General features: G+C 41.0%; 1 protein-coding gene across 1 annotated transcript; it reads right to left on the reverse strand.

The window, feature by feature from the left end:
* Positions 1 to 20,270: 20,270 nt before the first annotated feature.
* TMEM196 (transmembrane protein 196) lies at positions 20,271 to 48,220 on the reverse strand. The gene is made up of 4 exons (XM_075269839.1): positions 47,889 to 48,220; positions 31,658 to 31,714; positions 29,825 to 30,067; positions 20,271 to 20,399 (listed from the first exon to the last, which is right to left on the reverse strand). The coding sequence occupies exons 1-4, from the start codon at positions 48,057 to 48,059 to the stop codon at positions 20,340 to 20,342; spliced, it is 531 nt and encodes a 176-aa protein (XP_075125940.1). The 5' UTR covers positions 48,060 to 48,220; the 3' UTR covers positions 20,271 to 20,339.
* Positions 48,221 to 72,089: the final 23,869 nt, after the last annotated feature.

Consider the following 72,089-nt stretch of genomic DNA (forward strand, 5'->3'; position numbering starts at 1 on the left):
AAGTGTTCTTTCCAAAATTCCCTCAGAGTTAACTGTGTGTCATTTGTCACTTCAAAGCACTTCTGGAAGAGGGCCTTTGTGTACAATTTCTTAAAATTGGATATGACCTGTTGGTCCATGGGTTGCAGAATAGGGGTTGTATTGGGGGGTAAGAATTTTACTTTTATGAAGCTATAGTCATCAACTAGATCTTCTTCTAAAGCTGGGGGGTGAGCAGGAGCATTGTCCATCACTAATAGACATTTTAATGGCAAATTTTTTCCTGTCAGGTATTCCTTCACTTGAGGTGCAAAAACTTCACGCACCCACTCTGTAAAGAATTGTTGGGTAACCCAAGCTTTGGTGTTAGACCGCCACATCACAGCCAATTTACTCTTCATGACATTGTGTCTTTTGAATGGCCGGGGATTGTCAGAATGATAGACAAGCAAGGGTTTTACCTTGCAATCACCACTTGCATTTGCACAAAACAAAAGAGTAAGCCTATCTTTCATAGGCTTGTGCCCTGGTAGTGCTTTTTCCTCTTTGGTTATGTAGGTGTTGGCTGGCATTTTTTTCCAGAATAATCCGGTCTCATCGCAGTTGAAGACCTGCTCAGGAACAAACCCTTCTGCCTTGACATAGTCACTAAATTCTTTTATGAAGCTATTAGCAGCCTCCTGGTTTGCACTAGCTGCCTCCCCATGCCTAGTGACGCGATGTATGCCACTTCTATGTCTGAAATTCTCAAACCAACCTCTGCTGGCTTTAAACGTGAAAGCACCTTCACCACTTGTACTAGGTGTTTCTGTGTTCAGGTCACTAAATATTTGGAGTGCTTTCTCACAAATAACGACTTCATTGATGCTGTCACCTGCTAACTCTTTTTCTTTAATGAAAATAAGGAGCAGCTTCTCCATTTCCTCCATTATCTGAGGCCTTTGCTTAGTTAACAGTGTAACACCTTTGGCAACACTGGCAGCCTTTATAACAGCTTTATTCTTAAGGAAGGTAGAGATGGTTGATTTTGGCATGCCATACTCTGCAGACAGATCCGACACACGTGTGCCCTGTTCATATTTGCCAATGATTTCTTTCTTGAGTTCAATCGTTGTTCTCACAGCTTTCCGCTTACCTTTGTCTGCATTACCACTTCTGGCTTTCTTTGGACCCATGTCTAAGGGTTAAATTCAGTGTACAGTACAGTAATGTGCAGTACAGTGCAGTACTCTCTCACTCTCACTGACTCACAATGATGACGCAGGCAAGGCGCTGGGCCGAATGAACGCCATTCGGCTCAACTCGGCTAATCTCGGACGTTCGGCTGTTCGAGTTCCAAATATTTGTTCGGATTCCAAGACAAAATTTTCTCGAATTTCCTGTTCGAATACCGATTTGGTCGAAAGTCAAGGCGTTCGAGAACCGAGGTATCACTGTATTAGACTTGCAATATGAGACTTCTGATGTGTACACACCAGTGATACTATGTTTTCTTCACTTATTATCAGTCTTTCAAAACTAGAAGAACTGGAGTATAAAGCATGGGGGAGAGTCAGAAAATAAACTGTGAGCATTTTCTATAGCACAGGTACTCAACTACTTTTTGACTGACTATGAGATGCACCCCAAGTTTAAACAAGAAAAATCAGGTAAAAATATTTCCTAATGTGGCATTATAGTGAGAGGTGGGGGGGGGGGGGCACTAATATAACATTATACTGGGTGGGAAGCAACTAACGTGGGATTATACTGTGCAGGGGGCACTAAGGAGCATTATACTGTGAGTAGGGTCACTAACGTGACATTATACTGTGTGGGGGGCACTAATGTGGCATTATACTGTGCGGAGCACTAAGAAAGCATCTTACTGTGTGAGGACATTAAGGAACATTATACTGATAGTCCAAGAGATCAGGACTTGAAGACAGCTATTTTATCTTGCAGACATTAATCTTCTAGTGTATGAATACAAACCAACCCAAATAAAACTTTTGGAGATGGGAGGTTGATCTAGAGATATATTCTGTTGCCATGTTTGGAGTTACAATTTGCATGTCCCCTAATGTAGGGTGGCTGGCATCTATTTACTTTTGCCTTTCTTTGGTTTGGCCCTATAGCACTTTTCCAAAGCCAGCCCCTTTAGCACAGGTATTTAGGTAAGCGGGGAGGGCACGGAGTGACCCAAGAGGCTAAAAGCAGCTTCAGATCACATCTTGGGGGTCATGACATAGTACCTATAGGGACCATCATCTGCAATACCCAGGAATAGGTAAGTAAATTACCCCAGACAACCCCTTTAATTTTATTTATGTTCTGCTCCTGAATCTATTACGATGTGACCTATTTTATTCTTGCCACATACATTTTTACACAAAAAACAGATGTTTTGAAATCTGTGTTCAAAAATACGTAAAAAACCTTTAGTTTGTGTCTGTCACTTTTCCATGTGTCTATTTTACATTACATGCCTTTGATATTGTCTGCCGATATGGGATGATGTATGCGCTGCAGATGGCGCTTACAAGTATGTGGCGAGAAACCCGGGGTTGTCAGCAGGAGGGAGCAGAAGGGAAGAGTCTTGTCATGCAATGCCTTTATTTCTGTTTGCATCATCTAGACGAAACCTCAGCTATTTTAACCCTTTTCCCGCCGCACCAATTTTTTGGATTTTTGTTTTTTTGGTCTCAATTTTCCAAAGACCATAACTTTTTTTAATTTTCCAATCGCAGAGTCACATGAGGGAATATTTGTGGGGCAAATTGTACTTCACAATGATACCATTTAATATTCCATACGATGTAATGGGAAGCTGGAAAATTCAGAATGTGGTGGAATTTGAGAAAAACCTCATTTGCGCCATTTTCTTATGGATATCATTTTTACTGTGTTCACTGTACAGTAAAAATGTAATTTTCCTCATATTCTTTGGCTCAGCATGATCACAGTGATACCAAGTTTATCTAGTTGTTGTTATGGGTTAATACTAGAGATGAGCGAGTAGTATTCGATCGAATACTACGGTATTCGAAATACTCGTACTCGATCAAGTACCACTCGCTATTCGAATGGAAAAGTTCGATGCAGAACCAGCATTGATTGGCCGAATGCTATACAGTCGTCCAATCAATGCTGGTTCTTCTCCTACCTTTAGAAGTCTTCTCCGTGCAGCTTCCCCGAGGCGTCTTCCAGCTCTGAATTCACTGTGCCAGGCATCGGGCCTGGGCAGAGCCGACTGCGCATGACCGCTTGTAGTGCGGACATGCGCAGTCGGCTCTGCCCAGGCCCGATGCCTGGCAGAGTGAATTCAGAGCCGGAAGATGCTGCGGGGACGCTGCACGGAGAAGACTTCTCGGGGGATCCAGCCCGACCCTCACTTGTGGACTTGGTAAGTATAATTTGATCGAGCGTTGCCTACCCCTGAAACGAGCATTTTCCCCCCCATAGACTATAATAGGGTTCGATATTCGATTCGAGTAGTCAAATATTGAGGGGCTACTTGAAACGAATATCGAACCTCGAACATTTTACTGTTCACTCATCTCTAGTTAATACCTTTACAAAAGAACAAAACATTGCGCAAAAAATTATTTTATTCTCCATATTCAGACACCAGTATGATTCAATGTATGGAGGGGTGAAAGGTGTTTTTTTATGCGGCACAAGATGTAGTTTTTATTTATATCATTTTAGGGAATGACTGATTTCTTTTACTGCTACAGTTTTGACTGTATGGAATAAATATTTTTATATTTTTTTCAGGCATTTTTGGGCAGAGTCGATTGCGCATGTGTAGAAGATTGAAAGCCAGGCTGTAAGACGACGTGTAGAAGCCGGTTCCTGAGGAAGATGGAGGCGGAGCTGGAGATTTCTCACAGCGCTGGAGACGCCCCCAGTGCTGTTTGAGCGCTGGGGCCCACCCCCAGTGCAACGAGAGAACTAATTTGTATAAAGACAGAAAATGGAATATCTACCAAATGGTGGCGCAGAGAAGACATCTAAAGGTAGGAGAAGAATAGCCTCTCCTAAGGCTATTCCTTCGTTAGTTAGAAAAAAAGGGATTCTAATGATCGGATCCCTTTAAGATACTTTACTATGACAGGTCGTCTCTAACAACCCATGCAGGAGCTATCTCTGAAAATTAAAATTAGGGGGTAGTGGGGAGTGGCATGAGAGGAACCCCCATATACCTCAGCTAAATATTTGTGTAAAAATACCCTACGCGTTTCATCAATAGGATTCATCAGGGGCTAGAACTTAATGTACAATTAGCAGTCAAAACTGCTGTTAAAATAACATGATAAGCAGTAGAGGCTCGGACTACCGGCAGGACCGCTCAAGTGTCTATGCTGTCCTATTGAACACTTGAGAAAGGAACCGGATGAGGTTCCGAAATGCGTTGTGTGAAAAAGGCTTATAATAAAAGGAACTTGGCAAGGTTCTGGAGATAAGCACAGATCTTTATTCTTTTTCTGCACTCCTGTGAAGAGTTGTTGGATTTGGTCTTATATACTGTGGTTCACCTTCATTATAGACAGGCAAGGGTGGTGAGACACTGGAATGCTTTGCTGAATATTTCTTAAAAATAAGATATAAATTAAGGAAACTAAATCTCTGGTGATGGGACATTGATCCAGGGATTTATTCTAATTGGTGTTTGGAATGGATGTTCCTCTTAATATGAGCTTATTGGCTATCTAGGAGTTTTTGCCCTTCTTCTGGATCAAGGCTGTAGCTTTATAGGCTGAACTTTTTCCAACCTCATCAACTGTGTGAATAGTTAACAATGTAACTGTGTTTATTGTAGACGCCCATCATAGCTGCCCCTCCTGTTGATGATCTCATGGATGTAACTTCTGTGCCCACCAATAACACTAATGTACACATAAATCAAAATTTGGGAATTGCCCCACTCACTCTTATGCTTGTTCGTCAGTTTGAGGCAAGGGGGTTAATATTAGTTCTATCTCTTCCTTAATGCACTTTCTTGTTGAACCTGAAATGGGCCCCGGGGAAAGCAGTTGTGCAGTTGTAGCTTGTGGTGCATGTCCTACCCCATCTTTGCTGGAAGATGCTTACACTCTTCTAATAGGTCATACTTGTTCTAATGCAGCATGAATCTCATGTTATAAGAGCTGTATGACAATTTCTGAATACTGAAATCCCTTCTGCCTATACCAATGCCAAGCTGTACTGGGAATCCAATTAAGATTATTGCTATCATGGACCTAGACTGAGGTGCAATGCTGAATATTCTCTGAATCCTTTATATAGGACCAAATATAGGAAAGCATATTATAAACTTGGCTGCAGATATTGTATTTGATACTTGGAATGGCTTAGGTAAGGCAGTGGATATTATTATTCTGGTGTAGATGACTCCAGACATAGATTATCACATCACATTGGGTGACAGATATTGTTTAATTTCATTGCCTGGCACAGGACAGTTCATCATATTATACTTCTTAACTCCTCATGGCTCAGCATAAACCATGAAGCTGAAGCTTAAATTTTGTATATTTTCAGATAAAAAAAAATCTATTTGTTCCACTATTATCTCTGGAGTCTGTGCTGCTAGTCATTTACTGATCCAGTGGATATATAACAAAAAATAAATGTAAAAAAAAAAAAAACTGGCACATTCGTGGAAGAGAAAAATTCAGTGCTGGTCAGTTTCCATGTGGAAATTTTTTGCTTTTTGTTGATGAAATTTGTAAAATCTCATTCGCGTAAAATCTCATTTTTCTACCCACATTGTTATATGGAAAATCCATTACATTAGCAGTAAGTGTAAATGTACCCATACAAGATCACCTCAAAAAAAGACCCAGGTCACATTTGTTCATGGGTTTCCATTTGAGGAGTCTGCTTTGGAATGGAAACCTAATCCACATAAAAAATCAGCTACCTAAGGAAAAACACAGACCTTATAGACTATAATGGGATCCGTGTGGTTTCTGCTCAGTTTCCACTCAAAAAATGTGGTCCTGAGCTATCTGCTCCAGTCCAGGACCGCCCACTTGAACGTAGAGAGCCTAATTAGCATATTGGGTCTTAAAACTAACAGAAATGGTTGTTCAGGAATGGTGGGGGACTAGAGAAAAAATTCTAACTTTGCCAAAATCAATGGACTAGCACCATTCTGAAGGATGCAAAGAGTTGACGTTGGTGAAGTGGTGAAAAGTCCTGTTTAAGTTAAAAATTAAAGGAATATGGTGCAGATATAAATCTGCATGGAGCAGAATGTTCTTATCTTTTGTATCGCGTAAAAAGAGGTCAGCAAGAGATTTTTGACAGAAGGAATACTAAGGTTATGTCAGACCAGATCAGAGATACACATAGGGGCATATTTATTATTCAGTTTTCTTGTGTAAAAAACATAACAAGTTACAATTTTTGGGGCATACCGCCAATTTGCACAATTTTTTTTACTTTTGCGCCCCTCTTTGCCACCTCTTCCTGCAACCCTGCCAGATTTATCAACATTTATGGCAAAATTTTTGCATGAATAAAGTGGGAAATATACACCCGCCAGCGGTGATCTGGAGTACATTTTCCTGCCCAGTGCACTGCCTGGCGGGGGTTGCGCATCGTGGACCTTCTCCTAAATGGGGCACATCGTCTATCAGTGATAAAGGCTATAAAGACTGGAGTGAATATCGCCAGTCTTCTTAAATCTTCCTCATTGTCTCAGGATGGGGGTCCAGTTAACGTTTTAAGTATTTTTTTAAATTATTTTTCAGTAACAAGAGCTCCATGGCATCTTGTTTTGTTTTTCTTTTTTGCATGGACAGTTTTATTGTTATTCTTTTCGAGGTACATGTAACTATATAATACAGCGTATACCTTATTTATAGCATACTAGCTTTTACCCGCGACTTCGTCTGCGGTGAGTTGAGTATTGGGCGGACACAGACGTGTGAAACTGTAAAAGTGCTTTAAAAAGTTTGGTGGGCTAGCAAATGTGATTTGATGTGTTATATTGTGTATGTTGTGATACAGACAATGTGATGTGTTATACAGTCTGTGTACAGGAGTATATATGTATCAGGTACTGTATATAGCAGTGATAGGAGATACATGTAATATATAGTATATACAGCCTGTGTACAGGAGTGTATATGTATCAGGTACTGTATATAGCAGTGATAGGAGATACATGTAATATATAGTATATACAGTTTGTGTACAGGAGTATATATGTATCAGGTACTGTATATAGCAGTGATAGGTAATACATGTAATTATATAGTATATACAGCCTGTGTACAGGAGTATATATGTATCAGGTACTGTATATAGCAGTGATAGGAGATACATGTAATTATATAGTATATACAGCCTGTGTACAGGAGTATATATGTATCAGGTACTGTATATAGCAGTGATAGGAGATACATGTAATATATAGTATATACAGCCTGTGTACAGGAGTATATATGTATCAGGTACTGTATATAGCAGTGATAGGAGATACATGTAATTATATAGTATATACAGCCTGTGTACAGGAGTATATATGTATCAGGCACTGTATATAGCAGTGATAGGTAATACATGTAATATATAGTATATACAGCCTGTGTACAGGAGTATATATGTATCAGGCACTGTATATAGCAGTGATAGGAGATACATGTAATTATATAGTATATACAGCCTGTGTACAGGGGTATATATGTATCAGGTACTGTATATAGCAGTGATAGGAGATACATGTAATTATATAGTATATACAGCCTGTGTACAGGAGTATATATGTATCAGGCACTGTATATAGCAGTGATAGGAGATACATGTAATTATTTAGTATATACAGCCTGTGTACAGGGGTATATATGTATCAGGTACTGTATATAGCAGTGATAGGAGATACATGTAATTATATAGTATATACAGCCTGTGTACAGGAGTATATATGTATCAGGTACTGTATATAGCAGTGATAGGAGATGCATGTAATTATATAGTATATACAGCCTGTGTACAGGAGTATATATGTATCAGGTACTGTATATAGCAGTGATAGGAGATACATGTAATTACAATGTGATGTGTTGTATTGTGTATGTAGTGATACAGACAATATGATGTGTTATATAGTGGAAAGCTATATGTAAATGTGAGTGAGTAGAGTGAGGGCTACTCCTGAGGTGACAGTAAGGAGTGTGCAGGCAGGTTGAGGCAGGAAATGCCAGGCAGTGTGTGTGAGTCTATAGCTGGGGCTAGGAGTCCTGCTTTTGTGAGTCTCCTGCTAGGAAGCCATGTTGTTTAGTGGCACCAAAAGTAGCCTATGACTCAATCCTGAGGGAAAACTATGTTTGTGGAAAATTGCACGCAAATCCGTCCAGGCGTTTTAGCGTGATTGAGGAACAAACATCCAAACTCACAAACATCCAAACACACAAACTTTCACATTTATAATATTATTAGGATTCTTATCACACACTAACTTTTAGAAAATGTTCGTTGTTGTACCGTGTTAGCCAGTGGGTTGGAAATATAAAAAACAAGAAAACTTGATAATCTTCAGTAGCCACCAAACCTCAGGAATATGGTGGTCAGTAGCTCACTATCACCCCCAACTAACACAGGAACATTTCCATGTGGAAATAAGAGGTGCAAAACCTGCCCCCACATACTGACCACTGACAGGATAAGGATACCGAACTCGAACAAGGAATATAAAATTCCAGGTACGTTCACCTGCAGCACTTCCAATGTAGTGTATTTAATTATGTGTACCAAATGTTCCACTGATAATCTGTATGTTGGAGAGACCGGACAGCAACTCAGAATGAGAATCAATTCACATCGCCATACAATTAAAGAACGAAGAATTGACCTTCCCGTGTCAAAGCATTTTTGTAGTGGGGACCACAACATCACCGATCACATGAAAATTTTGGTTTTGAGAGGGAATTTCAGATCAAAGAGAGAAAGACGCATACATGAGTATAAATTCATGACACTGCTTCTAACACTCGAGTGTGGACTTAATGCGTCACAGAGTTTCATGTCTTTTTACAGTAACGTGTGAACTGATAAGGACCTGTAAGTGTTTACATTGTCTCTACCAATTACTAACAACCCCCCCCTCCTGAATTCTAACACCCTTTGTGCCTGCTCTGTATATATATATATGCATCCTTCAGAAATGTTTTAAATTTACTTTGATAAAGGAGCCTAAGCATTCCGAAACGTCAGCCATTTGTCATCATTATGAGTTAGCCATTAAAAAGGTATCAACTACTGAAGATTATCAAGTTTTCTTGTTTTTTATATTTCTAACTTTTAGAAGTGAATGTATCTGGTTCAGGTAATTCTGTTATTCCTGTTGTGTGTCTGTAAAACTTGTACAACTAAAGCCATAACTATGGAATTAACCGAGATACAGCAAACCATACAGCAAGAGCACCGAGACATTGTACACAATAAATGACATTATGTGAGTGGCCCAAAGGCTTCATCTCTCTCGTATGTCAGTAACTATGTTAAGGATTGTAATTTCTATAAAAGTGTTTTTATAAATAGGTATGGCCTTTCAAAAATGGCTGCTTCATGTGTTGCTTGGGAAACCACTACTGCTATTTTGGAGATTGAGATAGCTAAGGGTGCATTTCACATCAAAAATGGACATCGGGAAATAGGAAACGCATAGTACGGTGTGAATGTTCATGCCATGGTGCCCAGCAAAAAATCTATACATTAAAGATACATATTTTTTTTTTACAATGGAACCCTATGGTGACGATGCCTCTGCATGGTGTCCATTGAAGGCTTAATGTTATGCATAAATGTTAAATGTAGGTTAAAAACAAGACCTGAATGTACAGTGGTCCCAGTATAGCTAGCAGCTGACTAAAAGCCACAGAGACACCAGTGCAGGGCACAATTGGGACAGGCAATGATATGTTGACAATGTGCTGAAGGTCTGAGGCAGGCAGCAGAAGATCAAAGACATAAACTAGCATAAATTAGCCAAAGGGTCAGAGAAGGCATCTAAGATTCACCAATTGAGTACATGGGAAGAATATGCAAATCTGACTTCCATGATGTAATTAGGATGCCATTGCCTCAAGAATGCACACCAATAAAGGGCGCTGACTGAGAATGTGCAAGTCTATCTTCTATGATGTAATTAGGAAGACAGAGTCTTAGTCAAGCAATCCAATAGAGGGCGCTCCCTTTAACATCATGCCGACCTTCTCAGAGGCCTTTGTTTGCAATAATGTTGGGATTTTACCAGATACAGTCTCTCAGCCTAAAGAGAGACAGCTGTTTCGATATATTTGCATCTCATCAGCTTGGCGCAGAGAGAACTGATACAGACAGACATAATACTTGGGTAGGCAGCAGAACAGGATCAACAATGGAATCAAAGAACAGGTCAAGGTCAATAACGGAAATCTAACAGTAATGAAGGGACAAGAACCCTTGCAGAAATCTAGAACCCCAGATGCAATAATGCTCAGGTGAGTGCTGAGCAAAGGGCTTCTTGGAATTGGCTGAAAAGTTCCACACGTGTTCATATTAGGCCTTCAAATTGCAAGGCACACCTCCCCTATGCCCTGGACCTAAAGTAGCATAAAGCGGAAATACACTGCAGCACGGAGAGCCAGGGACCACACAGTGTGAACCAAAGGTAAGGTGGCAACTGAGCATGCTTAGACAGATGGTACACTGTCCTGTGCAGAGTAATGGCGTTACATGGCGACACTATGTTTTTGTGTGTTTTTAATGGTTTTAATTAAGACATCTCACCACCTTCAACTAATGAATTCTATAACAGGTGCCTTTCCACTGATTTCTGTGCAGTTGAAATTTTTCTATCTTGCCCTTGCCATTTCAGAGCAATCGCTACTGTCAGTTCCGGCACCTAATATGCTGGTTAGGCTCTCTAATGGGAGGTGGTGGTTTTAGGCCGCCCGGGTACAGTAGAGAGTCTAATTAGCATACTAGGTGCTAAAACGAACAGCACCAAATACTCAGGAATGGTGGGGGCTAGGAGGAAAAAAATCCAACTGTACTCTAATGAGTGTAACAGCACCTGCTGAAGGATACAAAGGGTTGGAGTTTGGGGAGGTGTAGAAAAGCCCTCTTTAGGACTCTCATTTGTCTTGTTATTGACGTAATTAATAAAGATTGTTATATTGTTCACATTTGGATGTGACCTTCAAACTGCTGTTACTCCTTTTTGCTGTATGTATGGTATATTAGCACAAGTAGTAGCAGCCTTGCACTCATCATCCATCCTATTTGTCATATAATGAAAGGCTCAGTCCATGTTGTCTTCAACACTTTTTCAAGAGGTTTTCCCATAATTAAGATTGATTGGTGAGGATCCAGTCGCCAGAACACGGTCCCTCTACTGAATGGAGCAAAATAGTGGATCAGCTATCATGAGCAGTCCCATAGACTTTAAATCAGAATTTTTGCAGGGATCCCCTTTCTACGGGCTCTACAATAGTAGGCTCTGTTCACTTTGAAATCATGGATTCTGTTATAATTGGACTTCATGCACATTGCTAGATATGTTGCATGATGGAGACTAGTGATGCCCAATCGACCCCAGTGACTTGTGTTGTAGTCTGAATGGTTCCACCGAGTAACCAGAAGAAGGATAATAATAATAAATGGCCCAGCTAGTTCAGGTAACCAGAGGGAATTACCACCTCCTCATAAATTTGTCTGATATCCTGGTGCCGGAATGGAAATCTAAGTCAAGTTGGGACAGATGTAGATTTCCATTCTAACTCATTCTAGAAAACTGGGGTGAGTTATAATAAATCAGTTTACCCCGTTTCACGCCCCACAAAACCCACATTTTCAGAATGTAGCGGATGAGGCGTGGGTCGGGGCTTGAGGTGCTCCTTAGTATCATTCCTCTATGTTAGAACCTGTCATGGAGGGAATGATGAATTACCCCCTTTTGTTATCTTTCCCATCTCCTAAAGCTCTGTTGTGTACATGCATGCATGTTCGGACTTTTTCATTATATTAATATTTTAGGTTCCCACCATATAAATTATGTCAAAAACAAGAAAAGATCTCTACAGCGATAATTCCTCCAAGGTCAATATCTGCAAGGAGTCTGTATGTTATTCCGATGCTTGTGCTGGGTACTTCCAAGTACTGCGGTTTCCTCTGCAAATAAAAAGCCCATACTAGTTCATTCAGAAGTTTGAAAGGAAGCCGCAGAAGGGACAAGGATCAATGTGACTGATGACAATCTGTGTACAACGCTGAGGAATATGTCGGTGCTAAAAAAAATTAGTTAAATGGGGGCCACATGGTGGCTCAGTGGTTAGCACTGCAGCCTTGCAGAGCTGGGTCCTGGTGTTCAAATCCCACCAAGGGAAAAAAAAACATCTGCAAGGAGTTTGTATGCATGGATTTCCATCCCATATTCCAAAAAGACATACTGATAGGGGAAAAAATGTACATTGTGAGGCCTATGTGGGGCTCACAATCTACATTTAAGAAAAAAAATGTATTCAATGTATATAATAAAAAAATGAAAATATAAGATAAAAAATAATTAAAAAAAATAGAATTATAAGATTGAAGTAAAAAAAAAAATAGGGTATTTTTCCATTATTGGACCAGCATTGCAGTTTAGCACCAGCATCGGGACAGCGGTCAGCAATTCAGCATCGGGAATGACATCCGAGGACTGACTGCTGGCCCGATGCTTGTGCCCTGTCTCTAGTAGCCAGTACATTGATGCCCCCATCCATCCTCCAAGTGCTGCCCCCCCCCATCTCTCCTTACATCTGCCCCGTACCTCTCTCCCCGCCACACGACTAGGCCTCACCTCGGCGCTCTCAATCTGTCCGTTTCACTTTCAGTAGGACATACGCTTGCACTGGAAGCCATGGCCAGTACCGAGACCGGAAGGAAACACACCGGGACTCAATACAGGTCCTAAAAGTGGCGGCGGAGATTCAGGACAGTGTAGGCCGTTACTAAAAGGGACGCGCCGACCATAGTAATGGCGGGGAGCTACGGCAAGCTGGAGGGACCTACTTCCTGTAGCATCCATCGAATAGTAGTGTTGGTCAGGTATAATCGTGTGGCGAGGAGGGTACGGGGCAGATGTAAGTACAGCTGGTGGCCAGCTCTGGGAGGATGGGGGCATTGATGTACTGGCTACTAGAGACAAGGCACAAGCAGTCAGTCCTCGGATGTACCTCCTGATGCTGAACTGCTGACTGCTGTCCCGATGCTGGTGCTAAACTGTGGTGCTGGCCCGATAACAGAAAAGTACCAAGAATAGTTTGGTGTTGAACACAATTTTTTATCCAGATAAAACATATTATATATAAATATATAAACCCTTGGAATAAGCGTAGCCGTACGTGTGTGCACATTCAGGATATTGTATTGTGGTTCCTACATTTGACTTACAGTAGTTGAGAGAGTCCTTTACACTGTAAGAAGTGTCATGTAGAGAAGGCGCACAATATGTCATTTTATTTTATTTTTTTTTGAAATGTAGATTGTGAGCCCAATATAGGGATCACAATGTACATTTTTTTTTTCACTTAAGTATGTTTTTTTTTTTTGTAGAATGGGAGGAAATCCATGCAAACACGGGGAGAACATACAAACTCCTTGCAGATGTCATTCCTGGCGGGATTCGAACACCCAGGACTTCAGCGCTGCAAGGCTGCAGTGCTAACCACTGAGCCACCATGTTGCCCCGCACAATATGTCATTTTAGTCTTCATTTATTTTATACATAAAAGGCATTCATCTCTATGTATTGCTTTCATAACAAAATGAATCAACCTGTAGATCGAGAAATATATTGGATCTATAGCTGTAATAGTATACCTTATAAAATATACAATAAGTCATTCACAAATTGAAGGTATATACAATATTTGTCATCTCTACACCATGAACGTCCCTTTTACTATATTTGTCTTTAGAATAAAAGACGCATCATTTTCCTTGTTTATTTCTTTGTGATATGTTAGAGTGAATTCAGACTTAGGGTTTATTAGATGGGACAATGTCTGTAAGGCTTCAGTGTGTGGACATAAAGGTAGTGGTCACCAGATATAAACCTTTAAGGAAAATGTATATCATAAAAATGATTGTTATATCTTTGGAGAATTCTAATTTATGTTTTCCTTTAGTTTTCACAAAATAGAATCTATATATCTTATATACACACCTATAATGCCCATCAGTGGAAGCGACCACAAGTAACTAAGAGTGAAGTATGAAGAGCAAACATCAGGTAAGCTTAAGGGTGTTGTCCACGACCCAGCAAAGTTCGATACTGAGTATTGGATTGGTGAGTTCTGACACATAGACCCTGCGCTGATCAGCTGTTTTGGACATTGGATCCATATAGCAAGTTTACAACCTAAACCGTATCTGCTCCTGCTCCATTGAATGGGACCAGAGCTGCAGTTTCCTTCGCCATACATTGTATACAGTTTCCTGTTCGTATACTATAGTAGTAGTGCTGGAAACTGCAGCTCAGCTCCCATGTAATTGGATAGGAGTTGAGCTAATTCTGGCCCTATATCTGGGTCTGGTCTGGGTTTTGGACCCCAACTGATCTGATACTGAGGTCCAATCCTGTGGTACGAGTCTTGAATAATACCTTTCACTTTGCAAACAGGAAATTTGTTGCAAAAATTTTTGCAACTGTTCCATATATCAGAAAGGTTTCTATGAAGCATGTGCATAGATTATTAGATGTATATTTTAGATGTCTGGCAAACATCTGCAATGAATCTGCCACATGAGGACATATACCGTATTTTTCGGACTATAAGACGCACTTTTTTTCCCCAAAATTTTTGGGGAAAAGAAGGGTGCGTCTTATAGTCTGAAGGTGGCGCCTGGCATCCGCTGTAATAGAGAGGCGGAAGCCGGCAAGTGATAGACGCCATTACAGGTGCCGGGGCCTGAGACATCGCTACGATCCTCTGCCCTGCATGAAGCCAGCAGCGGCAGGGGCTCCTGCGTGCCCCCGCCGCTGGCTTCATCCAGGGCAGAGGATCGTAGCGATGTCTCAGGCCCCGGCGTCTATCCCTCCCCGGCATCCGCCTCTCTAGTACAGCGGATGCCGGGTCAGTATCCGTGGCCCCTTCTCCCCCGGGGCCGGTCCCCACCGGCCCCTTACCTCTGAAGTTGCAGGCCGGCTCCTGCGCGGCGATATCGCAGGAGCCGACCTGTTCGGGTGACAGCCGGGAGCCTAATGAGGCTCCCCGGCCTGTCACGGCTATATTAGTATTGCGGCTGGTCTCTATGACCAGCCGTAATACTAATAGACAGAATGTCCCATAGACGGCAATACAGTTGTATTGCTGTCTATGGGACTTGCGATCAAGCGACCGCAGGCTCAAGCCCCCGGGGGGGAATAAAATAGTAAAAAAAAAAAAAGCTTTAAAAATATGAAATAAATAAAAGTTCTAAATCACCTCCTGTTTTTTTTTTTCAATACAAGGTGATCTAAGCAATAGATATTCCCCAAAATGGTATAACTAAAAATTACAGCTGGCCCCGCAAAAAAAACGCTCTTTGCATCCCCGTACAGCTGCAGGGTCACCTGTCAATGTGGCCTTGCAGCTGTTGCAAAACTACAACTCCCATATATTAAATATTTTACCAGTTTTTGCTTCAAAATTTTTTTTCCCTATTTTCCTCCTCTAAAACCTAGGTGCGTCTTATAGTCCGAAAAATACGGTAGTTTAAAAGTATATGGACCATCCAGGATGTACAGTAGGTTGCTTGTATTAAAATAGAGTGAATTACAAATGATATTTGCTATCATGTCATTGCCTAATATCTATTTATTAAAATGCACTAATATGAATCAATTAAAGAAATGTGTCATATGCTAGGTTCACTCCGCGCTGGGGTTTCCGTTATTCAGGTCCGCTTGGGACCCAATGAATGGAAACCCTTGGAAAATCCATGAACTCCACAGACTATAATGGGGTCTCCTTGGTTTACGCTCAGTATCCACCCAAAAATCGAGAAGAGAAAAGTCATGCTCGCAGGATTCTGGCTAATCCCATCCACACATTGCAAAAAAAAAAAAAAAAGTACAAAAAAGCTGTGTTTTAAAAAAGTAGCACTTTTTCTGAAAAACACAGCTTGATTTTAGCTGCAGAACGTAATATTTTTTTGCTGCTTTTTTTTTTTTCACAGCAGTTTTTTGCTGCGTTTCCCTAGTTGAGGCTTAAGGTCCCACATAGTGTAATGCAGCTAAAAAAAAAAACGCTGCTGAAAAAACTGCACCAGAAATGCATTACGTTTTTTCTTCAGTGTTTTTCATTGTGTTTTTGCCGAGTTTTTCCCTGTAGATTTTCTTCCCCCTTATTAAACCTATAAGGAAAACTCAGTGTTTCTGCTGGTATAATTGACATGCGGTGATTTTTAGGTGTTTTTGAAAACACAGATTTTCCACAGTGTGTGGATGGGATTAGCAGAATCTTTTTCACTGTAAAATGTGGCATTTCTGCAACATGGGGTTTTATCTTCAGGCTAGATTCACACGGAAGAGGTGCACAGCGGCCATGAAAAAAGTACATTTTTCACAGTTGTCTTTTACCTGATAGGCAGCCATTTTTACAGCTTCCCCATACATTTCCCCATAAAACATGACCTATATTTTGACGGTTCATGATAACGGTCATATAAGTAGTCTTCCATGTGACGTCCATTAGAAAAACCAATAAAACATGCCCAATAGTCTGTCGTGTGAATGCAGCCTCAGGGCTCGTTCACATCTGCGTTGTCCTCTCCGTAATGCAGGTTTCCGTTTCCTGCATAAAACAGATGCAGGAGATGGAAACCTGCAGGAGTCTTTCTCACCCATTCATTTGAATGGGTGAGAAAGATGTCCGGCCGTGAGCGGCGGTGAGGGTTTTGCGCTCTCCGCCGCGAAACCGGGTTTTTTAATCTGGACACAGAGTCAGACATGCAGTGCTCTGTGTCCGGATTAAAAATCCGGACCCGGTCTGTGGTTTCCGTCTTCTGGCATGCAGAAGACGGAAACCACAGAACGGAGACCCTGAACGCAGGTGTGAACCTAGCGTTAGTTGTATCTACAGTATTTCTAGAAAAGCTGTATAAAGACCAAACTAGTCCCTATAACCCAGTGGTTACCATGCAGTCCTGATGGTAACTATGTCTAGTCCTGCATTGATCTATTACGTGTCTCCATATTATAGCAGAGTTGCTATTTATGGGTCTGGGAAGGCTGGGCTATAGTGAACATAATGCTGGCCATTAGAGAAGGTGTCCATAAGATCAATATAGCTGAATGTCAATTCATATAGTAAGCTGTCTAGTCATACATTGATTTAGACCCTTCTTTCAGATGAATTTGTTGAGCAATAATCTCTAGAATGTCTGTAATGCTGTCTATTGCAAATTTTCACATTCAAGCTTGTTTCAAACCGGTATTTGGTATTCCTAATACACCCCAACTTTGGGGAGTCTGCTTGGGGATCCCCCGAACAGAATACCGAACGCATTGACAAGCGGTGAGTGATGAAAGCACACGGACCCCAGAGACTATAATGGGGTCTGTGTGTTTTCCGTGCAGTGTCTGCATGAATCATGCGGAGAGGAAAGTAGTTCCTGAAGCACTCTATGGGGTCCATGTGCTTTCATTAGCTCACCGCTTGTCAATGCATTCAGTATTCCGTTCGGGGGGTTCCCAAGTGGACTCCCCAAACAAAATACCAAACGCAGATGTGAACCAGGCCTGACAAACAGAGAACGTGAATAATAGAACTTTTGGTGAAGATGTGAACATACTGTAGCTTTAAAAACTAAGGCTTTATAAACTACAGTCGGAGACATCTGGCAGTACTTTATGCAATAAACATGAAGCGTTTGCGTGAACATTTGGCTGACAGCTATCTAATGCCAAAGGCCAACTTAAGATTATATGTAGTAAAAGAAGAGGATGAAACCTAACCAATGCCAACACCTTTTCAAGATTGTGAAGACCTTTAGGCCTTATGCATTTGTCAGTGATGTCTTTGATGCTTTAATGTCTGTTTTTAATGGCTGTTTTGCAAATGTTCTGTTCTTCCTTTTTGATGTCTGTCAGGCCTTATTCACACAATAGTAAAAAACGGATGTGTGATTGACGTTTTTCGCAACATCCGTTACATGGCTGTTTTGAGAACATATTGATTATAGCGTGTCTATTTACATGTCCAATTTTTGACAGTCCAATTTTCACTGTAGTGTGAATAAGCCCTTATACTTGGTAACATAAACAAGTTTCTTGGTAGCTGTAAGAAGATTGGTGGAGTTAATGTTTTCAACAAGTGTCCCAACATTGATGCCACATCTCTGGACGTTTCTGAAGAGGATTGTCTTTGCATATTTCTCTGCATCTTATTGTAACATGTTGGGCAGTGTTAATGGTCATTCATTCATTTTTCTTACCAACCCCGAGGTTCTTGTATGTAATAACAGGCAGGTAGAGATTACCTATAAATGCAGAATAGGTAATATAAGACTTTGTTCTTGAACTTCTACATGTCTATAAAGACATATAGTGTGTTAAAACCAATACTTTAAAGGGATTCTACCATTAAAATCAATTTTTTTGTCGATCACCCGTCGGAATAGCCTTAAGAAAGGCTATTCTTCTCCTAGCTTTAGATGTCTTCTCCACGCCACCGTTCGGTAGAAATCCCGGTTTTCGTCAGTGTGCAAATGAGTTCTCTCGCAGCACTGGGGGCAGTCCCCAGTGCTCAAACAGCATTGGGGGCGTCCCCAATGCTGCGAGAGAACTCTCCAGTGCCGCGTTCATCTTCTTCAGGAACGGTCTCTTCACACATCTTCTTCTGGCACTGGGGGTTAAACTTCTAGGCCTTGGGCAGAGCCGACTGTGCATGGCCACAGACCACAAGAAAATGGCCGCTTACTACCTGTGTAAGCGGCCACTTTTTTGTGGCTGTGGGCATGCCCAGTCGGCTCTGCCTGAGGCCTAAAAGTTTAACCCCCAGCGCCGGAAGAAGACGCGTGAAGAGGCTGTTCCTGAAGAAGATGAAGGCGGCACTGGAGAGTTGTCTTGCAGCATTTGGGACGCCCCCAATGCTGTTTGAGCACTGGGGACTGCCCCCAGTGCTGCGAGAGAACTCATTTGCACACTGACGAAAACCGGGATTTCTACCGAACGGTGGCGCGGAGAAGACATCTAAAGGTAGTAGAAGAATAGCCTTTCTTAAGGCTATTCCAATGGGTGATAGACAAAAAAATTAGATTGTTGAACGTCCATTATTGTCCAGTTGATCTACTGTACGCCAGATTTAACAAGTTTGACTTATAGAAAAGCCACAAAACTGTCACAACCTCACTCAAATAGAGGGGTGGTGTAAAAGTGGAGTAACATTTTAGGACAGAAGTGTTGGATTTAAAATGGCGTCAAATTTATCACACATTGAGCAACATCTAATAAACTGCAGCTAAACTGTCTGTACATATTATTCTTCATCATACATATTCCCCAATATGTTTACATGGATAAGTTTAAGGTCTGATTCACATCTGCATTCGGTATTCTGTTGGGGGGTCCGCATGATGCTTTTTTTTTTTCAGTGTTCTGCTCTGATCTCTGCCTCTTACTGAATACAATGGAAGGCAGAATACGGGAAGAATTTTCCATTAATTTTGGGGTGGAATCTGCCTCAGGATCAGTGGCGGATACCTCCATTTGAACATACCCTTAGGCTGAGTTCAGATGTGGTTTTTTTTGGTTAAGATTTCAATGGGAGGTGGTCATTTCTTTTTTCTGTGAGCGGTTTGTTCCCACGAGCGAGCAACATGCTCTTTCTTCTGGCGGATTCCGTGACTGGACGTCTGCCTGAAGACACCCCTCCCGACTAGGCCCATTCGTTTGGGCCTAATCCGGAGCAGCCTCCGCATCAAATTTCAGACCTAAAAACCCCATCTGAACCCGGCCTTACAGTAAAATACTAGTGGAAAACATTATTCAAGGAGATGTCAAACTGCCCTTAATCTTCTACAAATTGACAGAGGCAGGAAACTTTCCTATGCGGTGCTTAAATGGCTTGCTTTTTGTATATGTACTTGTTAAAACAGTGGGAAATGTCTACAGAAAATCTCTCTACACATATTTATAGAAGGTTCAGGCTCTATGTAATATGCTTGTGAAATGCAATTTTGTGCATAATATTAAATGTAGTCAATTTGCTGCTGAAAAGATCTTTTCATAAAAATTGTCTTGAAAAAAATTAGAAGGCGGCGTCCTGGAAGTTGTAGCAACCAAATGACAAAAGTACTAGTAAAAATAATATTGTCTTATTATAGGCAGAGTACTAAATCATCTCATCAAAATAGAGCTAAACACGTCCATTAAAAACAAGCTGCGCTCCTCCGTTGCTGATATTTTCAATGGTTTCCTGTTAAAAGAAACAAAAACATGTATGAGATATGGAGGCAACAAGAAAAAGAAAGAAAAAATATCCAGCATCTTTGTATCTACATCTGCAGGTTAGATTATATCGAAAAATCTACACATTGACAACTATGCCAGTGGCAAACATTGGTGAGACCTCCCTCTGGACTTCTAAGCATAGATGGCACGGAAATGTATACTACTAAGGTTTTACATATGTGGATTGACCATAGGAAAGCAATGACTTACAATTTTACAGCGAACGCAGCAAGACTTAAAATCAGCAGGGAGCCTTAAATGGGCACTAACTATTCAGACATCTTAGTCTTATTTCATAGAACATGTGATTCTGGACCAAAATGTAATACACTTTAAAGGGATTCTACCATTAAACTACCTTTTTTTCTAATGAACACGTCGGAATAGCCTTAAGAAAGGCTATTCATCTCCTACCTTTAGACGTGCCGTTCCGTAGAAATACCGGTTTTAACCGGTATGCAAATGAGCTCTCCGCAGCAATGAGGGCGGGCCCCAGCGCTGAAAGACTGCCCGAGAGCTCTTTCCTGTGCCACCTCCTTCTTCTGCAGCAACTCCGCCTCTTCTGGTTTCTCTTGCTCTTGTAGTTCTATACAGGAGCATAGAGAGGCCACCCCAAAATAGCCGCCGCCGGCCATTTTTGGGTAGCCGCTCTTGCAGTTCAATACAGGAGCCGGCCGGCGGCCATTTTGGGGTAGCCGCTCTTGCAGTTCAATACAGGAGCTGGCTGGCGGCCATTTTGGGGTGGCCTCTCTATCCTCCTGTATCGAACTTCTAGAACAAGAGAAGCCAGAAGAGGCGGAGTTGCTGCAGAAGAAGGAGGCGGCACAGGAAAGAGCTCTGGGCAGCAATGGGGACACGCTCATCGGTGTTTCAGCGCTGGGGCCCGCCCTCATTGCTGCGGAGAGCTCATTTGCATACCGGTTAAAACTGGTATTTCTACGGAACGGCGCGGCGGAGACCACGTCTAAAGGTAGGAGACGAATAGCCTTTCTTAAGGCTACTCCAACGTGGTAATTAGAAAAAAAGGTAGTTTAATGGTAGAATCCCTTTAAAGTTTGTCCATAGCTACATTAGACAAGCAAGGCAGAATCACAGTGATTGAGGAGGAGGTTCTTTTCTCTTTTCATGCTGTGAATGAAGAGAGGAGGGGTTGATTCTCCTCATTCTCCACTCATGCCTGCAAATAGTTGCTCTGTGCAAAGGCCTGAAAATTCTGCAAGTCTCAAAGCTTACTATATTCATTAAAAAGTATTTTCTGTACTTGTATCTACTTTTGACTGCTTTTGTGACTACAGATGGGATATTCACAGGCAAGCAGCTTTACTGACTGTGCTCATAGCTTTTTTTTTTTCCCCTGTGTTTTATCTGCATGTATTTGCCCCATGTTTGTGGCCAGAGCTCCTGGAACTCCTATATTATGCACAGTATGGGCTTTTCCTAGCTATGTGTTTGCTATTGTACAGTTACTCCTGCCATTATGGCAGAACAGTATCAGTAATTATTATGAGAGGGGGGCAGATTGCTCCTTAATGTCCGCAGACTGAGAGAGAAATGTAAACTGTGCTACATCCATAATGAGGATATAAGCAGCAGAAAAGCTGATAGGACATCACATATAAATGCTTATACAGTCATAAATCAGTTTCCCCAGTAAATCTCTGCACATGTTTCAACTTCTTATGAAAATATAGGAGACCCTTAAAGGGATTCTTTGGATCTTCCACTGATGCATGCCTTAATACCCATAGTTAGATACAGGAGCTTGTTTTGCCTAGGGGGGGTTTACTGTAGTGAATTAAATGGGCCACCATTGTTGCTTTGTGTAGGAAACCTGTCCTAGTATATTACTAGGATGGTTTATGTGGTGCTCGAGACACTGACTACAGCTGCAGTATATGATTGTGGTGCAGCATATCCTCTCTTGTCAACTCCTCCATCATCTGTAGATACAATAGTCACAGTCGGTGCCGCCAAAATCCTATCAGGCTGCTATATGGCCCTGTGCACCACCCCATCTAGCTTCTCTGAAGGCCTTGAGCACAGCATAACTGCCTGGTTACATTGTAGGATGGGTATCTCAAACAGGACGGCACATGGTGGCCATTTTATTTATTATAGTCATAATCCATAGGAAAAACAAGCTCCTACATCTACTTGCCAAGTCTTTTGGAATGTTTGGAGGCTTCTGAAAATAGGGGTAACCTCCTGGCATCCCAAGCTGTTTTGTATGATACTCATGTCCCAAAATCTTGCATTGGCCAGCACATTTTGTGTTTACATACTCAAAAAGGGTGTGTGTTGTGACCCAAAATGGAGGCATGGCCCTGCCCACTGGGGGTGTGGCCTCTCCTGCAAATCTTCAGTGCACCATTATCCTGGTTTCCTACCATGGCAAGTATGATCTAACTAAGGGTATTACAGTTTGCATCAGTTCAAGTAATTTCACATGGTATTTTCATTTTTTCCAATTCCTGGAGAACTCCTTTAAGTGCAAGTTCATATAATATGAAGGTATTGCTTGACAGACAGTAACTGCAGCCCAGCTTTTATGCACTTTTGCCTGAGGCAAAGGAATGCGACAATATGGCTCAGTAATATTTTAACATTGAGAAAGCAGAAGTCATCTTAGAATTCCAAGTAGGGTAATCATACATTTGTCATCATCATCATACCTACCTTATTGTCTATGTGTCCACAGTTACACACGTATTCAGGGAGTCAATGAGCCAGAAAATGCACCTCTGTCATTTAACTTTCAGATGTCATTTCTATTTTAGTTAATGGCTGCACAATTTCTGCCTCCTCCTGAAATCTAATTCTGCTTTGTTTTTATGGTCTTTTGTGAAAAAGTAAAAATCATCCACTATACACAATATAGGAATATGAGGCTCTTTACATGTTTGGTTCCAAACAGATACAGTATTTTATTCCTTTTATTGTTATCTAGGCTAAGACCTCAAGTAGTGGGCTGCGGCAAAAAAGCACTGTGGAAAAAACCATGGAAGCAACACATTGAAGTTTTTCCCGAAGCACTGGCGATTTGTTCAATGCTTTGCCGCCTTAAAAAAAATGCCTGTAGGCTACGACTAAGGAAGTGTTTTCCGAAACGTGTAAGCTAGTCACTATGTGGCTCAAGGCACCAACTTATTAACAACACATAATGCTTGTTGAAAAAGAACTTTTGATTTTAAATTGAATTTTCATTAAAAGTTAATTTTTATTGAACAAGGTAATGTTGGATTTTTTACACTTCAAATCTTCAAAAAATGGCTATATACAGTGCACCAGAATCCAATTGTGGCATTCTACTCCGGATTAGGCCCAAATGAATGGGAAAGTCGCGAGGTGGACATCCGCATCTGAATCAGCCATGGAATCCACCTGAAGAAAGGGCATGTTGCTTCAAGCAGGAACAATGGATTCCACGTCAAAATCTGGCCCTGCATAAACCTGGGTTAAGAGCTTCCTAGATATTCCCCATTTCTTTTGTAAAGTTGGAAAAATAGACAAGAAAAACCACGCTTCTTGCGGATCTTTGAAGGAACAGATGGTATTTATGTCACAGGAGCAGATATATGCTTAAACTGATGTACCGAGTATATTGGCAGCGTATCAACTTGAGCGACCACAGGTCGATGAATGTAGCAAGTAAATTTTGGATATACCAAACGATGACAGTTGATCGCACTCACTCAAAATTGACACAGATAGCTTCAATAAAGGTAAGTATTTATTAATTGGATGATGTGTTTCGGGGTATAGGAATCAAACAGAATGTTCCACCGCTTCTTCAGATCTTGGTTTCTTTTTTCCACTGCATGCTGTTCAGCTAAAGAAACCAAGATCTGAAGAAGTGTAAGTGTTGAGAACCAAAGGTTCGCGTTAGAACGGAGTTCTGCGCTCGCTGGTAGGTATTAGTGATGATACGAAGACCAGAATTCAGAGGGTGGAACTGATTTATTGAGAAACAATAGAACAACGCGTTTCGGACCTCTACGGGTCCTTTCTCAAGTGCAAAAACAATGCTGGACACGACGCGAATGTCACATGGCTTGTTTTTCATGTTCATGTGAATAAGGCCTAAGTGATGGCCATAATGGTTTGATTGTTGATTGTAATTGTAAAATTGGAGGCCTAATGGTAATTTGTTTGCTATTTATTAAGGTAGTGATTCTAGAGATCTCCTCATCCAGACTAAACTTTCACTTTGATTAGTTTTCACCCCATTTAATGTCTACAAGGTATGACAAATATATCAATTGATTTTCATCTACAAATATAATCTGTAAACTTGTGCTGCTCATATGAAATATTTTGCTAGGCAGCTGAACACATAAAAAGTCTCCCTTTGCTCTAATCTTTTGTCCCCATCCCCAGGTACCTTTTACATTACTATTTGTAGCATATAATTTGATTTCTATTGCGCAAATAAAAAAAAAAAATCCCAGCATTTTTCCCCCTATTATATACCAAAGCAAAATATTAGTCATATAATTTCCATTTCTTTTCTGTTGCTGTTAATTGGTATGCTGCACCGTACAATGTACAAATCATTGCTATTGGCAATGCTAATGCGGCCCTGTGATGTTGACATCTAGATTAGTATTTCTATAGTTTAGAAAAAAAAATCACAAAAAATAGTAATTTTATTTGAAAAACTCAATACCAAAGTCGACATTATTAGTATATTCCTAAATATATCATTACTAAATATACCAGCTTTTTATTTATAATTGACTTGTTAATTATGGTCATGGTTATGTATTCTTTCAGTTTTTCAGTATTTTATAGGACTCTTGTATGGCAGCATATAGTGCTGTAGCCACTCCATGTGCTTCCTTAGGCCACATTCACATCTGCGTTGGTAATCCGTTCGGGGGAATCTGCATGGAGAGCCCCGAATGGACTACCAAACGCATTGGCAAGCAGTGTACAGTGAAAGCACATGGACCCCATAGACTATAATGGGGTCTGTGTGCTTTCCGCGTGGTCTCCGCAGGAGTCACGTGGACAGGAAAGTAGATCGTGAACTACTTTTTTGTCCGCAGAAAGCTCACGGACCCTAATATAGTCTGTGGGATCCGTGTGCTTTCACTGTACACTGCTTGCCAATGTGTTCAGTAGTCTGTTCGGGGGGATCCCCATGCAGACTCGCCGAACGCATTACCAACGCAGATGTGAACGAGGCATTGTCTTATTTATATTTATATTTTCCCTAGATGATACACCTAGCAGGATCATACATGTTGAATTTTATTATGTCCAATCATGTGTGCACACTCAGCCAACCAGATCAGGCATTTCTATTACGTGGCAGAATGGATCAAAGTTTGGCTACTTAAATTTCTATGGGCCCAGAAACACGACCGCATTTTTGCTGTATAAATGGACTGCAAATGAGGACAATGTCCTATTTTTGCCCGCATTTGCAGCACATCCAATTATAGAGGAACATAGAAGTTTTTTTGTGGGACACACTGACCCATGTTTTGCGGATATTGGATCATTGTTTGTGGACAGTAAAATCCAGTACGGTTGAGTGCAGGAAGTCTTAAGTACAGTACATCTATTATCTGAGATATGAACACAGCCAATGAAGCAACTGCATTTTATCTCCATTAGTATGTTCATGCTGATCTATGACAGCAGAGATACATGATGGAAGACAAAGGTTAATGCAGTGAGCTTGAAAACTGTGAGGAACACCGCTGGCGAAAGATTTCAGGATGAGCAGGTAATAACATGGGAATATCAGCGATGATAAGTAAAGCACATCAGTATACATACAGTAAGTGCTCTGACTATATATATATATATACACATATATATATATATATATATATATATATATATATATATGTACTGTACCTGAAGAGAAGGCTCTAAAATCATTCATCACTAAGGTTAGGGTCTACAGTTGAGCGATCGGGATCGGAAAAGATTGGATTCCGATCGGCGATCAAGAAAATCACAATCGGGATCGGATGGAAAATGATCGGAAATTGGATTTTGAAATCTCAAGATCAGCTCAACCCTTAAAGTGACTTTTCCCATAGAGAAACATTGACTAGGGTTGAGCTATCGGGATCGGTAAAGATCAAATTTCACGATCACAATCAGCTGGAAAATGATCGGAAATCGGATTTTAAAATCGATCCTGAAATCTCAAGATTGGCTCAACCCTATTAGGGTCACATCAGCATTTTGGTTTCCGTTTAGGTGGTCCACTTGGGCACCCCCTGAACAAAAATCTAATCCACTTAAAAAAGTGGTTACCTATGGACCCCATAGACTATAACGAGATCTGTCAGGTTTCCACTCGGTTTCCGACTGAACAGGATGAAAAATGCGGAGAGAAAAGCGTTGCTTGCAGCACTTTTCTCTCCAAATTTTCAAGCTGAAAGGGCAATGGAGTCCCTGAACAGACTTGAAGAGCTGGTGTGAACCTAGGCTAAGAAGTAAATAACCAAATAAGACATCAAAATACCAAATTACTCTGTTGTGGAAACAAAGTTATTTTTGTTGCAGATTATGTTGCAGTTTTTTGAGCCAAAGCCAGGAGCGGTTTGAGCAGAAGGTAGAACTATAAGAACGCCCTATATATTTCTGATTCCTTTTTTAGACATTCTTGGCTTTGGTTCAAAAAACCGCAACAAAATCTGCAACAAAAAAATCTTTGTTTCCTCAACGTGGGGCCTTAGCCTTAGGACAGTATGGCATTTGGTTACCAGTGACACGAGACCATTTTCTCAGTAAGGGACGAGACATTATAAAGTCATCACATGGGGAAAATGTAAGTTTTGCAGTTGCTTGCTTTAGAATAACCAAAATATTTGCTACATTTTTATGGCTAAGGCACCAGGGGATGATTTCCAAAACCGCGCCAGTTTTGGAAATCATAGCGTGTTCACGCTGCGGATCTTACTGCAAAATGGCCATGGGATTCGCATGAATCCCATCCACTTCACTGTTACTGTATAACTCCGCGATTTTTCCTGCACCCTTTCTGCTGTGGGCAAATCGCAACGTTTCTGGCCTATTGGGCCACGGACTAAAGGAGTTTTCCAGCCTCAATTTTCATAATGATGACCTGTCCTGTGGATGTGATCCTTGTGGGTCTGACACCTGGACCCATACAGACTGTTATGTCAGTCCAGGTAGCTGCAACGGGGCTAAGGGACAGCAGTAGGGAATCTCGCCCTGCACTACTCCCACTAGCTATCCCGGTCCCTGCCTCACGGGTGTGGGTCGGCTGTACTCAGGCTAAGCCTGACCCCGACAGCTCCTCTCTCACTGATACCATAGGCCTAGAGGGAAGTGGGAGAAGGAACGCCCTATAAGACCTCTAGGGACTGGAGACTAAAGGGGGTCACCCCTAACGAACAAGTGAAGCTGCTACTGACAGGGACTGACAAGGGTGTGCGCTGACTAACAACACAAGCAGCACACAGGAAACATGTGGGAAAGGATTCCCCCAAACCAATATGGGAAGGAACCTTACACTAGGAAACAAACACAGGGAAACTGAGTAGAAATCAAAGGATAAGGCAATTCACTCACACAGTCAATTATACACAGAGGGAGGATTGGTGAACACAGAAGGGAAAACACACAAACCAACTCGTTCACCCAAACCTCCCAAAAACCAACCACGGAACTTCCTCTATCCCAGAACACCACCTACTCCTCCTGCTAAGGCCTAGCTCTGTAAAAGCGACACTCAGCACAGAACCATGGGAGGCATGGGTTTAAATACAGAGTAGAGACCACTCCTCCCAGGTGCAAATGGGAGGACAGACTAATCAACCAGGAGATAAAGCTGCCTACCAGCAGTGCGCGCATGCAAGTCAGAAGGTGTGCACCAATACTCACGACAGGACAACCCCGCAGCGCCAGGATGCCACCCCAGACACTGCGCAGCCAAAAACTCCCCAGGTAAGAAAAATAGAAATTAAAGAACCTAAATACTCCTAACACAGACAGTGCCGCACCTCCCATGAGGCGACCTGAAGCGAGCGCTTCAGGCGGCACTATGCCAGGGCCTCAGGGAGGGCGGCAGTTTTGCTAACCTAAGCCAGTCCAGGACAAGCCGGCAGAGCGCAGGCAGTCTCCAGGCCTGCTCTCTGCCGGCGAACGGCGCTAAGCCCCGCCCCCTTCGCGAAGCCCTGCCTCCTCTGCTAAGCCATGCCCCCGCTCCGCCCCCTCTCCCGGCGGGGGGGGGGGGGCGGCTTTCGGTAGTTCGCCTCGGGCAGCGAACGAGGAAGGATCACCCCTGCATACAGATCATCTGTTCTAGTCTGAAGATGCCAGAAACTGCTAGTCACGGATGCTGGAGCTGCAAAGACCTTCGGTTGTGAGAATCTGCAGCATGGGCAGAACTTCCCCATTTCAAGTACCGTAATAGCAGAAGTTCCTGTAAACTGCAGCCTCGCTCCTACTACTTGTATAGAAGAGGTGCTGCATGCACTGCCTGTTCACCAACAACTTCCAGAAACATGAGGCTGCTAGAACAGCTGATCTATGTGGGGTCCAGGTGTTGGACCCTGTCAGATCACATACTGATGACCTTTCCTGTCAATAGGTCATGAGTATGAACATTTTTAAGGCAAAGGTCCCATGTAACTGGCCGCAGCAACAAAAGCGCAGCGCTTTTCATAGAAAGTCTGCAGGGGTTTCCTCTAAGGACTTTCTACATCCATTATAAGGAAACTGATAGCGTTTCTGTATGTATAATTGACATGTTACGATTTCCAAAAATGCAATGATTTTGAATATTGCTGCGCTTCCACTGCATGGATTTTTCTTCAATGTGTGGATGGGATTCATGTGAGGCCCCAGTCTAACTATATCTAGAGGTGCTACTTTAGTTATTACACCACCGACCAGACTGAGAATGCATAAATGTGTGTGGCTTTATGAAAAGTTACAATTCATAAATTTCTTCCCCATTGACATTTGATTCCCCACTCTGGGACAGCCACAGTATATAAGATTGCATACAACTCAATATTTTACTTTGGACTGCAGCTGTAATTCGATAGTTACCGTGAAATCAGTACAACAAGTTTCAGGATAGCCCCAGTCATAACATATTAGCCAAACAGCTTTCTTCCTTACCAATAATTCTCTACCACTATACAGTGTACTGAGCTATCTGCTTCTGGCTCTCTTATACTGTATAGTATGAGCAACCCCAATCTGTATGGAGTGGTTCCATTGCTGATCTGCATGGGGGCCTGCTGTTGCCCCCTTCCCCATATCAGATGAGCCATTAAAAAAAAAAAGTATCTAAAATCTGCTTAGCCTAAGAGGTCTGTAGACTCCTAACAAGTAATAATAGAATAAGAATAGAATAGAATAGAAGAAGGATTCTTTACCCTGTCCATTTACCTTTTCCGTCATTTCATGAGAGTGATGTAGTGAATGTTCTCTTTCTAAAAACATCCTCCTTTGCTCATAGCTGGCTAGGCGACACGTAAGCCATGTAGATATAGTGCAGCCACTGATACCAATACATGCAAGTGACAATGAAGCGAGGTGCAATGAGGATCTTTTGGTGAGGGCACGAAGAAATTGTATGTTTAGGATTCCTCCGATGAGTCCACATATGCAGCAGGCAGAGAAAAGAATCATCTGCATGGCAGAAAGAAACAAGATATCAGTATATAGAGATAATAGAAGGATATCAGTGTAATAAAAGGCAATCACATTGCAGACAATCAAAAGAAATCAGAATCAATGTTATTTAACTCTGCAGTATATCACAGTGTAACACTGCAGTATACACTGTCTAACAATAACTATTTGGACACCCATGAAAATGAAGATATCTGCAGTCGTGATGTACGTCTCATCTATTGTTAATTAGGAAACAGCACTAGAGGGGCCACACGGTGGCTCAGTGGTTAGCAGTGCAGCCTTGCGGCACTGGAGTCTTGGTGTTCAAATCCCACCATGGGCAAAAAAAAAAACATCTGTAAAGAGTTTGTATGTTCTCCCCCCAAAAAACTTAATTTAACTAAGGCCTGGTTCACATCTGCATTGGTATTCAGTTCTGGGGAGTCCACATGGGACTCCCTTCCCTGAACGGACCACTGAACGCATTGACAAGCAGTGTGCAGTGAAAGTTCATGATCTACTTTTCTGACCGCATGACTTGTGCGGATACCATGCGGAAGCACACAGACCCCATTATAGTCTATGGGGTCCGTGTGCTTTCACTGCACAGCGCTTATATAATATCAATATACTGGTGATTTGTTTCTCTTTTGGGCAATATTTCTTATTGTATTTGACCATGCTCAGAGCACAATTTGTTCCTTAAACCTAGCGGATCGAGCAGCATAGAAAATGAGGTTATATAACATAATCCGAAGCTGGGGATACTGGGCACTAATGTGTACATTTCAGCAAATGAATATTAATCATGGCATAGCACAATGAAGTCAGTTGCTAATGAAGATGCCAGTTATGTTATTATCTCCACAAGGACGGAGCTCATTTTAGTTTTCTGGATTGCAGAATATTTTTACATGTTTTGCATTGCTGCATTTATTTAGCAAACAAGTTGTAACAATGACATTGTTATCTATGTATAACATTCATATTTCTTCATAATCTCTCTTTATATAATAACATTTATACATTTTTTTATTTTTTTCAGTTAGCTAGTTTTCTTAAGGCTATTTCGACGTGGTCTTAGCTCAAAAAGGGACCCTGACCCCGGAATAGCTGGTGAATATCTCATTTTATGCACTGGTCATGTCCGAAAAAGGGGACATAGCCAGTACATTTAGTGTTGAAATTGAAAGGGGCATGGCAATGTCAAGAACGGGCATGGCCACACTTGCAACGGCTTGGCTTCACCCCCCAAACTTTTAGCAGCATAATGTGTTCACCATTCTCCTGGGTCCCATTCACAAAATTTTGTCAAGTATGATTTACCAGGTCCCTGCTGGCCCGATAGGAAATACCAGCTCGGCCAATCAATGGTTGTGGGTGGTCACCAGTGCGTCCAGTTATTGGCTAAGCAGGCATTCCCTGTATGTTGAGGGACACCAAGAAGCAGAGAACTGCAGGGAGGGGGGTGCAGAATGGGATTGTTGGGTGATGGAAGGAGGTAAATTTGACTTCTTTTTCTTAATGCCGCTCAGTCTTTTTTCTTAATACATTTTTATATTATTATATCATACAGAGGAACTTCCTTACATATTAGGCACTTACTATGAGTCCAGATTTCTTTTTGGCGCAAAAGATTCCACATACTCCGCAAATAAGAAACTGCAATGGAGAACAACAATGTATTAATGAAGGAGTCTTACACCCTGTGGTTCTAATATGGATTTATTCATTTACATAACATTATTTCACATTATTTAAACGGATTCTCGAGGGCTGAATAGTGATGTATCATTGATGGCCTACGATAGTTTATCAATATCAGATTGTTGGGTCTGACACACAGCGCCATCACTGATCCATAGCGAGACACGGCCACTAAACAGTGTACAGAGTTGTCTAATTCTGGCTCCATACACTGTGCTTTGAACATCTGATATTGATGAGGACAGACCATCAATACCCCTCTAGATTCCCTTCTTGGTTTTGGGTGTGTGATTTGACAAACAGATGGCAATGCAAAGACATATATCCAAATTGTACTTAACCACAATCAAAGTATATAGTTGAAGTTTAAAGAATGGTGTAACGAAGGATTATGAAGATAATCTTGTTTTTCTTAGTCCTAACAGCGGCACAATATGGGGAGTCTTGTGCCGCTGTTAGGACTAAGGGAAACAAGATTATCTACATAATCCTTTGTTAGTAACCTCTTAAGAAAGGAAAAAGAAAAAGCATTGGCCAGAGCAATCCTGGCTATCCTGTAAATGAAAGATCCCCAACCTGTGAAAACAATCTCAAATTTTCGGGTTAGGATTGTATTAGTTAAAGGATCTTACAATTAAATATCCGGCTTCTGTTCTGCATAGGATGCAATATCCTAGCTCCATTTTATTACCTTTACAAAAGCACATTCTGAAAACTGATTTAGCAATATTTAAATTCAATCTTCAGGCAAGAACTAAAAAAATACACTTATAGCCTGCAGACGTGCTGAGCTTGGTCACATATTGGAAATGTACTTAAATTTACCAACATTTTAGGAAAAAAGTCTTAGCCTGCAAATTCAAGTATTATAAATTGATCAATGTTTCTCAGCCAAATGTACAAAAATAAACGCAAAGTCATTTCTTATACATTTGGATTAAGGGATATAACTCCACTAGCCACTTCATGGAGCCCTGTAGATCTGTATATAGTGGTTCTCTGCTCTATTGAGAGCAGCATATCACCCATAGAGGGATTGACCTAGCAGCCCAATATCACCAATGCTGCCAGGCTATGCCCCCTGGATATTAGCCATGTCACCCCAAAGGCACAATAATGGAAGCCATCAAGCAGCAGCATGTCAATAGATCTGATAGATTCTTTTTCCTTATTTGTGTGTGCAGACGTACAAGAATTGTATTAGATGCCCCCAGACATGCTTCCCCTGCTGTCCCAGTTGCATTCCAGGGTGTTGGCATCATTTCCTGGGGTGTCATAGTGGACTTGCTGAGTCAAATAGTGGTTTCCCCTTTAACGAGTATTTTTTCCCCATAGACTATAATGGGGTTCGTTATTCGATCGAACAATCGAGTATTGAGCGGCTACTTGAATCGAATTTTGGACTTCGAACATTTCACTCTTTGCTCAGCTCTAACTGGCATGTTATGAAGCAAAGTTCTTCTGGGCTTTGGTGACTTTTCATGCATGTGGTATATAATAAAGAGGAATGACTAAAGTACTGGAGTGCCAGATTTAGGAGTTTTTGGTTTTTTTGAGTCACAAAGTTTTTATTTTTTTCAGTAAGAAGAATACAAAGAACACAAATTACAGAAACAAATCAAAGTTAACAAGCATCTCATAAGAAATTATCAAAGAATAAACTGTAAGCCCGATTACATCATCGTCATCTCGTCTATGAGATGTAAATTACAGGACAATAAGGCCTATTAGGAATCCGTGAGTGATGGGCTATTTAAAAAGAAAGCGAAGGCGATGAGGGTCATGAGAAGTAACAATCGTACAAACTGAGACACTAGATTTTGGAGTTTTTGGTCATACTGAGTCCAAGGTTTGTATCACAAAATTTACCAACTATAAAGTGTAAATAGAAATGCCCATGATTGCTTTATAGTCAAGAAGATTGACATAGTCATTACTAAGATTCATTAAAATTTATGTTTTTTGCATACTTTCATACATATTAGTTAAAGGAGGTCTGGTTACTAAAAAATATATATATATACAGTCCTATGAAAAAGTTTGGGCACCCCTATTAATCTTAATCATTTTTAGTTCTAAATATTTTGGTGTTTGCAGCAGCCATTTCAGTTTGATATATCTAATAACTGATGGACACAGTAATATTTCTGGATTGAAATGAGGTTTATTGTACTAACAGAAAATGTGCAATATGCATTAAACCAAAATTTGACCGGTGCAAAAGTATGGGCACCTCAACAGAAAAGTGACATTAATGTTTAGTAGATCCTCCTTTTGCAATAACAGCCTCTAGTCGCTTCCTGTAGCTTTTAATCAGTTCCTGGATCCTGGATGAAGGTATTTTGGACCATTCCTCTTTACAAAACAATTCAAGTTCAGTTAAGTTAGATGGTCGCCGAGCATGGACAGCCCGCTTCTAATCATCCCATAGATGTTCAATGATATTCAGGTCTGGGGACTGGGATGGCCATTCCAGAACATTGTAATTGTTCCTCTGCATGAATGCCTGAGTCGATTTGGAGCGGTGTTTTGGATCATTGTCTTGCTGAAATATCCATCCCCGGCGTAACTTCAACTTCATCACTGATTCTTGAACATTATTCTCAAGAATCTGCTGATACGGAGTGGAATCCATGCGACCCTCAACTTTAACAAGATTCCCGGTGTCGGCATTGGCCACACAGCCCCAAAGCATGATGGAACCTCCACCAAATTTTACAGTGGGTAGCAAGTGTTTTACTTGGAATGCTGTTTTTGGACGCCATGCATAACGCCTTTTTGTATGACCAAACAACTCAATCTTTGTTTCATCAGTCCACAGGACCTTCTTCCAAAATGAAGCTGACTTGTCCAAATGTGCTTTTGCATACCTCAGGCGACTCTGTTTGTGGCGTGTTTGCAGAAACGGCTTCTTTGTCATCATCTCCCATACAACTTCTCCTTGTGCAAAGTGCGCTGTATTGTTGGCCGATGCACAGTGACACCATCTGCAGCAAGATGATGCTGCAGCTCTTTGGAGGTGGTCTGTGGATTGTCCTTGACTGTTCTCACCATTCTTCTTCTCTGCCTTTCTGATATTTCTCTTGGCCTGCCACTTCTGGGCTTAACAAGAACTATCCTTGTTGTCATCCATTTCCTTACTATGTTCCTCACAGTGGAAACTGACAGGTTAAATCTCTGAGACAACTTTTTGTATCCTTCCCCTGAACAACTATGTTGAACAATCTTTGTTTTCAGATCATTTGAGAGTGGGCTGTCCATGCTCGGCGACCATCAAACTTAACTGAACTTGAATTGTTTTGTAAAGAGGAATGGTCCAAAATACCTTCATCCAGGATCCAGGAACTGATTAAAAGCTACAGGAAGCGACTAGAGGCTGTTATCTTTGCAAAAGGAGGATCTGCTAAATATTAATGTCACTATTCTGTTGAGGTGCCCATACTTTTGCACCGGTCAAATTTTGGTTTATTGCATATTGCGCATTTCCTGTTAGTACAATAAACCTCATTTCAATCCTGAAATATTACTGTGTCCATCAGTTATTAGATATATCAAACTGAAATGGCTGCTGCAAACACCAAAATATTTAGAACTAAAAATGATTAAGATTAATAGGGGTGCCCAAACTTTTTCATAGGACTGTATATATGCCCTGGTTCAAGTCATTGGTTTGCTCTTGTAAGGCAGACTCGGAGTCATAATAATAATGATAATAATATTAATAATAATAATAATAATAATAATATTTTATGATATAGCGCCAACATATTCCGCAGCACTGTACAATTTGTAGGATTCAAGTAAACACAAAAAGAAACATTACAAAGAGATAGTAACTTCACACAATGGAACTGAGGGCCCTGCTCACAAGAGCTTACAATCTATGAGGTAGAGGGGGTGACACAAGAGGTAGCAGGGGCGGCATTGCTTATACAGAGGTCAGACAATTTTGTAATAGAAGTGACTGTCATTACACAAACATAAAACTTTATGAGCCATCACCAGTCATGTCCTTTAACATGTGGATGGAGCTTGGACATATAGAGTTATCATAAAACGACATAATATCCTGTGTGGTAATGTGGGAGCGGGAACAGAGGAGGGTTCATTTTAGGGATTCTAATTACGGTATTAGGAATTGTGATAGGCCTGTCTGAAAAGATGTGTCTTTGAAGCTGTAGAAATTGGGAGATAATCTTATTGTCTGGGATAGAGCATTCCAGAGAAGAGGTCATTCCTTCAAGTTGGAAAGGCATGGTGACATCACAGGGCCAAAAAATCCTAAATTTAAAGGGATAAACCAATCCATCTAATCTCATCCCATTACAAGCCCATTCCAGTACAAGCTCTTGCTCTGGAGCCCTGTGGATCTTAAAATAAGTGGTTAAGTGGTGTATTTCCCGAGGAGTGTAAAATGGATCCCTAGAGTCTATTGATCCATTTTCACCTTATAAAGATCAATATATGTCATTTGTCTTTCTTATAGCCAATAATGTAAATATGCACATAGCTACGACTGTATATATACTCATAGCCATCAATGCATGTATATATAAATAACCAAGACTGCATGTATACACATAACCAAGAATGCAAGCAGATTTAAATGACCAAGAAAGTATGTATAGAGAGGGGGGTGGAGGAGAGGAGATAGAAAGGATTAACATATTAAATTAAAGAAGATCCATCACCACTTCCACCAACGCCAGTTCTTAGCGTCTGTTATAGATGCTGCTCCACTGATTCCAGTGCCACATGTTAGCTTTGGTTGATGGTATACCACTTGGTAGACTCTGGTAGGCTCTCTGTCAGGTGGGTAGTGTCAGGCAGGAGCACGAAAAGGGTGTGATTCAGAGCTTCAATGGACAGTTTCAGAGCTGAGAACTGCACCCTTTGCCTACTTCTTGCTGATATTGCCCGTCTGGCAGAGCTTAAAAGGGGTTGTCCATGAATTTTATCAATACTGGAGGAGGCTGGGGAAGTTGGAACATGACAAAAAATATATACCTGTCCCTGGCCCTGAGTGTTCATCATTGCTGTTGATTCCGCCACATGCCATAAAGTCACCACCATAAGTCCTGCCCTGCATATGGTAGCTGACGCCAATCAGTATGTAATGGACACTGACTTCTGGCGCATTCCAGAGTGGTCATCGGTGGAGGACACTGGGGGGCTAGGACAGGTGAATCACTTTTGTTTGTTATGTTTCACCTTCTAGAGCCTCCTCCAGAATTGCTGCAATTCCTGGACAACCCCTAAGGTACTGTAACTGTACTGATTTCTCATAAACAGTGGGACCTAGAGAAAGGATTCCAACTGTGCTGGAACCAGTGGAGGAGCAGCTATTAAATGATGCTAAAAGTTGGACTTGGTGAAGGAGGTGAAAGGTCCTCTATATGGTTTTTTGTCCAGAATAACATGCTCTATTAAATTAAACTGACGCTAGGTTCACACTTGCGTTCAGCTGTCAGTTCTGTGGTTTCCGTCTTCTGCATGCCAGAAGACGGAAACCACAGACCGGGTCCGGCCGTGAGCGGTGGTGAGCGTTTTATGCTCTCCGCCGCGAAACTGTTTTTTTTAATCCGGACACAGAGTACTGCATGTCCGACTCTGTGTCCGGATTATAAAACTCGGTTTCGCGGCGGAGAGCATAAAACGCTCACCGCCGCTCACGGCCGGACAGCTTTCTCACCCAAGTATGGAGTGCCGGGCGCAGATGTGAACGAGCTCTGAGTTGTCTGAAAAGTTAGTGACCATTTCAATAGTGATTTGCAGAAAAAAGTACTAAAAATATAATCCAGTGAGTACATCAGGAGTACATCTGAAGGCTGCATTCACATGACTGAGGCCTGGTTCACATCTGCGTTCGGTATTCCGTTCGGGGAGTCCACTTAGGGACCCCCAAAACAGAATACCAAAGGCATTAAAAAGTGGTGAGCAATGAAAGCATACGGACTCCATAGACTATAACGGAGTCCGTGTGTTTTCCCTGTGGTGTCATGATTCGTGCGGACACCGCGCGGAAAACACACAGAGCCCATTATAGTCTATGGAGTCCGTATACTTTCACTGCTCACCACTTTTTAATGCGTTCAGTACTCCGTTCAGGGGTTCCTAAGTAGACTTCCAGAACGCAATACCGAATGCAGATGTGAACTGGGTCTGAGGTGCAAAACAGCTTGCACCAGTGGGGTGACGTTTTTAAAGATCTCCTATATATTTAAGTGTATGAAGGGGTCAGTTAAAACAGACAAAAAATAGGTCATGGCCTATTTTTTGTCGGTCTGTTACAATGGACCATTAAAACAACCGTCATGTGAATAGTCCCCATTGAATAACATTAGAGATGAGCGAGTACTGTTCGGATCAGCCGATCCGAACAGCACGCACGCATTGAAATGAATGGACGTAGCCGGCATGCGGGGGGTTTAAGCAGCCGGCCGGCATCAAAGCGGAAGTACCAGGTGCATCCATTCATTTCAATTCGTGCGTGCTGTTCGGAACAGCTGATCCGAACAGTACTCGCTCATCTCTAAATAACATTCAATTCAATTCTGCCATGCGATGTCACACAGCCATTATTCACTGTTGTGTGAATATAACTTAGGACTCTCCCACAGACTAGCACTCACTGATATTCATGAGTATGACTGTGTGACTATGTCAGTGCTGCTGCTGACTGCAAATCTTCTTGTCTGCTGACTTCCTTTTAGTCCTGTGTTTGCAGGGCAGAGACTATTACTCAGCTACTATATCTCTGGCTGTCCCATTGAATTGAATGGAAACTTGGGACTCCATTCTTGTAGGGATCCTCTACCATCAGACACATATCCTCTGGATAGGCAATAAGTGTATTTGCAATGAAAAACCTCCCATATTGAAATGAATGGAGCATACTTCTAGATGTGAATACACACATTGGTTTTTAGTGGATCACTGGAGGAATAAAATAGCAACTACCACAATAGACAAGATAAAGGAATTTGTCCATAAGCAAAAGGACTAAACCAGATCAGTGACTATTGGCTCACTTGGACGACCCCTGGCTTGACTATCCAGGCCCCTTTGTCCTTGACATATTTGGATAACTCCCATTGCTATTCCTAATTGCACGGTATTGACCTTTCCTTATATTAACCCATTCCTGCTCCCCCTCCCCATTCTTCTGCTTAGATCCTCACCTCTAAACAGCAGAGCTGCAATTCCTTTATTTTCACCTGGCCTTAACTATTAAATAACAAGCACTTACATTAAACCTTTTTACCTCTAGACCAGGGGTAGGGAACCTTCGGCTCTCCAGCTGCTGTGAAACTACAACTCCCAGCATGCTCCATTCACTTCCATGGGAGTTCCAAGAACAGCAGAGCAAGTATGCACGCTGGGAGTTGTAGTTTTGCAACAGCTGGAGAGCCGTACATTCCCTACCTCTGCTCTAGACTGTACTTTTATGTGTTTCTTTGTCGTTCTCCATCTCATGCCAAAAAAGCCCATTATGTTGAGCGAAATCAATCACATATCTGATAATAGAAGGTGGTAAGGACTCCAAATGGTTCCAGCTGCTCTGTGTTTCCAGCGTACTCTATGATAAAAGCTTTACCAGCTTTTCAGGCTCTACAGTGTAATAGGAATAAATAATGTCATGCATATTTCACTGCTTATAAGACATAATTTACATTTTCTATGTAGCCGAGCAGTAGAAATTATTAACCACCAAAGTTACATTTATGGCTAGTTATGTCTGCAAAAGGCTGCTGAGATGGGAATAACTGGTCTCCATTCTGAAATCTACAACTGGAACATATGGGAACAGCCAAGCAGATCTGCACTACACTGTTCCCATAACTCCCATAGAGGAGAATAAGAACTATAGGAACAGCGTAGTACAGCTGAGCTACCCTGTTTCCACAGGGTCACAATTACAGAAAGAGTATAGCTAGATGTGCTATGCTGTTTCCGTAGTTCCCCTTCTGTTCTAAGGCAGTTTTGGGAACAGTGTAGGGCAACATTATTTGACTATTCCTAAAAATCCAATGTCGTTGCTCCAATATTGTATTATAACATCAGCTATCCTTTATAAGGCCGGGGTGTAAACGCAGGGGTCACTACAAGGTGGATGGGTATCAAGCAAATCGCATCCACACCTTGTGAAAAAATACACACATTGGACATGGATTTCTTTGCTGTATGCGTATTCACAGAGAAGTGGGGGATGGGTGGTTTACGTTCTTACAGAATCACAGTGTCAGCCCCCTCCAGTGACTTATGGAAGTCCTGTAGTACAATACCTACTAGATTTCTTGGAATATGTGTCCACAATCGGTGAATGGGCGCACTTCTCTAGATGTATAAGTGAATGATTCCACATAGTGGTATAGATTGAGATTTGCATATTAATCATGGCGTTGTTTAATCCACATTCTGAGATCTCTTGAAACTGATGGCAGAGAAGCTGGGGTAACTATTGGTGGGAGACCAGATGAGTGAGAACTACATTGTAGTAGAATATTTTCACTCAGGGTAACAGATTGAATGAAATTTCAATTTAATATCAAAACATTTTTCCAGCCACTATTGTATTATTTATACTGATGAATTATCCACATAGGTCACATAGGTCACCAGTGTGTGATCCGTGTGGATCAGACCATGCACAGTTTAGACATTCTAGCAGCCTTCAGGCTCCGGAGATGCAGTTCCCTGGTACCACCATTATAGACTGGACGCCACTGTAGCTCTGCACCTATTACATGAACAGGAGCAGACTACTTCCACTCCCTGTCCACTGCAGGAGCTTCTGGTACTGGCAGCTGATCTGTGCAGGGCCTGGGTGTCACATCCCCAAATATAAAGCACTGATGACCTGTCTTAATCATTGGTATGAAACACGCATTAGGGGTCTGGCTACACACTAAGAGGGACAAAATCCTTGAAGTAAGAGACCTTGGTTTATCACTCTGACATATTGCCTCGCCAAGCTGTCACCTCTGTTGAATGCTTTGTGCTGGTGATTGTCAGAGCAATGACAAATGGGAATGACAGCAAGAGGTGTGAGGAGGTGAACCTCAGCACTGATGGATCTTCTGATTGGACAACAGATAGTCAAGCTTTCAGACTCAGCACATGAGTATTATTCTTTCCTCACCCATGTAGCAAAGCCCAACCGTCTATCGGATGTAATAAATAGAAACGGTCTTACCAGCTCTAGTCGCCGGCAGGAGTACTGTGAACAAAGGGTTAATTCAGGAATCCTCCCTATGCATAGTCTCACAATGACCCTCAATTCCCCGTAACTCCCTCCCTGACAAGGGCAGTCCACAGCTGTCCCTTACAGTTGCCTGGTATAATATAGTATATATCCCTACGCGTTTCCTGGCACCGTATTGCGCCAATCATCAGGGGATTTTCAAAAACACTAAAGTATCCAAGTGCTATGCCTGCCCACAGTGGTGAGACTAGACTAACTTAGCTAGACAGTGCTAACTAGCATGACTACCAATGATGACTATGATAGCTATCATATGATATCTATGATAGCTATCATATTACATCCGATAGACGGTTGGGCTTTGCTACATGGGTGAGGAAAGAATAATACTCATGCGCTGAGTCTGAAAGCTTGACTATCTGTTGTCCTTATACAAGGATATTTTATAAGGGATCAAGGTATATTTTATATAGGAATAAATAAATGTTATGTTTTAATATTGGGCATCAGTGCTTTTGCTTATGTAATAATATCTGGTGTAATTGTGTGTGTCCTTCAGACACTTTGATTGGCACACCATAGCTCCAATTGCTGTATGATCTTCTGATTGGAAGAATGGCGCATAGTGATCTATATCAATAGGATCGATTCTATACTGCAGTACTGCAGGTAAAAATAGATGTCCAGTGACAACAGTGACAACACAACATTGGGCTATGAGCCAGACGTCCATGAACCTCATGCCATTGGTCTCAAAGGTTGTCATGGTGCAACAAAAGGGAGCAATGGAGGCTGGAATGCCTTCAGCTTTTGTCTCAGGCTCAATGATAGTTGGAGATTGGTCTAGAGACCCCCTGGGCAACACAATTAAGTGGTCTTCACATGTCCAACTCCCTGGATTATGATTTGGGTTGGCCAACCCCTCTAGTCTTCACTTCAGGTACACAAACAACCATTGATTTGGTGGTGGAACAAGCGTTATTGCCATTTCTGCAAAGTGTCCTAGGAACTATTTTTTAACAAGTCATGTCTCCCTAGTTGAGAAAATCCTGCAATTTGCCTATATTTCTGTGTGTAACGCTCATAATCGGTACTCAATAAATTGAGATGTTTTTAATTTTTTTTTTTTTTTTAAATGTAGATTGTGAGCCTTATATAGGGATCACAATGTATACTTTTTTTTCCTATCAGTATATCTTTTTTTGTAGAATGGGAGGAAATCCATGCAAACACTGGTAGTACATACAAAATCCTTGCAGATTTTGTTCTTGGCGGGATTTAAACCCAGGACTCCAGAACTGCAGTGCTAACCACTGAGCCACTGTGTTGCCTCGTTTTAATATTTTGTTTCCATTTTTATATTATTTGCATATCATTACGATGTCTATCAATCCTGGGATTTCCATATTTCCCAAATGTTTCCTTCTTGATGTTGCATTTTCAATGTTTTGGAGTGCAGAAAAGAAAAATGAGTAAGACATTTCTTTCTGCCTCCCACTAAGTCAGTCCTCTTATATATTTAGCCTTGTGTTTTACATGCTTATATTAGGGAAAGTGCCATTTTGAAGTAATATTAAGGTATTAGGAAAGATGAAAGGGAGTGACCTGTAGACAGAGAAAAACAAGACGTTATTGCTCAGTCATGGTCTTACATTGTAAATCACTCCGAGGTGGGAGCCATACATTGGATGTAATAGAGTACTTTACTCATTAAATTATACACTTCTATTCTAACCGCACAGCATTAAGAGAAATCTTATGGTCCAGATTTTTTCAAAGTCTTTCTTCAGTATTCACATGAAGAGCTAAAGAGAAATATCCAGTTTATTTTAAGTCCACGGACAAAACAGATCATTATCTACAGAGATGTTTAGATTTCAGCTGAATGAAAGAATAAAACAGTTCAGTACTTCTACCATCTTATCTACAATAGTGACAAGGGACAAGCAAAGGTCAGAGCAGATTTTTCTGCATAAAAATGAATTTTTGCCTTTGGTGTGCTAGGGCACAAATTCTATATTACAATACAATACAGTGCCAATTTATGACTACATAATAACCAAATAAATTCAGGGTAACATGGTGGCTCAGTGGTTAGCCCTGCAGCCTTACAGCACTGGAGTCCTGAGCTCAAATCCTACCAGAGACAACATCTGCAAGGAGTTTGTATGTTCTCCCTATGTTTGTGTGGATTTCCTCCCATACGAAAAAGACATACTGATAGGATAAAAAAAATTACATTATGAGCCCTATATGAGGCTCACAATCTACATTCAAAAAGTAATAATAACCAAATAAATTATAAATATAAAATAAATATAGGAAGGTCTGACTGAAGCTTTAGATGTGACTGCTGAAAGCCCTAATATTCCATCTTCACATAGTCAACTCCTCACTAAGAAATTGCATATTATTGCTTCTGAGTTGCTCCAAAACCTTTCATCCATGCAATGTTATTGCTTAGGTGGCAAGAGGATTTAGAGTACTAAAAAACAGCACTAACTCCTATAAAGACATAAGGAACAGTTTCTGGCACCCACTCTCCATAGAAGATCAGGGGCCTGAGTATACAGTAAAAACTGTCCAAATTCTTGACTTGGATATGACTAGGCCAGTGATGGCATACCTATGGCACAGTTGCCAGAGGTGGCACTCAGAGCCCTCTCTGTGAGCACCCATCTGTGGCACATATACTGTGTGGACGCCACTGTGGAGCAGATTACACTGTGTGGGGGCCACCGTGGAGCAGATTGTACTGTGTGGGGGCCGCCGTGGAGCAGATTGTACTGTGTGGGGGCCACTGTGGGGCAGATTGTACTGAGTTGGGGCCCCTTCACTATTTATATCACATAGTATTGGTTATATAGCAGACATGTGATATTATTATAGGTCATAATAACATTGCATGGTCACTATAAAACAGATCTATGCAATGTAAATAGTGAACATAAATTATACCAAATGCGGTACAAAATTGTTTCTACAATTGAAAGCTCTGTAAAGCCCCATTCACACGACCATATTTTGTGGGTCTGTAATTGTCCGCACTTGTGGATCCGCACAGTATTAAGGTTAAATTGATGTGTTGGCACCTTGCAATAATTTAGTGAGTGTTGGGTTGCAGTTTGGGCACTCGATCTCTAAAAGTTTCACCATCACTGGACTAAACCATGATGACAATGAGTCAGATCATGTTTTATAGTCATCCAATAGCTGTAGGCTGCAGGGAAATGTACTACAATGATGATTCACCCATAAGAATGTAACATCCCAAAAAACCATCAGACATGCGATGAGACATTACCGTAGACCCTGAGACCTGGTTGGAAGGTTTTTATAATAAATACATTTCCCAAAAACTCTTAATAGTAAAAACAGAAAAGCAAAGCAAGACAAAGAGCGTGTTATGGACAGTAAGTCACCAGAATAGTCTTCCGTGGATTATACACATGGATACAATAACGCATATAATCTGTGAATATGTTGAAATATTAATCATGAAATGATTAGATTTTAAAGACATATGAGCCTCCAGAAACCCCAACCCTATAAGAAAAGGGCAGCTCTGCTAACATATTCACTTTGTAGTTGCGTCACTGAGGGTTTCATCACTAAATAAAACAAGACCAAACAGGCTTTTGTTCTATAATGTGCAAATGTCCAATTCAGCTATAGATATAAACCCCTTATCTGAGCATGTTTTCTCTATAGTAATACTTGTAAGGTTACAATCATATCTTCGTTGTGTTATTAGTTTTCCTGTTCCATAAAAAAAAAAAAAAAAACAAAGAAAAAAAACACAATAAAATGGATCAGTTTAATAACTTTTTCCTTCATTAAAAAAAAAAAAATGTATTGACAACGGAAAGTGGTGGATCCGGATAATTTTTACATTGAAGTTAATAGTAGATGGATACAAACAGAAGATAACCCATTTGGATCTGTCTATTTTTGGTAGCATCCATTGTATTTTTTCATGCATCCATCTGAACTGGATTACCAGGACATATGAAAGTAATCTGAGTGTGCTCCATGTAGTTTACATGGAAAATGTGTTTATAAGAGACGGCACCACCTCTTTAACTCCTCTGTACCTCATTTGGTTTTCTATCTCTATCATAGCAACTTTTATGACTCAGTTTGCACCCCATGTACAGAGTTTTACTTACACCTCTGCTTGACCTTGTCTTCATCTTGAAATTAAAAAAAATAAGCAAAAAATTACCAGCTCATTAAAAAAACAACAGCGGAGAAGACATGAAGTGTAGTGGAAGAGATGGGTTCTTGGCATCCTCAAAAACGAAAAGCTACTGTCATAAAATAAAAATGAAGGCCCCGTGACAGGTTTTTGTTGATTTATTAATCCTCTGACTATGCCAAAGATTATATGTCGCTGTCTTCACATTGACAGACATATAATCTCTGAGTATTGTTGGATAGACCATTTATCGATGGGCATGGACCATTTATTTTTGTGTGATATTTTATTTCCCTTTATTCGACCTTTATGTTTTTGTGTACCAGCTCATAAACTTAGCGTTATCTTTGTCCGAGCTATGACTATGATTCTGGATTCCTCCTGTGTTTTCTCTGTCTTCATGGTTTTGACAGTACTTGAGGATTACTAGAATATTGATACTAATAAAAACAGCACTTTCACTTTTTTCCACCCTGGTATTTGTCTAGGCTGTACACAAAAAAAATGACTAGATAACCAACCTGCCCTGGACTTCTGGGGCCTATAGTCTACAAAGACCTTACACAAAGTTCCAGGAGAGGAACGGCACTAAAACATGTGGTGGATGTTTGGGGTAATACAGAACCAGTTCCCTTCTAATGGTTTTCACTTTATGGTGTTTACTGCTTCCACATTACCAATGCCACCATTCTCATGTAGATGATGTTACATATATATGATACAAATACAATATGTTTTCTATAGAAGAGCTCTTCTAGGAGAATATACCGCCATAATATGATGCATTTCCAGGGCGCTATGTGTCAGCACTTTGAATGCCTACAGTTCCTTAGTATAGAACTTTAGAGTCTCAGCGTCACATACTAAAAGCCTTAGTGCAAAACTGCTCTGCTGTACACAAGTCCTTAAACATGAGTAAAAGTTTTGAATCGTTGGTCAGAATCTCGCTTGTTGTACTATATGTGTGCCTTGGTACTTTGGAAGTAGAATAAAAAATTTATATCACAACCTTTGACACCCATTCTCTTGGCTCCTTTTCAGTTTGGATTTCTTTGTAAGGATAGATGGTTAAATGATATTGAGGTAATGGTAAGATCTCTGAGATTATGTAATTTTGTGCAAGTCTTGGTAATAAAGTTTATATACATTAAGTTAGTTCCAATGTTTACCTCAGCCCTGACAAAGATGATTACCCAACGTACAATCCACTTACAGGTACTGTGCAAATGTTTTAGTCTTGTGTGGGGGTTAAAGTGCTTTAAAGTAAGAATAATTTCTAAAAGAGAAGTTGTAATAGTTTATGAGTGAAGAAAAGAGAAATCTAAATCACATCAATATTTGGTGCAACCATCCTTTGGATGAAGAGTCTTGGACATGATGATATGGCCGTCACAGAGCCCTGATCTCATCATCCAGTCTGTCTGGGACTACATGAAGAGGTAGAAGGATTGGAGCAAGCCTACATCCACAGGATCTGTGCTTAGTACTCCAAGATGGCGGGAACTACCCTCCTGTTGAGTTCCTTCAAAAACTGTCTGTAAGTGTATCTAGAAGAACAGATGGAAGGCAAGTATTGATGTCATTTAGATCTCCCTTTTCTTAATTCATTTCACGTTGTTGCTAAAAGTAAACTATTACTACTTCTTTTTGATAGCCTTCTTACTCAGCATTTTTCCACACTTGGCTATAAGTTATGCAACGATAATATATTTTTTCATATACATTATAAAATAGTCTCTGCTGTGTTACAGTTTCTTCTAGAAAAATGAAGATCGCAGTGTATACACTCACAGAGTTCCACCCAAGTATAAAGTGACAGCAGTATCTCTTCCTCCATAACAGCAACCAAGCAATATTTAAGACAAAGCATCTGACTAAATCTTTTGAGACAGTGACCATCAATCTGGATATTCCCCTGTGTACACACATGTACTAGTAACAGGTGGCTTCACTTGCCTTACGTCTTAAAGGTAAACCGTTTCTAATCATGTGACTCAGCATGGAGCCTAAGATCTAATCAAGGAATGCTATCATAAAACTCCTCAGCTATCTTAAGTGCTTTGACTCTATAATATATAATACAGTGTATACAGTATATACAGTGACAACATATTGCATGGCATATGTAACCAGACTAATAAACAGATGGCTTGCTGCATATAAACTGAAACATATTGCTTTGCCATTGATGATCTCACTTGTCTTATATCCACCAAACCAGTCATGACATTCAGTACTTGCAGAACACCCGCACTATATGAAAAATGGGTGAACTAAAAATATCTTTGGACATAGTAGATGATATATAGAACTAGAGTTGACAATGATAAATGTATATAATATAACTCCATGTGCATAATCTATGGCTAAAAATGGAAAAGATAACACTTAATGCATTTATTAAGCATGTTTTTTTTACTGATTTTTAATTGTCTATTAGACATATTTATCAGACGTTATACACACTATATGATACTCCTGACAGTGAAAACCATCATACCATGTCTTGTAACAACAGTTAACACCCAACATGGAAAGGTCACATTCAGATGTTACTTTTAAGGTTTAAATAGTAGTAATATTAATTCTATAAACAGTATTGACCCAAGTATTGTCTGCATTCATACATGGAAATAATACACTTCACTATTATAGGGTTAATTATGACTATCTTAAGCAAAATTGTGATTAATAATAGTGAAAAGAGAGTGAAATGACTAACGTACACACGCCCCGCTCCATACCGGAGAAGAGTCTCCCAGCTGTGGTGGTGGATCCGTCCTAGTCCTGACCCTGGCAAAAGTGACAGCTCCCACAGCCACACTGGATAAGCCCAGTCCTATCTCCAACACAGAGAGCACCAAGAGGCTTCCAATGATCTGGCTACTGGTGCACATGCTTCTCCAGTCATCATTCCTTTCAGATCAAGCAAGAAAGCCAAGTATTAACCATCAACCTTCAGAGGAGCTTCTTCTTGGTTTTTGCACTCTGCTCTTATCCAAACTTTTTGCAAGAAACATATTATTAGAGGTCAAATGGTGACTCACATTCCTTTTTAGAAAAATATAGAAAACTCCTTATGAAGATGTTAAACTTCAGGGTGACATCACAGATATTTAGGCAATCATTGTAGAGTCTTCATGGTATGAGTGGCCGCTGTCCAGGGTGCTGAAAATTCCAGTTCCCTCTATGGCTTCCCCTTCTTGATAGAGTTGCTGTCCAGCGTGCTGAACCTTCTAATCCACTCTATTGCTTGCCTTCACATTGAGCAGCTGTCCAGAGTGCTGAACCATCTACTTCTCCGAGTAGCATTTCCCCCGTCCAGTTGCCTTCCAGTTGAAATCTCTTGTCGACTACATCTATCATGTACAACCTACACTGGAGTGTTTCCTAGTTTGTCTCGTGTGTCACTATTGCAGACTGAGGTTTTATGTACCAGGCAGGGAGGGCTATTCCATTAGGTAAGATTAGGCACTGCCTAAGGCAGCATAAAGAGGTGGGTGTCTCCAGCAGTATGAGGAGACACAGGCAATTTAAAGAGCTGTTCCTCTTGGAATTGCAGAGCCTCGGTGTTAGCAGCGGCAGGGGGCAGGAGATTTATCACCTCTGCCTTTATCACACACATTGGCAGTGGGGAGAGAAACTGTGCAGCTTTGAGCAGCTGTATAAGTGCTAGGTTAATACAGCAGATCCTATAACAAGCTGCCTCTAATGTATATCCCTGCGAAGAGTCAGACGCATGAGGTATGCTACATGAATATTCTTCCTGAGTATTGATCAGATCAGCACATGGACCACAGCTGATGACACAGCACAGAAACCTGAATTACAGCAAGGCTTACAGAATACTAGTGAATGGAGCCCTTACTGTAACTAAAGAATATTAAATAAAGTGACACTGTATACTTAGAGCTGTCGTAAAGGATATTTTAGAGACTAGAATAGGGAATAGCACAAATAACAACTCTCTAGTATGTCTTCTATTTCATCTTGGCTTCTGGAACAATACAGCGAGATACAGTCTATATTGTTTTAAGTAATGTTATCTGTAGAAGTGATGCAGTATATGGTGGAGCTGTCACCTCTCCTGACATGTCTGCTTAGTAAATACATGAATCCTCCGTGAGGTGACAAATCATTTTTTCACACTGCATTGTGTCATTTTCTCTGTTATTCCTCCTGAATATTTCTGAATACATTACAACTAGTTATTAGTATTCCCCTGTATGTAGAGCGGAGTCACAGTGTATAGGGACATGCCCATCTTGTACTGTAACAGCCATTTATCAGTTTATTCATATTTTTCTAGAAGGAACAATAGAGAAACAATACAACACATACCTTTATGAAAAGTGGCTCCAGAATTGTAATTTCAGGGAGAATACCATCATATACAGTGCTAGGACTGGGTCAGGAGAGCTCATATGTTCCTTTCAAGATTAGGAGTTTTTGATGGAACTTACAAACCATGCAGAAACTTCTCCTAGGAACATCTCTTTGTTGATTTCGGACCCTTCAGAAGTTTCATTTATTCTTTTTCTCTGTCCATAATGATCTAATTTTTATTGCACCTTGATCTGCATTTCACTCAAAGCAAGGAGTCTGGATCTCGCATTATTTTACTGAGCAACACTTCCCATGAGGTTCAGGAGCGGGCACAAAGGTTGGCCAGTTGTCTATGTATTATATATTTTCATGTTAGCTGTGGCACTATCTGGACACATCATATATATATATATATATATATATATATATATATATATATATATATGTATATACCCTGTTTCCCCGAAAATAAGACATCCCCCAAAAGTAAGGCATGGGGGGAGGTTTTGTTAAATTGCCTAATATAAGGCACCCCCCGAAAATAAGACATCCCCAAAAACACTGCAGCCGGCAGAACACTGTGCACGATGTTCCGTGTGCACAGGTATGCCGGCTGCTGCCTCTGCTGTGATACCACTGTTCCTGCTGCTGTAAGATGAGCTGGGAAAGCATTGTATGCTGCGGGGAGTCCACTCTCCCAGCTCATCCCACAGCAGCTGGAACAGAGGAGGCAGCCAGCTTTCCTGTGCACACGGAACACAGCGTTCAGCCAGCTGCACTGCCCACTAAGTGAGGCTCTCCAGCACAACCGCCGGAAGCCTCGCTAATCTCTGCTAAGCCCTGCCAACCACTTCCACCACCATGACCAACAGCAGCACCAGCGCTGCTATGAAGATGGGGAAGGTAACTAGCATACCTCCCCCACCACCACCACCACCTCTTGCACCACCTACAACCGGCAGTCATGCCGGCACTCCGTTAAGATAGCGCCGGCATGACTGCCGATTGTCCCCCGCTCCAGCCGCTCCATAAGACATTCCCCGAAAATAAGACAGGTCATATATTTCGGAAGAGAATTTAATATAAGACACTGTCTTATTTTCGGGGAAACAGGGTACTAAATAATGATAACCTGTCTGAAGAGGAGACCAAACTAAGAGATGTTCTTGTAGCAATTGCTATGCGTAGCTCTAACTTTACATAGGAATCATGAGAGTGCAGATCTCGACTCACCATGATATGTACGAAGCATGTGAAAGGGTTAAAGAGGTAGAGAGAGTCAACATTCTGGAAAATCAGGTGCCCTCTGCAAAGGAACATGAAAAAGACCATACATAATCTCCATTAGCAAAGCTAATGACTTAGAAAATAGACTCCATAGAAGCAACATTAGAATAATGGGGGTCCCTCAAAAGGTAGAGGGAAAAGAAAATGCTGAGTTATTTAAATGTATGAATAATTTGAAAACTGCATGTTATTAATTATTAGATATGTCTGACATTGTCCAATCATTGCTAATAGTGCTAACCTGGGTAAAGCTATACCCCTTTAAGTAGAAAATGGTAGCACCCAGCTGTCAATTTATTTATAATATCTAGTAGGAACAACAGAGGAATGGAAACACATCAGTCATCAGAAAAGCTCCAGAATTCTTATATCATGAGGAATACAAGTATTTACTAATACAGCTGTGTCACGAGACACAAGAGGTCTTCCTTAAAGAGGACCTTTCACCATATCTGGGCACAGGCAGTGTTATATACTGCCAGAAAGCTGACAGTGCGCTGAATTCAGCGCACTGTCGGCTTTCCCGATCCGTGCCCGGTGTAAAGCGCTATCGGTCCCGGTACCATAGCGCTTTACAGTCAGAAGGGCGTTTCTGACCATTAGCCAGAGACGTCCTTCTGCCTCGCGGCGCCAATCACGCTGTGCTGTGGAGCGGGGAGGAACTTCCCCCTCCCGCTCCTGATAATACTCGTCTACGGACAAGCTGTGTGAGCAGAGGGAGGGGGCGTTCCTCCCCGCTCCACAGCACAGCGCGATTGGCGCCGCGAGGCAGAAGGACGTCTCTGGCTAATGGTCAGAAACGCCCTTCTGACCATAGAAGAGCTGGGTCATTCCATATCAAGTGATCCAAATAGGAATATTTTTTTTACCTGATGTCTTTAGATTTTTTTTATTTTTTATTTTATGAAGTACAACTTAAGTTAATTACAAATAAAAAGTTTTGAATTTTTTTCTTCATCAGTTAATTTTTTATAGACTTCTAAAGTTTTGAAAAAGTGTGAATTTTGGCCTGGTATGGCTTTACATTTTTTAACATATCTTGGGCTAGAATTAAGATAAATAGGTGGCAGAGGCATCATTTTTCTCAGAGTGGTACCGGCTTTGATTTGATATGTCACAAGACGATGTTTCTTTATATTTTGTTTTGGAGAAATCAAATTCAAAATTTTGATGCGCAATTGTGAAAAAAACGTATATTTTAAAATTGTGAAAAAATGCATTTGTGTTACTTGTGTTCTTGGTTATATTTGTACAGGTTTTCAACTTGGGATCAAATTGGGATCAATTTTTTTTTTTTTTTTTTTTTTTTTAAGCCTTGAATCATCTGATTTTACCGTATTTTTCGGACTATAAGACGCACTGGACTATAAGACTATAAGAGGTTTTAGAGGAGGAAAATAGGGAAAAAAAATTTTGAAGAAAAAACTGGTAAAATATTTAATATATGGGAGTTGTAGTTTTGCAACAGCTGCAAGGCCACATTGACAGGTGACCCTGCAGCTGTACGGGGATGTATAGGGCGTTTTTTTTGCAGGGCCAGCTGTACTTTTTAGTTATACCATTTTGGGGGATATCTATTGCTTAGATCACCTTGTATTGAAAAAAAAAAACAGGAGGTGATTTAGAACTTTTATTTATTTCATATTTTTAAAGCTTTTTTTTTTTTTTTTTTTTTTTTTTTTATACTATTTTATTCCCCCCCCCCCCCCCCGGGGGGCTTGAACCTGCGGTCACTTGATCGCAAGTCCCCTAGACGGCAATACAACTGTATTGCCGTCTATGGGACATTCTGTCTATTAGTATTACGGCTGGTCATTGAGACCAGCCGCAATACTAATATAGCCGTGACAGGCCGGGGAGCCTCATTAGGCTCCCGGCTGTCACCCGAACAGGTCGGCTCCTGCGATATCGCCGCGCAGGAGCCGACCTGCAACTTTACAGGTACGGGGCCGGTGGGGACCGGCCCCGGGGGAGAAGAGGCCACGGATACTGACCCGGCATCCGCTGTACTAGAGAGGCGGATGCCAGGGAGGGATAGACGCCGGGGCCTGAGACATCGCTACGATCCTCTGCCCTGCATGAAGCCAGCGGCGGGGGCACGGAGGAGCGGAATAGCATCACTCCTCCCGCTGCTGCTGGCTTCATGCAGGGCAGAGGAGCGCAGCGATGTCTCAGGCCCCGGCACCTGTAATGGCGTCTATCACTGGCCGGCTTCCGCCTCTCTATTACAGCGGATGCCAGGCGCCACCTTCAGACTATAAGACGCACCCTTCTTTTCCCCCAAAATTTTGGGGAAAAAAAGTGCGTCTTATAGTCCGAAAAATACGGTATGTTTGTGTGGCTTCTTCCTTTTCTCTTTTCAAATTACAACTTGCTGAATTCAACATTTATATGCAACAATAAAAAAAACATAAAAAACAAATACTGTAAGTGCCAGAACAAATACATCTTATCATCAGAACACAACTTGTTCAGCATTTTCAACCTGAATGCATTGAACAAACCGAAAGAAAAGAGCTGCTCATATCCTCAAGTGCGATTTTCTAAATAGTCTCATCCTAATTATATGTTAACAAGAGTACAAGAACCAATATTTATAACACCTATTTCTACATGTAACAATTGTTTTTTATTATATCACTGAACATGTAATTTATTAAGAAAAATAGTCCAGTAGATAAATCCTCATTCTATAAAATATGAACTAATCAGACAATTAATAGGACATTTTTAAACTCTTGGCCTTTTATCATCAATTTGTCCTTTCTAGTGAGTGAAATGTAATCTTGTCCATAAGCGCTTACTAGCAATGGCCATTTCCTTTTGTGTCAAAGAGTATGTACGGCCTGTCATGGTGTTAGGCTCCACCTGAGTTAATATCTGATTTTTGTTGACTTGTAAAATGTCTGGTTTTCTTGGATACACAAAGGATGGTGCTGGACCAGAAGGATGCAAAAAAGTCAATTTTATGTCTTCATTTTCACAATCTTTGGAGAGTACAGTAGCCAGCCACCAGCTGTCCTACCAGAAACACACCTCTGAGAGAGATGGTCCCACTCTAGTGTCAGATTACAGGACCTGTATACTGCTAGTCTGACACTAGTTAACATAATTTTGTGAGGTGGATCATTCTCTGTACATGTCTCACATATAGACCCCACACTTTTAGACCACAGGCTGAACAGATCTGAATTCAAGATTTTCGGAATGACACTGTAATAGTTATATTTTAAAATATTATCCCATCGCGATCCCAACTTGAATTTTGGTACAGATGTGGCTAAGGGCATAGCAGGCCCATGTGCATTTTTTTTGAAATTTTTAAATAAAACGTTTTTTTCGGAAATGCGTTTTAAAATTTTGCGTTTGCGTTCACATGGGTAAAATATTAACAAAGATACTCTTGTGACATATTAGGTGAAAGCCTGTATAGTTCTGAGTAGAATGGCGTTTATTTTGTTTCTCTATCTTTTTTCTAGCCTAAGTTATGAGGAGAAATGTAAAGGCAGGCAACACAGAAATTCACACTTTTTCTGAACTTTGAAAATCAATTAAAAAATAAAAAAAAACTTCTAGAATTTTTTTTTCTTCACATTTTGCATTCTCTGACACACTATTACCAAATAACAAAATCTCAAAAGAATTAAAAATATAGAGGGAAAAATCATTGGTTCACTTGACACGGAATGACCCAGCTACGGTACTGGGCCGTAAGCTCTTCACACCGGGCACAGATCGGGAAAGCCGACAGTGCGCTGAACTCAGCGCACTGTCAGCTTTCTGGCAGTATATAGAACTGCCTGTGCCCGGATATGGTGAAAGGTCCTCTTTAAGGCAAATGTCCAATCTCTAGTGCGGTGAAATCCATAATTTTTAATCATAGGCAATTAAAGGAATTGTCTTTAATTCCAAGGACAAGCCACACTAAATAAAACCTTCTGTAAGTAGCAGAGCCCCATAACATTATATATTACATCCTGGGCAGCCAGGAACGTTAGACATTGCCAAAGATTCTGGATTGTCTCAACAATTTCAAAGGCTTACTGTAATGAATGACAAATGTGTAAGATAGAATATAAAAATATCCGTGTTATAATTGCAGTTATCTAAAGAAAAAAATCGACTGTTTTCCAATCTTCCAGGGTTGCATGAACCTAAACCATTGTCTGGTCCATTAGCAACCACCAGAATTTTAGAAAGATATTAAAATGAGATTGGTATATGAACACATCATAAAATAACCTAAAATCAACTCCAATACAATATTGCTAGTAGTAGAGCAATAAGTAACGTTTTCTTTAAAATTGAATTGTAGTTCTGCATTAAGGAGCAAAGTTAAGATGAGTAAACCCATATAATACCCTTACATTTAACAACTGGTCTTATCTTGTTCAATGGTCATTAACTTTTCAATAAACTTTGCATAAATCAATAGTATAGGCATAAATAAGAAACACTGTAAAATGCAGAGAGAGAAATGATTTTTTGCAACCTGATTAAGTTGCATAGTTAGTACTGTTGAAGATGGATGTTTGTCCTTCAAGTTCAACCAAGGGTTATTTTCCTGGTCCCCCTGGTCCACCTACCTGTCCCCTACCCTACTCTGAAAATCCTTGCTATATCTGTCTTGAGAATGACTGCAGTTTATATAAAAATCCTTGCTATATCTGTCTTGAGAAGGACTGCAGCTTATATGACTTACTTTACACATGCCTATAGAAGTCTATGGAAAGCAGAGGGGACACGTGATCAGGAGTAGAAAAAGAAGCACAACATTGGGCTGATGTTGCTGGTAAATAGGAGCTTTCTATCACAACCAAAGTACTTTTCTCACTCAAACAAGTTAGTACTTCTCTAAATATGTCCTGCACGGTCCTGGTGATATTAATGAGTGAGAAAGACAATTATGGAACAAATTTACTTCTACTTTTTGTGTAGAGCGCATGACAGCGAGTCTCCGCCCTCTGACAAGGTTTGCTAAAAAATTTGAGTTAAAAAACAGCAAGTAATGCACAGAAATAAACCAATCTTACATCTTCCATTCCCTCATTGATCCAGCACAGACACCTTGGTGGCCTTCTCATATTCCTTATTTACAATTTTCCAACAATAAGTGCTCAGGATGATGCCAATAAATATAGCTCATGACTTCTCAGGCCAGTAAGTGGCTGCATCAATCACGTTGATTTGACACCTCATTCAACAAGGAATGGCAATAGACAGAAGGCCTCATAAATATTAAGAACAAACATTAAAAAACCCGTGGCCACAGATAATTCCTCACACTCCCACTTACATCAGCGGTAATGACAGATATAGTGGTGTGCTTTGTCTATCTATGACTCTGAAGTGAATAGGAGCGAGGGTGTGTCTGTGTCCACCAGGGTAGCGGCTACATTCACAATGAGGAGAAAAAAACATCCCCTTGCTCAGGATTGGTGGGGGTCTGAGAAAAAGAGGTTTTCTAGGTAGAGTTTTGAGCTATGACCTAGGCCCGGTTCACATCTGCATTCGGTGTTCTGTTTGTGAAGTCCACATGGACGAAAACATTGACAAGCGGTGAGGAATGAAAGTACACAAACTCCATAGACTATAATGGGGTCTGTGTGTTTTCCACACGGTGTGCGCATCATACGGAGAGGAAAGTAAAGTACTTTTCTTTCCTCGTGACTCGTGCGGACACCACGTGGTAAACACACTGACCTCATTATAATCTATGGGGTCCGTGTGCTTTCATTCCTCACCACTTGTCAATGCGTTTGGTATTCCATTCGGGGACTCCACAAACAGAATACCGAAAGCAGATGTGAACCGGGCCTCACACTGGGCAGGGATCTTCTTTCTATTAGCATTCTTTATGGGGTTGTCTCAAGCAAAGAAACTGAAAACCAATCTTTACTTTATAGTGCAGTTATGTAACATTGCTCATGCCAGAAATCATTTGGCATTATAGTCTGTGCAAGTAGCAGATTACACGCTCAATATTTCTCTACAATTTAGCTAGGCACACAAACTGCTGAGACAGAAGTATCTGACCGAAAAACAAAGATTTGCCTTTTGTTCTCTATCTCTTGTACACAATATATGTTATTACTCTGCAAAAAATTGCACCCAGATTCAAAGGTCAGCTAAATCTTATTATATACTAAATCTATAATTTCTTAAAGGTCAGACATCTACTTACTGTCCAGGCAAGGCTCCTTTTGAAAGATCAAAGGTATGAAAATTTAACACACATTATTTTCTACAATCAAACTTTATTTCCCCATAATGTGAACAATCCTCCAAAATAAACTGACCATACATACAGTCAACCTTGTATAGTGCTTAGACCTGCTCTATGTGATTTAAAGGGGTTGTTTCTTTTCATATTAGGCCGGGAAGGTGAAAAAAAACCAAACCCATACTTACCTATCCCCAGTGCTCTAGTGTCTCCCAGTGCGGTCCAGTCCTGCGCCTCCTGTGTTTTCTTCTAAAGGATGTCACTAACTGTTCACGCAAGCCCCCGCTGAGGCCAATCATTGACCTAAGGAAAGGGACATCAAATTTCGGTAGGGACTTCAGCAAAACAAGACATCACAACAGCAGGACCAGACTGTTCTTGGAAACACCACTGCACTGGGGACAGGTGTGTGTGTGTGTGTGTGGTTTTTTTTTTTTTTTTTAAATTCCCCAGCCTAATCAAAGAATAAATTATTCTGGACAAGCTCTATAAGGTATAATTGTTACTGTATCTTTGTACCGTGTTAGCCAGTGGATATGAAATATTAAAAAATTGAGTCTTCAGTAGTTGACAGCTGTTGTAATGGCTAATTAAAATGATGACAGGTTGCGAGCTTTCAAGACTACTTAGGCCTCTTTGTTAGGCATTGTATAACACAATTTTTGAAAGAAGCATATTTATGCAAAAAGTGACACAGAGGAATTTTTTTATATACCGTATGCCAAGTCACTATTTTTAGCACCAATTTTGCATATGCCAATATGGCTTCTGCAGTAGGATTCAATGGAGCCATACTACAGTCCTATGAAAAAGTTTGGGCACCCCTATTAATCTTAATCATTTTTAGTTCTAAATATTTTGGTGTTTGCAACAGCCATTTCAGTTTGATATATCTAATAACTGATGGACACAGTAATATTTCAGGATTGAAATGAGGTTTATTGTACTAACAGAAAATGCGCAATATGCATTAAACCAAAATTTGACCGGTGCAAAAATATGGGCACCTCAACAGAAAAGTGACATTAATATTTAGTACATTCTCCTTTTGCAAAGATAACAGCCTCTAGTTGCTTCCTGTAGCTTTTAATCAGTTCCTGGATCCTGGATGAAGGTATTTTGGACCATTTCTTTCTACAAAACAATTCAAGTTCAGTTAAGTTTGATGGTCGCCGAACATGGACAGCCCGCTCTCAAATGATCTGAAAACAAAGATTGTTCAACATAGTTGTTCAGGGGAAGGATACAAAACGTTGTCTCAGAGATTTAACCTGTCAGTTTCCACTGTGAGGAACATAGTAAGGAAATGGAAGACCACAGGGACAGTTCTTGTTAAGCCCAGAAGTGGCAGGCCAAGAAAAATATCAGAAAGGCAGAGAAGAAGAATGGTGAGAACAGTCAAGGATAATCCACAGACCACCTCCAAAGAGCTGCAGCATCATCTTGCTGCAGATGGTGTCACTGTGCATCGGTCAACTATACAGCGCACTTTGCACAAATAGAAGCTGTATGGGAGAGTGATGAGAAAGAAGCCGTTTCTGCACGTACGCCACAAATAGAGTTGCCTGAGGTATGAAAAAGCACATTTGGACAAGGCAGCTTCATTTTGGAAACAAAAATTGAGTTGTTTGGTTATAAAAAAAGGCGTTATGCATGGCGTCCAAAAAGAAACAGCATTCCAAGAAAAACACATGCTACCCACTGTAAAATTTGGTGGAGGTTCCATCATGCTTTGGGGCTGTGTGGCCAATGCCGGCATCGGGAATCTTGTTAAAGTTGAGGGTCGCATGGATTCCACTCAGTATCAGCAGATTCTTGAGAATAATGTTCAAGAATCAGTGACGAAGTTGAAGTTACGCCGGGGATGGATATTTCAGCAAGACAATGATCCAAAACACCGCTCCAAATCCTCAGGCATTCATGCAGAGGAACAATTACAATGTTCTGGAATGGCCATCGCAGTCCCCAGACCTGAATATCATTGAACATCTGTGGGATGATTTGAAGCGGGCTGTCCATGCTCGGCGACCATCTAACTTAACTGAACTTGAATTGTTTGTCCAAAATACCTTTATCCAGGATCCAGGAACTGATTAAAAGCTACAGGAAGCGACTAGAGGCTGTTATCTTTGCAAAAGGAGGATCTACTAAATATTAATGTCACTTTTCTGTTGAGGTGCCCATACTTTTGCACCGGTCAAATTTTGGTTTAATGCATATTGCACATTTTCTGTTAGTACAATAAACCTCATTTCAATCCTGAAATATTACTGTGTCCATCAGTTATTAGATATATCAAACTGAAATGGCTGTTGCAAATACCAAAATATTTAGAACTAAAAATGATTAAGATTAATAGGGGTGCCCAAACTTTTTCATAGGACTGTATGTCATAGCCAAAGTGCTAAAAACAAACCATAAGTCATTAACCTCACTGTATACATTTATAGAACAAAAATATTTAATGTCCTAAATGCCTTATAGGTGCAGGTCCCCCTTATAGGGCAGAAAGAGAGTCTTACAACCCCTGTAAGTGAATTTACAGGTTGACTCCCTTTATTGAAGTCAATGAATGTTTCATAAAGAACCCTGTGCGGTCACCTATCCACTGAAATTAATGAAGCAATCTCTATGAACGGAAAGAGATTTGGAGAGGGCCATCTTTGGACTGCATTTCTGACTACAAGTAACAGAATATCCGCGGTATGCACAAAGGTGCCAAATAAAAAAATATATAAAATACCTACATGTCTATCCTTTTTTACCATTAAACATGGCTCAACATATCCTAAGATAGGGATGTAACTCTGCGCCCCCACTTACCATGTGTCATCCATAATACTGGAGTCTTCTTATGTTGTAGAGAGATCTTTAGGCCCCCTGAGATTTTGGGGCCTGGTAGCTATTGCGGCCACTGCACAACCCATAGCTACACTCCTATTCCAAGGTATCGTAATAAAAAACAACATGATCTTGTGATGTATCAAAAATTTAAAAAAATGACTGTAGCTTACCACATACTATGATAGTCTTCGAAGTGCTAAACCAAGCCTCCGGATTGCAGAGGACAACCAGTCATGGAACAATAGGAAGAAGAAAGGCGGTCTGCAACACTCCAAATTCTTTTAAAACTCGATCCTTTAATCCATTGTATTAAAACGACAGTCCACACAACCAAAAAACATTGTGATAGTAGGAAGACATACAGGTAAGTGATTAAAAATAAAGCTAACGCGTTTTGGGGTAGAGATCGCCCTTAATAGCCCGCCCCATAGCGTGATTAAGGGGGATCTCTACCCCGAAACGCATTAGCGTTATTTTTAATCACTTACCTGTATGTCTTCCTACTATCACGATGTTTTTTGGTTGTGTGGACTGTCATTTTAATATAATGGATTAAAGGATCGAGTTTTCAAAGAATTTGGAGTGGTGCAGACCGCCTTTCTTCTTTTTATTGTTCCATGATCTTGTGATACCCACAATATGTCTAAACTGTATGTGTTCTTTTTTTACCATGTTGTGAAGTGATAGTGTATTGAATTGCTTTTTATAAAAAATCGGAGCCCTTAACCAAATGTAAGCTGAGGTAAGAGTGGACACATCCCTCTGCCCCTGACATACTGTATGGCCACTGATGTTGGGGCAGGAGTAGGAGCAATCTGGGTAGGTGCACAGTGACTATAGTAAGTCACACTGTATCCTTTGCTCTGTAGAACATGATTTCTAACTCCAGTTGGTTAAATGATTTGATGGAATCCTTAGTAACCTTCACTGGATTGTCTTATGTCTTGAGCAGAAAATCTAATTAAATAGAAAAATACCTGTCGGGTTTCTAGAATAAGACATATAGTACATGATAGTTTCTTGGGGTACACTGGTAAAATACTTAGAAACTTAATGTATGGTATAATGTAGTATAAAATTCTCAATTTTTCAATTAGAAATAAACATCATATTGCTTTCATGTCATATTTCCAATACAGTTTTCTTGAAAAGACCACAGGTCCATTCTTTTCTATCCACATCAATATCTTTCGCCATGAGTAAGAACTGATGAAAGGATACAAGTAGTGAAGTTGAAAGATCAGGATTGTATTTTGATCAAATGCCATAATGCGGTATAAAAGATATCACTGTGGAGCGTAATGATTTCTAATTTCATCCATTATTACAAGGCGCAGTCCAGATTTATGTTGAAATGTATGAGGAGAGCCAGAATACAGTGTATATGTAATGTGCTAAGACGCAGTTATTTATTTTTACATTTTTATTACTGTATTTCTGTATTAGTTTCACCTTTATTCGTTGTGTTAGAGGGACTTGCAGGATTTAAAGAAATTGCTTAAAGGGATTGTTCAAGACTACATATTGCTGGTCTCTCCTTAGGATAGGTCACTAATAAGAGGTCGTGGAGGTCTAACACCATGTAATGGCCTTCCCCAGTCATTGCTGTTCCCTTCCCATTCACTGTTCATTGCTGGCTGATAACATCACATGGTCTATATTTATTCTTTATTTTAATACTTTTTATACAAGTTTTCAGGGTTTTTTATGGTATTAACCTTTGCTCTTGGCTGGAATAGGAGATGTAACTAAAGAGACTATGCTGTGCTACGGTATAAATGTTTTCGTAAAAAGGGTCAGATCGGCCCAACAAAGTACTATATTATCATCATGTGCCCTTTGCTCTAATATAGCAATAGACCCCAAAGGTTCAACAAAGACAACCAATCTTTCAGTTGACTATGGGGTCATTCACTTGGACAATTGGAGATGTGTCTTATAAGGATGGGGGTTTCCTTACTTTTGTACTTGTCTGGACATTTCCAAATATGTGTGTCACATGGAAATCAATAGATGATTTCCTTTGCTAGACTATCTTGTATCTCAGAGTGAGATCTATGTCCTGGCCATAAAGGGTATGATATTAGTTTGCAGCATCTCAAGGGTTTTGTTTGGACACTGCAATATTGTAATGCATTTGTTTCATGAGAAATTGGAGCCACTAATCAGATTCAAGATACATACTTAACAGTGTTTATCAACATAGATGTCATGATGCAGGTGTAATGGTTTTGGGTCTGGTTTGGAGTCTAAGGTTGCTACCACCTGGATGGAGACTTACTTGTAAGGCTGGAAACGTGGTCGGGAGCTAGCCAAGGGTTCGGTAACAGTCGAGCGGTGAGGTGCCAAATCAAAGTCCAAGGGATCGTCAGAAGGGAAAGCCAGAGGTCGGTACACGAGGTGAGCGTCAGAGTTGGAGGAGAGAGCAAATACCGTGGTCAGGAACAGGCCAGTAGTCAGTACACGAGATGAGATGAGCGTCTGAGTCGGCAGCAGGGCAGTAAGGACGCTTGATCACATGCAGAGCACAATAATCTCGCAAAGCAGGAAGTCCAAGGCTGAGCTTAAATAGGAAGCACAATCAGAGAACAGGGTGGAGCAACCCAGAGAGGCAGGAACTAGAATTAGAGCCAGCGGGAACTAGGCTCGGATCAGCACTGGAGCTGTCCAAGAGGCTGAATAGCTCAGTTTGCAGAGCTGCCGCCTGGGACACTGAAGTCCCTAGGTTCAAATCCTGACAGTAGTCCCCTCCTTTCAGGATGGCCTCTGGACATCTTAGGAGCTGGTTTCTCAGGATACCTCAGATGAAATGTCCTTGTAAACCTAGGAGCGTGAACATTGCTTTCTGGTTCCCATGAGTTCTCTTCTGGTCCATAACCTTTCCATTGCACCAGATATTGTAGTTGACCTCTGAAAAGTCTGGAGTCCAAGATTTTTTCAACAACATATTCTTCTTCCCCTTGAACTTTTACTGGGGCAGGAGGTGGCTGATTTCTCCCTGGAAACGGGTTTTCATTGAATGGCTTGAGCAATGATACGTGGAATACAGGGTGTATTTTCAATCTATTAGGGAGTTCGAGCCAGAAAGCAACTTGGTTGGCTTGTACAGAAATCTGGAATGGTCCAATGAATTTTTGGCCCAATTTTGGAGATGGAACATGTGTTTTCAGATTTCTAGTAGATAGCCAAACCTTATCACCAATTTTATAGGTAGGAGATACTTTACGACGTTTATCCGCTGCTTTTTTATAGACTTCTTGGGCTTCTTGTAGCATCTCTCTTAGTTTCCTCTGGGTTTCTTGCAATTTTGTTAATCTGTCAGTAACAGCAGGAATAGGAATACTAAGAGGGAGGTTAGGAATAAATACTGGATGTAGGCCAACATTAGCAAAAAATGGACTTTGAGATGTAGCACTGTGTTTGGAGTTGTTGTAGGCAAATTCTGCTGTTGGTAAATAGTCCACCCAGTCATCTTGAAGGTAAGAAACAAAACAGCGGAGGTATTGTTCAAGAGTTTGGTTTGTCCTTTCCGTCTGGCCATTAGACTGAGGGTGAAAAGCAGAAGACAAATTTATTGTTACTCCTAAGGCTGTACAGAAGTTCTTCCAAAACCTTGATGTGAATTGAACACCTCTATCTGAAATTACATTGTCAGGAATTCCATGCAACCTGAATATCTCCTTAATCATTAATTCTGCAGTTTGTTTTGCAGTAGGAATTCCTCTGACTGGAATGAAATGGGCCATCTTTGTGAGTCGGTCCACCACAACAAGAATGGTAGTCATTTCCTTAGATGGGGGAAGGTCTACAATAAAATCCATGGAAATTGATCCCCAAGGCCTAGATGGAACTGGAAGTGGTTGAAGAAGACCTAGAGGAGAAGATCGCGGTGTCTTATTTCGTGCACATGTTAAACAGGAGGATACATATTTTTTAACATCGTTCTTACAGTTAGGCCACCAAAATGAACGAAGCAATAAGTCGTAAGTTTTCATCACTCCAAGATGCCCTGCAAGTTTAGAATCATGGACCAATTTGAGGACTTCAAGTCGAGCAGTTTCAGGAACATATATTCTGTGTTCCTGCTTCCAAAACCCCTCTTTAAAACAAAGGTCCACATCTTTAGAAGGATGGTTGAGGAAGGAGTCATTCTGATATCCTTCTCTGAGCCTGGTTAAAAGATCTTTGGAGTCCAGTATTCCTACAAAATTTTTGGAAGATAAAATAGTAGACTCTGTTTTAGACCCCTCCTCTGGTTCGGCAAGATTCCTGGACAAGGCATCAGCCTTGCCATTTCTTGAACCTGGACGATAAGAAATGATGAATTTAAATCTAGAGAAAAACAAGGCCCATCTTGCTTGTCTTGCAGACAGTCTTTTAGCTGTACGGATGAACTCTAAATTTTTGTGGTCAGTAAGCACAGTTACTGGATGATTAGCTCCTTCCAAAAGATGTCTCCATTCAGAGAACGCAACTTTAATAGCCAACAGTTCTTTGTTTCCTATGTCATAATTTCTTTCTGCCGATGACATGGTATGAGAAAGAAAAGCACATGGATGGAGTTGCATCTTGTCTCCAACTCGTTGAGACAGGACAGCTCCCACAGCATAATCTGAGGCGTCCACTTCAACCACAAAAGGTAATTCAGGATTTGGATGGACCAGTATGGGCGCCGAAGTGAAGAGAGTTTTTAGTTTGTCAAAAGCAACTTGTGCCTCTGGGGACCATAAAAATACTTGTCTTTTCTTTGTGAGTAAAGTGATTGGTAAGATGATTTTTGAAAAGTCTTTTATGAATCTCCTGTAGAAATTCGCAAACCCTATAAATCGCTGGATATCTTTAAGATTTCTTGGAGTGGGCCAATCCATTACAGCTTTGATTTTACTAGGATCCATACTCAAACCTTCTGGAGAGATGATATATCCAAGAAATTGGATCTTTGTTTGTTCGAATTCACATTTTTCCAGTTTGATATAAAGATTATTCTCCAATAGACGTTCCAAGACTAATTGAACATGTCTGCTATGTTCCTCCAAGGTGTCTGAAAATATAAGGATGTCATCAAGGTAAACAACAACAAATTGGTCCAAGCAATCCCGAAACACATCGTTCACAAAATGTTGAAAGGTTGCAGGGGCGTTACAGAGACCGAAAGGCATAACCAGGTATTCAAAATGTCCATATCTAGTTCTGAAAGCAGTCTTCAACTCATCCCCTGGACGAATGCGTACAAGATTGTAGGCTCCTCTTAAATCTAGTTTGGTAAAAATGTTAGCAGAACGGAGTCTTTCTAGCAACTCCGGAATTAGAGGAAGAGGGTAACGGTTTTTAATAGTCATCTTGTTTAGTTCTCTGTAGTCAATACATGGTCTCAAAGTTGAGTCTTTCTTCTCCACAAAGAACAAAGGTGCCCCAGCTGGGGATGAGGAGGGTCGAATGAAACCTTTCTTTAAATTTTCATCCAAGTATTCTCTGAGCACTTTTAATTCTGGTTCAGAGAGATTGTAAATTCTGCCAAAAGGAATAGTAGCTCCAGGCAGCAACTCAATGGGACAATCATAAGGACGATGAGGAGGTAGTTGATCAGCTTTTTTCTTGCTGCAGACATCACTGAACTGTTGGTACTGTGGTGGTAACTCATAATTCTGGTGAGGAATCTTGGAAAATGTTGTTTGCTCTTGGATGGATAAACACATATAACAATTGTCCTTACAGTATTCAGAAGGAAAAGTAACAGTCCGTGATTCCCAGTTGATAGAAGGATTATGGACAGCAAACCATGGAATTCCTAAAATCACGGGAAACTTGGGAGAAGAAATCAAATGAAAACTAATAGTTTCATGATGAGCAGGTTCTATACAGATTCCAAGTTCCATTGTTTCATGAGTTACAGGTCCAGATGACAAAGGTGAGCCGTCAACAGTTTCCATATCAATTGGCACGGATTTTATTCTACGTGCAATGTTATTGTCAAGCGCAAATTGTAAGTCCATAAAATTTCCACCTGCGCCAGAATCTAACATGGCAGAACACTGTATTTTATGGCTCCCAACCATGACCTGTATTGGAATGACAAAATGAGAGGATGCTGAATACATTTTGTTTTCATTTTGGGTCACAGATGAGATGGTCTGCATAACTGAATCCGGCAGTTCAGAGAGTTCAGGATTGCTGTCTGCCTTAGCACTGGTGCAGGCTATAGACCTTTGAAACTTGTTGGGACAATTAATGGCGTAATGTCCTGATCCCCCACAATAGAGGCACAGATTTGCTGTACGACGCCTCTCTTTCTCAACGGCACTAAGAGGTTTTTGGATTACATCAATCTGCATAGGTTCTGATAAGGGTTCAGTCTTTTGCTGAGTGTTCAATTCTGAGTGACTGAAAGAATAGGTGGGTTGGTTTCCAAATATACGCAGTCTCTCTTTTCTACGTTCAGTAAGTCTCTGATCAATACGGATACTCAATTGTATAAAATCCTCCAGACCATCAGGAGCCTCAACTCTGGCAAGCTCATCCTTTACAAGCTCTGATAAACCTCGTCGATATTGACTCTTTTGGGCTGCTAGATTCCATGTGGTGTCAGCTACCCAACGTCGAAATTCCGCTGTGTATTCAGCAACTGAGCGACGTCCTTGACACAGGTTATGTAATTTGGTCTCAGCTGTGGCACAACGATTTGGGTCATCAAAGACTTGATCCATAGCAGTGATAAAGTTTTCAAAATCATTGAGGAGCTCAGAGTTCTTTTCCACATAAGGGGATGCCCATGCTAGAGCTTCATCTGACAGCAGGTTAATGATAAATAGCACTTTTTTCCTGTCACTAGTAAAAGGAGCAGGTTGCATTTGGAAGTAGATACGGCATTGGTTAAGAAATCCTCGGTAATGGTGACGGTCCCCACTGAACTTTGATGGCAGAGGCATACGAGTATTTAAATCTGAACCTGAATTGCGCATTTCCAGGAGTTGTTTTTGCAGTTCCATGATATCTCGTTGTTGATCCAGCACGAGGGTTTGTAACTTACAAAATTTTTCTTGGTAAGTAGAACCAAATTCTTGAAGCTCAGCCACTTGCTGCCTCAAGGTAGTCACAACAGACTCCATTTTTGGGCGAGATTATTCTGTAACGGTTTTGGGTCTGGTTTGGAGTCTAAGGTTGCTACCACCTGGATGGAGACTTACTTGTAAGGCTGGAAACGTGGTCGGGAGCTAGCCAAGGGTTCGGTAACAGTCGAGCGGTGAGGTGCCGAATCAAAGTCCAAGGAATCGTCAGAAGGGAAAGCCAGAGGTCGGTACACGAGGTGAGCGTCAGAGTTGGAGGAGAGAGCAAATACCGTGGTCAGGAACAGGCCAGTAGTCAGTACACGAGATGAGATGAGATGAGATGAGATGAGCGTCTGAGTCGGCAGCAGGGCAGTAAGGAAGCTTGATCACATGCAGAGCACAATAATCTCGCAAAGCAGGAAGTCCAAGGCTGGGCTTAAATAGGAAGCACAATCAGAGAACAGGGTGGAGCAACCCAGAGAGGCAGGAACTAGAATTAGAGCCAGCGGGAACTAGGCTCGGATCAGCACTGGAGCTGTCCAAGAGGCTGAATAGCTCAGTTTGCAGAGCTGCCGCCTGGGACACTGAAGTCCCTAGGTTCAAATCCTGACAGCAGGAGTCATATTTTACACCTTAGAGCATACCATTTGCTAGTTTAGGAACTGTCTGTCAATTCAAAAGAATTGCTGGGCGTGCCTAATGTGAATGTATGATCCCCCGCCAGTGGAAAGACTTACAAATAATTCCCCCGCTATCTACCTCCATCAGGGGTTCCAGGAAAAGCAGGGTATCAACCAAGGTGATGGTCGGGTACTAGGACAGCCATAGGCTGGTATTATCAGGCCCTAGAAAACTGTGCTCCTTCACACCCTGGTAGTGTAAAGATGCTGCTTGGTGAATCTGTCTGGTTCTGTAATTTTTCCAATGAATTATTTATTTCTGAAAAAGGTAAGGGTGGACACATCTGTCTACCCATGAATAACCTATTGACCTTATTGATGATAATATGTAATAATAACATCAAAGTTTATGATGCCATTAAAAGTGAACATGCAAATATTCTGTATAGGTGGAAGGATGGTTCCATCAGGGCTCAAGTAACCCAGTACGACACTCATTGCACAACTGAAAGAAACAATTATAATAATAGAAAATTGTCTAATTTAATTCTTACCTGCAAAAAGAAACTTAACATTTTTTCCCCTGCAGTGCGAATGCATATCTTTGTCAGATTTTTGATTCTGCTACCCTGACACAAGAAACAGTGTAGACGAGGCTGGCATAAGTGGTGACAAAGACTAAAACACTCTTAGACAGTCATTCCAGCATTGTTAATATAATTAGTACTCTTCAGGCAGAAAGCATTAAATAGTAATGATGCTATAGAAAACATAAAACCAGAATCCTCATAACCTCCACCACACTCTCGGGAATGGACATCATGGAAATGCTTCCAATGTCTTTTATCTTTCACATTAAATGTGAATTACATTGTTTCAATCTATTGCATGTTCATTCATCAGTAGTTTATTAGCTAAATAATAATTTTTCAGACTGTTCGCGCTGTCATCAACAAATTCTGTCTAGCTGTAGTCTCGACAGATTGACAGAAAGAATAATGTAGCAACAAAATGACGAAAACCAGTATGGATCCATAAAAACCTTCAGCCGGGCACTAGTGGTATCCATTGTATAATTGGTTTGTTAGTGTTTTGGCTTCTGTTATCAATAGACGTCACAACTGTGATGTGAACAGAGGCTTACATTAATGCATGCAAACTGAATAAAATAGCCTATTCCCATTTACTGAATTGACAGTCCAGGACCTTACAGTTGAGGATTCCGGTCAATGATGTCGTCATTGATTCACAGTGACTAGGTCCGCACCTACATTTAATACGACTGGACTGACGATCCAACTGGCCGGGAGAGTTGAGCTAATTCTCTATGTTTAGCAATAGATATTCTATTTTTGAGCTGAACAACTGGAGACTGAAGTCTCGCAATGTCCCTGAAAAATAGAAATGGACTTAAATTGATTTCTAGGGAGAAGCTGGGCAAATGGAGACTGAAACTTGTCAGACCCAAGCACAAACAATACCTGTCTCAACCAACAATGTTTCACCCAGCATTTAATGGCCATGTATATTGATTCATAATAAAGTAACAACAGCTTAATGGACGTGCATTAATTTTTAAGGCCGAAGATTGTTCCAGCTAGTGCTGCGTTATTTTTGGTATCTACGTTCCTTTGATATTGATGCTTTAAAATCAAGATAGAGACTATGTGATACCAACAATGTTTCCATAAGCAGATTCCTTTATATAACATTTCCACTTGAGTCATAATAAGCTGTCAGTGAGTAAGAGGAAGAAAACTGCTGTAAAAGTGGTTTCCCAGCTGGAGATCAGTTGATCTGACAGCTGTTAGGGAATGTAGAAGTGGGTTGTAGACTGGTTATACAACAAACAAAATCCCAATTGAACATTTCCTTCTGTAGCATACTAAGGGACCTATTCATTAAACTCTGACACTTCCCATGTAAAATGGCTCAAAAATGAATGAACTGTGACATGGTGAGAAAGTTGGCAAGGTTTCCAGAAGTAATTAGGAATTTCTGTAGGATCAGGATCATATAGGTTGACATTCTATTTGCATTTCTGCTCATCCTTCTCCCTTACATTAAGTAACCTCCAGTCAGTCATGATAATCACTATCCCTGACTCCAGGATGATGCATACTTACAGATTTAGTACAGCTGAAGAAAGACATATGTCCATCAAGCTCAAGCAAGGGATTGGAGAGGACATATTCAGGATATCTAGGTGATACAGATGTGTCCACACTTATCTGATTTCCATGTGGTTAAGGTTTCCAATTTATCATGAAACCAATTTTTTGCATTTGCTCAACATTTCTGTTAGTTTCAGCACCCAATGTAATAGTTAAGCTCTCTAAAGTCACGTTCTTTGTCTCAGATTGTCTTCTTAGCATATTAGGGGCTGAAACTAACAAAAGTGACTGCTCGGGAACAGTAAGGGCTGAAGAAAAATGTCCAACTGTGCTGGAAGACAGGTCTATTAAAGAATGCAAGTTAGAGTTGGTGGAAGTGATGAAATGTCCTCTTTTTTTGGATTGTCCAAGAATTACAGATTTCTACCAGGAGGCTGGGAAAGGTGAATAATGAAAAAACAAAACATACTCACCTGTCCTTGGTACTCCAGTGTCCACAGCTACTGTCTGGTCCAACTTATTCATGCAGAAGTCGTCGCCGCCCATAACCGCTGTTGGGAATCAGCGGTCTCAGTAGCTTAAAGGGGTTGTCCAGGTAAAAATGGATGAAAAGTTTTTAAATCACTTGGGGCAGTGAAAAAAAAAAAATCATACTCACCTTTCCCTGGTACTCCAGTGCCTCCCAGCGCAGTCCAGTCCTCTCGTTCTGTTATTATCTTCTTGTGGAAATCTCCACCACACGTGACCGCTGAGGCCAATCAACAGCTTCAGTGGAAAGAATCCAGGACATCACAGCCAGCGAGCAGTTTCACTTTGAGAAGAGCAGAAGGACCGAACTGTGCTAGGAGAACTCTGGAGCACCACGGACATGTGAGTATGATTTGTGTTTCTTTTTTTCACCTCCCCGATGTTAGGGAATAGCCAGATGATAATTCCCCAGAAGCTGCTCGTGAACCCTGGAGGGAGGGGCACAAGGGACAGTGAGCCCTAAGCTGAAGCCCCCCACTTTCCCTTCCTATTGCCAGACCCTATCCTAGGTAATAGGCGACAACCACGAGGACAGTCCCTCCCTGAATACGTGAAACGCAAAACGCAGACAAGACGAACAACAACAAAGGGAGGTCAGCTAGCCAGGGTTCGGTAACAGTAGAGCGATGCAGTGCCAAATCAGAGTCCAAAAGAATAGTCAGTAGGGAAGCCAGAGGTCAAGGATTAGAATACAAGTAATTAAACAGCAAGAAAAAACCAGCAAGCAAGAGGCAATAACCGGCACCAGTGTGAATGTGAACTAAGACTAAATAGGGGAGGAAGAACCCGCCCTGAACCTGATAGGAAGGAAAGCTGTCAATCACAGGCAAGACAAAATCAAACCACTGAATGGACAGAGGGAACAAGGGCAGAAGACGGGTGTGGTGCAAATCCAATTACAGAACTAGAGCCGTGTTCACACAGTGCAACTAAAAACCCTAAGGCATGAACCAAACTGCACACGCATCCTGCGCCACAGCACACGAGCAGAGGGCGGTGCAGAGACCCAAACAGGCAGAGATGTTACACCCGGCATATTTAAAATATAAAAAATGTACCTGGACAATATATTTTTGTTCTTTTTTACCTTTCCCAGTCTCCATTACGTAATTCCTGAACAACCCCTTTAAGCCTCTTACCAGTTTTCAGTAGTAATAAAAGTGGCTTTGGTTTTGCTAAAAATCAACAGGGTTTAGTGAGTGGGGAAGGGCTTTCTGCGGATTGACAGATTTACTACAACTTACCCAGGAACCGCCTAAGGAAACACTGTGTTTTTTGCTGCAGATTTTACTTCATTTGTTTGACCGATAATTGAGAGTTGAAAAGAAATGGAAGCTATAAAGGAAGCTCTTAGATATTTCCCTTCTGTTAAATCTACATGCGCCGTGCTATTTTGCGGCCATGCGGCGCATACGATCCCCGCTCCCATTGAAATCAATGGGAGCGTGAATGGCCCGCAAAAGCTCACGCGGCGTCTACGTGCCACATCACGCGGCACGTTACACCGTGTGAACCCTCCCTTATGGCTCCATACATTATGGAGGTTGTCCAGAGATGTACTATGGTAGTGTATGCCCTATTTATTTATAATTCTTACTTGTATAGCACCATCATATTCCGCAGCGCTTTATAGACATTGACAGTCACTTTCCCATATAGAGCTCACAATCTATATTCCCTATTAGTATGTCTTTGGAGTGTGGGAGTAAACTGGAGTACCCAGAGGAAATCCACCCAAACACGAGGAGAACATACCAACTCCTCGCAGATGTTATCCTAGGCAGGATTTGAGTTTACGTAAATGGGATTAACTCTGATCATCTGCACTGTACCGCCCAGTGGTCACGTTGCGCCAATGGGACTGTTATCAGTAGTATACAGTGATGGCTGGCACAGAACAGGAACTGGGGTGAGAATACAGGTAAATATCAGTGCATAT

This window comes from Leptodactylus fuscus, chromosome 4 (genome assembly GCF_031893055.1).
Source record: "Leptodactylus fuscus isolate aLepFus1 chromosome 4, aLepFus1.hap2, whole genome shotgun sequence".
In the NCBI taxonomy this organism is placed as follows: domain Eukaryota; kingdom Metazoa; phylum Chordata; class Amphibia; order Anura; family Leptodactylidae; genus Leptodactylus; species Leptodactylus fuscus.

What these genes read in the sequence shown, in the direction of transcription:
- TMEM196 (XM_075269839.1), bottom strand. Translation starts at nt 48,059, where the DNA reads ATGTGCACCAGTAGCCAGATCATTGGAAGCCTCTTGGTGCTCTCTGTG. An exon ending in CGGTATGGAGCGGGGCGTGT is followed by an intron (nt 31,715 to 47,888) that starts GTACGTTAGTCA and finishes TCTCCATTGCAG; the next exon opens with TTTCTTATTTGCGGAGTATG. An exon ending in AAAAGAAATCTGGACTCATA is followed by an intron (nt 30,068 to 31,657) that starts GTAAGTGCCTAA and finishes TCTGCCATGCAG; the next exon opens with ATGATTCTTTTCTCTGCCTG.